General features: G+C 40.3%; 1 protein-coding gene and 1 pseudogene across 1 annotated transcript; one reads left to right on the plus strand and one right to left on the minus strand.

Annotated features, from left to right (window-relative positions):
- Positions 1 to 40,060: 40,060 nt before the first annotated feature.
- Positions 40,061 to 40,994, minus strand: LOC119519957 (annotated as a pseudogene).
- A 5,752-nt stretch (positions 40,995 to 46,746) lies between these two features.
- On the plus strand, positions 46,747 to 50,249 carry LOC119520005 (ras-related GTP-binding protein D-like). The gene has a single exon (XM_037817741.1). It carries the CDS (start codon positions 46,883 to 46,885, stop codon positions 48,071 to 48,073), a length of 1,191 nt encoding a protein of 396 aa, XP_037673669.1. The 5' UTR covers positions 46,747 to 46,882; the 3' UTR covers positions 48,074 to 50,249.
- Positions 50,250 to 72,089: the final 21,840 nt, after the last annotated feature.

Raw genomic sequence — 72,089 nt, forward strand, 5'->3', positions numbered from 1 at the left:
ATGTAAAGATAAGAAAGAAAAATGCACTTTCAAGATGAGAAGTAACCCAAAAAGGCACACTACTAAAAAACAAATGTTCTTGAAGGAATTGCCTGTAATTGCAAATTAAAACAAAGAGGAACAGCAATAAATAAAAGTTATATAAAAAATTCTGTATATTTATTTGGTGAGACTAGTTGGGATTCACTAATTTCAGGTATTGACATCTGCCTATTCTACAATATAGAAAGAAAAGCATCGTTATAATGATTCAGTAATGAAAATTATTTGTTTACACTTAACTTTTTCTTTTCCACTTGGAGCTGTTGAAAGAAATCAAACAAAGCATGAAATAGGGCTGTACTTTATTTTAAACATTCAAAAAATATTTAGGAAAAATGACCAGGTATAATTTTATAGAGAAAATCTTAACATAAATTTCAACAGAAAGACAAATTATATAATCTTACTGCTTGAAGACAAATAATATCTCTAATTGCAACTACAAAAGTTTAAATAAGCAAAAAATAAAATCCTTCACAAATGAAAAAGAACTTTTTAAAATAACCTTTGAATAGCAGACAAATAAAATTGCATTTTAAAATGAAACTTTAGCAGTCTACCTTTCTAAAATTTAGGAGATGCCAGAAAATATTGATATTGATTGAAAGTGGTAGGTTCTCTGCCTGATGTGCACAAATTATGGATTCCTGAGAAACCAGGGTTTCCAAGAGAGAATGAGTTTATTGCTAAGTGCAAAGCAGGAGTTCAGATGGCCTATAGACCTGAAAGTCTATCTGCCAGAACTGCAGTAACTCTGATAGCTTTATAGTATCAAAAGATGAGCAGGTTTTAGGAAAATGAGCACAAAGCCTATAAAAGTAATTAGAGGTGATCTAATCACAGAGGAGGAGAAGACTGCATGCTTGGTGAGATAGTTTAGGAATTAGGATGGTTCTGTTCTGAGTCGACTCAAGTTCTTTCATTAATAAATTTGAGGGGCTGTCTTCTGGGATCATAAGATTCTAAATTTGAAAAAGGATTAGGGGCTACAAATGAGGGCCAGTGACAGGTTTTACAATCACAAGATAAAGGCTACATAGTTATACAACCATTATCACAGATCAAAGCAGCTAGGATACAGTTCAGTAATTTCAGGTTTTCCTCTCTGGCTATTCTGATATACTAGAAAGTAAAAAGAAAAAAAAGGAAATATTTGATGATTTAGTAATCATAATCATAATTTGTTAAATCCTAACTTATTAGTGGCAATATTAATTGCCTGAAAATTCATTTCTCAACTTTATCTATTAAAAATTTTAAAACAAATCATGTCAACCAAAAAATAATAAGCCAACCTGAAAGCAATAAAGGCATTCATTCTGGGTCTTAGAATTGCAATTCTGGGGACACAGACACAGGGAGCAACCCAAATCACGTCATACCTTCGTATTTCCAGGCAAGGGTTTTAAAGGAAAAGATTACACAAGTTGTTTCTAGCTGGTGGATATTTGCCAGACTCCAACTATCAGGCTAGATCGTTAACTGGAAGTATTTATCTTGTGCTTTGTTTGTTGGTGTCCAGATGTCCTAATGTCTTTTAGGAACATTGTTGCTTGAGGGTTTGCATACTGTGGCAATTTGTGATATTTGCATAAGATTAACCTCCAAAATGGCCTCCTGACTCCACTTGAAAACTCTTAGCCATAGGAACTCTGTTTTGTTTGATTAATTTAACAGCTCCAAGGGGAAAACAAAAAATTAAGAATAAACAAATGATTATGACTACTGAATCATTATACTGATGTTTTTCTTTCTATATTGTAGAACAAGCAGAAGTTAATATCTGAAATTACTGAATCTCAACTAATCTCACCATTCTTTATGCTTACTATTGTAATGGTCATTCTAACCAGTCTCAGCCCTGTGTATACTTACTATTATAATGGTAGCAAATCCGTTCTACCCTTGTTTGAATCCACAAAAACCCTGAACTCCTTAGACTCAGGGAGATTTGGGGGCCAAAATGACATCTGCTCTCCTACTTTGTGCATAGTATTGAAGAGATTCTGCCTCTGAAACCCTGGTGTCATGTATTGGCTTTTAGGCACATTGGGCTGAGAAGGCACTTCTTTGGTATCAGTTTGTGACTCAAGAAGGGACAGATTCTTAAGAAGTCTGACTTTCCACAGTTCTGGAGACCAGGTCAGACAGGTAAACATAGTAATCAACCCTTTTGTGACTTCTGGACCATTTTTAGTCTAGAGGATCAGCAACTGGGTTTTTGTTTGCTCTGCTGGTTCTCCAGACCCTTAACACCTTAAAAAATCTTCAAAGAAATGGTTTCCCCTTCTAAGTCCAGACATCTGACTGGGTGAGTGTATCATTAAGGTAAAAGTGGATCAGGAAGTTAGTATGGCAGTTTGAGTCCCCTGGTCATGGGTTTGAGGTCCCAGGTTCTGCTTCCAGAACGATCCCCCTTACTCTGGCCTCTAAACTTTTCTGTTTTCAGGGTACAATTCTGTATGGGGTTTGAGGCCCTGACCTGTGTTTGTCTGTAATGGTCTCAAGATTTGAATTGTCTGTTGAGTATAGTCCTGGAAAATAAGTTATCCAATAAGTAATTGGTGTTCACTGACTTAGTGAGTGGTCACAAAGTTAAAAGTGGATTGGGAAGTTAGGATAGAGGTTTAAGTCTCCTGGACCTTGTTTTTAAGACCCTGGGTCCCTCTTCCAGTATGATTGCCCTTTTCTCTGATCTCTACAACTTTCTATTTACTGAGTATAATTCTGTATGAAGTTCAAGGTCCTAACCTGAGTTTGTATGTATAGTATACTCTTGAGAAAAAAAGTAATCTAATCATTAATTCATTTTGAATGTAATTAACTGCTTGATGCCTCTTTAAGTGTTAATTGGTGTATTACTTAGATGTAGTGTTTAAGACCTGTTTAATTGTCAATTGGTGTGTTAGTTATTAATTGATGTTACTTAAATACATAAATAAGTGTTATGACTTATTCAGGAAAGATGGTTATTACTGGGGGCTAAAGGCAAAGTGTAAAGGATGGTGCTAGAATAGGGAATGGGAGGTATATCAGAGACAAGGAGAATACTGAGAGACATAAATATGGACATGTTAGTAATTTAGACAAATAAAATATATTACTACATCTTATCATGGGCAAATAAAGTATGGCATGCTGTTTCTCCTTGAATCAGAATAGCAAGAAAACATTAATAATTTTAAAAGAACAACTAAACACATGATTTTATCACTATTAGATATAGACATGTGCAAGCTACTTGAAATTTTCCATAGAAGAATACATTTTCTATGCAACTGCAGAAAAACAAAACACATAAAAATTAAAACCAGGAAAAATATAAATAAGCTGTGGAAACATGATGTTTTATACAATTATTTTTAAATGAATGCTATATTTAGAAGGAATAAATGAAAATCCCTGGTAGAAAAAAGAAATTCAGAAAATATAATTGTTTTAATAATTCTCAATAATGATCTTGAAAAATTTTCACAGTAGCAATTTTAATCAGACACTATTATTGGAAAGGAAAAATATATACTCTTAATAAAAAGTAGTGAGTGAATAAACAGACAGTAGTCTCAATATATCCCTACAATAATGCCATAGCATTTCATAAGATGTACACTATATTACAATAGTTTATAATATAAAATATTAAATTGTAAATTGCTGTAAGTTAGACCACTGTACTATAAGTAAGAGAACATTCATACACATATATACAGACATATACATGCACACATGCATGGAGATTTCATCCGTAAGCCACCTGTGTTCCCTCTCAAGACTCTTATAAAGGAGTTTCTTTTTTGATATATGAGATACAAGAACTTCCTACCCAATTTACTCCAAATACATAGTCATATATACAAAGTATAATACTGTTAACTCTTATTTTCCTATCTGAATCCTTTAGAAAAGACATCATTTGAGGAGGAATATATCTGTAAATCACTATGCCATATTTAATATAAACATAAGAAATATTTGGAAAAGAATTACAGAAATAAAATTTTCATCTAAACCAGTATTTTCTGAATCTCAATATGTGCATGGTTTTCCAAATACCAGTGAAAAATAAAAAGTGAATACAATAGAGTCCTTGGTCTTAGTGAATTATCAGTGTGCTTCCACAAGTAGGAAAGTAACAAAGACAATTATCATTAATTATCGTGTGGGTATGAATTAATGCATCCACAAATACATCCTCATACATATCAAAATGCAATAAATATTTGCTTCCATATTTTTATATATGATACCTTACTAAATGCTGTGTAGAACAAATAAGAATAAGCAAACCTTTCTGTCAAGCAGTTTATCATCTTAGTCTTATTGGAGAAAGAGAAATATTATACACACACACATTTTATTTTAAAAGAACCTCATCAAATTAATCTTTGATTCTTTTCAACACAGATCTTAAATATGATGTCCAGACTCATTCCTTTGACTGCTATACATGATTCAAGCACAGTAAAGTTAGTGCTGAAGGATTTTGTAACAATGTCTGGAGAGTTCACTCATCTGGGTTTACATCAGAGAATAATTATTTGGCCTTGTAATTCCCTCTTCAAGGAACAAAAAAACATTTTTTTCCCTTTTTAACACTGTTGTTTCATTATTACTGGGAGCTTTCTGCCAGATTTGAAAAACAAATAACTCTCCCTATATTCCTACATTACCAGTGGAAAATTGCTGCAGTTAATTATGCTGCTCTTGTTTCTTAGCTATTTTACTTCATAAAGGACCCATATAAATATTAGGATGTTGTTGAAGAAAATATCAGTTTTTTGGGTAATAGTACTGGGTATAGTGTATATCCCTATCCATTGATAGGATAGGAAAAAAACAAATTCACTTTGATAATTATCTTAATGTGTCTTCTTGACAATCAAAGGCCTATTTTTTTAGCCTTTTAATTTTTAGCTCCAACCTAGATTTGGATTCAGGATTAATTCTATTCTTAGTGCACTTCTAAAGTAGTCTAACAAAAAGAATTGTCTTTTGAAGTTTAGTTTGTTAAACAATCTTATACTAGTGTACCATCCTCAAACCCCCAAACTCTTCTCATTAAGGAATTGGTGAATTAGTATCTTTCATCTCTTGATACTTGTACTTCTATTGTGCCCCAAGGTATTTTCTTAATTTGCCTGGGATACACCTCCAATGAAAATGCTCGGATATGCATAATCCTCACTTTTGTGTAAATGCCGGCACACAATTGAAAAAAAAAAAAATGCACTATAGCTGAAAAACCATGTGTATATCAAAATAGAATGAACAAATACTAGTAAAGAAGAATATATTAAAATAATATGCTAGAAAATTTGGTTCATAAATAAAGTGCATATTTAGCATTGGGTGACACTGGAAAAGAATGTTGGGAGAAATCCATTCTTTTGTGGTCAGACACTAAGGAAGAAAATTTCTTATTTTCAGTTAATATTGCTCATGTATCTTAAGGTATTTCCAAAGAAATCATTAAATAGCCCTCCAATGCAGCATTTTATAAAGGTAGGTAAATTGTGTCAGCTACATGCCTATGACTATGTTTAAAATGATCTATATTAAATATTCATTTATAAACTTATATTGATTATATTAGTCTTTGTGTAACTTGATTTACATTAGCAATAGTGAGAGTTTTTGTCAACAGAATTCAATGACTTGATACAACCTCACATTATTTATAGTAAGTGCTTAGCTATCATTTTGAAGTGAATTGTTCTTCCTGGATACTGTGGAGTACCACCCAAATGTTATTCTTTTTACCCCATATGCACATACACTCTCAGATCCATCCTCTGGAGATGTCTTTTGCAATGATTAATCAACACCATATAGTTTTATTACATTTCCTTCCCAGTGTCCAGTCACAGAAACTGATTAGATTCACTCTTAATTGCCCCAAACTATATTGTGGTGACATGATAATATTTATTGAATGTGTAAATAAGGTTCTGGAGAGAGCAAATAAAAGTACATTTATTTTGGTATTATTTATCCTGCTTTGTTTATGTTGGTTCTAAGATTTGTTTACTTGACATATTGAGTAGAAACTTAGTTTCTTTTGAATGAAATTCATATTTTTAACAGCAGGGATGCTTGCCCTATGTCTCCACCAAATTAATCACATGAGAACAAATTAATAAAAGAATTAATTCTGAAGTGTGAAGTTGAGATAGAATTCAAAAATTATCAGGACCTCAATCTCTAATCAATTATATGAAGAGAATGCATACACCACTCTTGGAATAATCATATCTTTAACAGCAGAGTGTGTTTTAAACATATACTCAAAATTTCTCTAAGCACAAGAACAACAAACAAATTTTCAGTCATGCCTACTAACTCTAATGCAGATAACATTTTGTCTTATGAAGAAATTAAGCTTCATGAAGCTACAGGATTTTAAAATTACTTCCATGATTATGATCTCTTGAGATAATTTTTCTGGGGTAAAGGACAAAACTTTCAAAAGTGTTTCTAAATATCCATCCCTTACAATAACTGAAATATTTGCAGCATTCCAGGGTCAATTTTAAGGCCTCTGCCATTCTAATAAGTGTTTCAAATTGTTAGGATACCATTGCAATCAAGTTGGTCCCTGGATTTATCAGTTTCTCTCAAATTATCAAAAAACAAACAAACAAACAAAAAAACAATGGGAAGAAATAGGTGAGCACTGGCAAAGAAGCACTCCCTTATGCCTAAAAATATCTGGTCAATAACTCATTCAACAAATATGGAAAAAATGGACATCATGTTAACATGTTTAAAATTCTACTATCCCTTCTACTTTTTCATGAAGGAGAATCCAATTGGTGAGAATTAGCAGTCTCCAATTATTTTTTCAAAGACCAATATGGATAAAGGTATATTTAACTCTCAAGTCAATAACTTTTCCCTGTTCATATATTATCTCAATTATGTTTCAGTCAAGTATGAATTTATTGATTTCCCTGTCCTCATGGAATCTTTGTATCACAAAACACTGTCATCATTTAATACTTGTTGTTATGGACGTTTTATTATTATCAAGTTCTACCACTTCATTTGCCCTGCAATTTACATAAAGAATTGGATCTGTTTATCCACACAATTACATCCTCAGGGCATAATATACTAACTGGAACATACAGTTTACTCAAAAAAAATTTTAATGAATTGTGAGTCAAGGAATAGGTAATAGTAGCAATTGTTAGCACTTATATGCAGTTTTGTATTTGCTGTATATTATATAAGTGAATTACATATACTGAGTCATTTATCTTCATGACAATTCTAATAGGAGGTTCTATAATCATAGTAGAAGAAGCAGAGGAACATGAACTCTATAGAATGCATTTGCGTCCACAAACTCTTAAATGTGATCCTAGGATTCACACCTAAATATTCTAGCTACAGATTCCTTGTTTTTAAGAACTTTAGTCCATAGAATGATAGAATGGACTGTTCTTTCCTCTTTGCTAATGGCATTAACAGGCCTCCATGAAACTCCATATGAAGTGGCAAAGGTCTACATATTGTCAATGGTAGAAAAAAAGTGAGAAAAAGGAATGCATGTAAATTGTTTTTCAATGGATTTAGGAAATAATTCAATTTGATAACACATGTAGAATTTGCAGTTTTTGAGCCTGATTGAACAATAAGCAGAAGACATTAAAGGAAATAGAAGAAGTAGAGTAGTAGTAATATAAGAAGAAGAAGAAAGAAGAGAAGAAGCAGAAGGAGGAGATGGAGGAGAGAGGAGAAAAAGGAGGAGAGAGAGGATTGGGAGGTGCTGTGGAGGATGAGCATGTGGAGGTGGTGTAAGGGGAGGAGAAAATATTAAAAGTAAATTAATGAAATCAGTTGCAACTACAGTGATTCTAAGTTCTATTACATTTTCAAAGTGTGGAACTAGGTAAAAATCATACTGGTAAGTGTGAGATGATCCAGAAAGGAATTATTTGAAGCCATGACAGAGAATAAGATTTAAAAGGAAATATGGAACTTCTGATTCTAATTAAGATGTAGAAATCTGAAGGAATATTTCCTTAACCCTAGCAATTTTTAAAAGCCATTAAAAACATAACTTTCATGAGTTCGCCAGAAAGATAAGGTTGGAAACATCCAAGAAATCAGAATACCAAGGAGATATAATCCCCTCAAATAGGAGATATTGTTTCTCCTTTGAAAGAAGGTGGGAGAATGAAGGGGCCACTGCAAAAAGCACACAGGAAGGATACAGACAAGTTACAAAGAATTGCTAAAGTAAAGTTTGGTTTAGAATGTCAGCCCACTTTCTAGCAGAAATCCCTAGAATCAAGAGGTTTGCATTCATTCTCAATAATTCCACTTCAGATCTTTCCTTAGCGCTCATGAAAGTGACAGATGGTAGGCTATGAGTCCTTCAGACAAAGTTGCTGTGCAATGTACAAATACAAATACCCTCTTCCTCTTCTTTTACTAAATAAGAAACTGCTGTTACTTTACCAACATAAGCTTTATTTTTATTTTATTCTTCCCCAAAGACAGATATAATTTCTTGAGGTATTCATAGAATTTCTCCTGTTTTCTTACAGCTTCCAATTGAATGGTAAAATTTTGCTTCCTTATACTGCTTCCCTAGTTATCCACCCAAAGCCTAAATCCTATAATATATTCTTCCTAAAACACTCTTACTTAGAAACCACATATTTCTCCATAGCACGTGTTCTTCACAGCAATGAGAAATAAAACCAAATTTTTCAAAAACAGGTGTTGCTTGTGGTCTATAGATAAGAGTGCTGTTAATTATCAGGTTAAAAAATCTAGTGGGGAGGATAAAAACATGTATGGATACATGGAAATTTTATCATAGGGATAGAATCTATTAGGTAGTGTTGAAAGAAATCCTAGAAATAAAAATTTTAAAACACACACATGTGCATAAAATATAAGAAACAAAGAAATCCATCAAGAGGATTATCAGTAGAGTCAATACAGCTCATGAAAGAATTAGTGAACTTGAAGATAAGCCAGTAAGAAATAACCAAATAGAGAAGACACTAAAGAAAAAAAGTGCAGGAAATAACACCCAATAGCTGTGGGACAATATCAAACATTTAATATACATGTAGTTAAAGTACTACAATAAGAATATAGAGAGATTTTATCAGAAAAAAATCTTAGAGGAAACAATGGCCAAAAATGTTCTAAAAATAAGGAAATATATCAAGTCACAGGTTGACATATGTTAGAAGGCACCAGGAATGATAACTATAAATAGAAAATCAACAACAACAAAAAAACATACACAAAAACATTGGTCTCACTGCTGAAAAACAAACACAAGTAGAAGAGTATGAAAGCATTTAAGGTGAAAATACATACACATACAAAAGAAAAACCATAAGAATTATATCAGACTTCATCATCAAAAATGATACAATCTGGAAGAAAATAGAGAGATGTGTTTAAAGTATTGAAAAATAACTGTCATTGCAGAATCCAATGCCCACTGACATATCTCTCAAACATAAAAACAAATAAAGAGAGGGGTGGGGCAAGATGGCAGAGTGGTGAGGTGTGGGTTTTAGTTACTCTTCTGGGGCAGTTGGTAGATTGACAAGAACTGTGTGGACCAGACATCTTAGGGGAAACTGAGTTTGGACATACACCATACAACAGTCTCCAGAATGTGGAACAGCTGAGATCAACAAAATCTGTAAGTTCTCATGGCCAGGGGCCCACACCTCTCCCTGCCAGGGACCACAGATTGTTTTGCAGCTGGTTTATTGAGGAAGGAGTTTTCATTGATGCTAGGAACTAGGAGAGAGAACTGCAATTGCAGAACTGATTAACAAATTCAGACTACTGAATAAAAAACTCCAACCAGAGATAAACTGAGACCAGACACTGGAGAATGTGGGAAGAGTCAAGTCCCACAGAGAGGAGATAGGGCTGGCAAAAACAGCAGTAACAAAAACAAAAACAAAAACAAACAAGAAGACAGAGACTTTTGGAGTTGGGGGTGAACATAATATGGAGAAGGGCTGGGCTCAAATAGAATCAGTCACATATGCAAACCCAGGGGGCCAGGGCCCTTCTCAGGAAAGCCATTTTTTTCTGGTTTCTTGTTTGCTCCTCAAATACTCTCCAACTCCTTTCTTTTTGCATTTCAATAGCCCATCAGAACTACAAGGACTGAATTAAAGGACTTTTCTTTAAATAGTATATACTGGGCCTTCTATTTTCCTTTTTTATTTTTCTATTTTACTCTCTTTTTTATTAAAATAACTATTCTAAGTAGCCCATTACAGAAAGCCTCAAAGACTTGCAATTTGGACCCAGGCAAGAACAGAACTAAGATGACTCTGAGAGACAAAGCAATAAGTCTAGTGGGGGAGATAATTCATTGAAGGCCATAACTTACACATGAAAAGGGTGGTGTGGTCCAGCTAAAGTGGCAGACCTCCTTCTGGGAACTTAGACTCCTGGGGCTGGAATTCAGAAACCAACTTCAGTCAGCCATTCCTCAAACAGGGTCTGGGTCACCAGAAGAACTAAAGGCTCCATGTGTCCTTACACTGGTGAAGGAGCTGTGGGTTGGCAAGTGCCATATGTTGGACAGGATAGGAAAAGCACAGAATCTAAAAGCCTCACAGGAGGATCTCATTCTCAAGGCAACTCCATACCCTCCTCATGAGATGTGGGCCTCCCTGGACAGGGAAAACATGACTGGGGATTACCGTATCTGAGACCCTCACACAAAAAGTCTACACATAGGCAGGGCAAGAACCAGGAAAACAAGTGGTGAAAAACTCCAATCAACTAAACAGAACCTAAGTTAGAAGTCTAGCCTCAGCTGAACTGAACACCAAATGTTAGAGAACAAAAGCAACCAACAAGAAAACCCTAGATCAAAGAGTGAAAATGAGCTCCAGAATAAACTAATTAGGAAAGTCAGATGCCTAAACAACTAAAGATAATAAGCCATATAGGAAACACAAAAATAAGGACCAGCCAAAATAACAAACTCATAGATCAAACCAATATATGTAATTTGAGGCAACTAATGCTAAATAAATTCAATGAACTGAAGGAAGAACTAATGAAAGATGTTCAAAAATATCTCCTAAATCAATTCAAAAATCAAGTCAATGAACTGAGGGAAGATATACTAAAAGAGATGAAGGATATAAGGAAGACACTGGATGAACATAAAGAATTCATAAACTTGAAAAAACAAATGGCAGAATTTATGAGAATGGAGGGCATATTGGAGGAGATAAAAAAGACAATGGAGGAATACAACACTACAGTTGAACAGGCAGAAGAAAGGATCAGTGAATTGGAAAACAAGACATTTGACTTCATACACAGAAAAGAATAGATGGTGAAAAGAATGGAAAAATATAAGCAGGGTCTTAGGGAGCTGAGTGACAACATGAAGAACATGAATATACATGTTATGGGTATCCCAGGAGGAGAAGAGAAGGGAAAATGAGCTGAAAGAATAATAGAGAAAATATTCAGTGAAAATTTACCAACTCTTATGAAAGACAGAAAATTACAGATTCAAGGAGTACAGCACACCCCAAAGAGAATAGATCCCAATAGACCTACTCCAAGATACTTACTGATCAGATTGTCCAATGTCAAAGACAAAGTGAGAATTTGGAAAGCAACAAGAGAAAATTAATCCATCACATACAAGGGAAGCTTGGTAAAACTATATACAGATTTTTCTGCAGAAAACCTGGAGGAGAGGAAACTGCCAACCAAGAATTCTACATCTGGAAAAACTGTCCTTCAAAAATGAGGGAGAGATTAAAATATTTTCAGATAAACCGACAATGAGAGAGTTTTGAATAAGAGACCAGCACTACAAGAAATACTAAAGGGAATACTACAGGCTGATAAGAAAAGACAGGAGAGAGAGGTTTGGAGAAGAATGTAGAAATGAAGATTATCAGGAAGGGTAAAAGAAGAGAGAGAGAAAAAAATAAAAGATGATGTATAAAATCCAGAAGGCAAAATGATAGAATAAAGTACTGCACTTATAGTAATAACACAAAATGTTAATGGATTAAACTCCCCAATAAAAACACACAGACTGGCAGAAAGGATTAAAAAACAGGACCCATATATATGCTGTCTACAAGAAACTCACTTTAGACACAAGGACAAAAATAGGCTGAAAGTGAAAGTTTGGAATAAGATATTTCATTCAAACAGCAACCAGAAAAAGTGGGATTAGCTATATTAATATCAGACAAATTAGACTTCAAAATCAAACAATTAAAAGAGACAAAGAAGGACACTATATATTAATAAAAAGATCAATTCATCAAGAAAACATAGTAACCTTAAATATTCATGCCCCAAGCCAAGTGCCCCAAAATTCATGAGGCAAATCCTGAGAACACTGAAACAAGAAGTAGATACCTCTACAATAATAGTTGGAGACTTCAATACACTGCTCTCATCAATGGACAGAACATATAGACAGAGGATCAAGAAGGAAATGGAGATGTTGAATTGTATGTTAAATGAACTAGACTTGACAGACTTTTATAGAACACTACACCCCACAACAGCAGGATGCACATTTTTTCCAAGTGCTCATGGAACATTCTCTAGGATAGACCACATGTTGAGTCGCAAAGCAAGTCTCAAACAAATTTAAAAAATATTGATATCATAAAAAACAATTTCTCAGATCATAATGGGATTAAGTTTGAAATAAATAACAGGCAGAAGATTATAAAATTCACCAATATAAGGAGGCTAAACAACACACTCATAGAAAACCAGTGGGTAAAGGAAGAACTTACAAAAGAATTTAGTAAATACCTCAAGGCAGATGAAAATGAATACACTATGTATCAAAACTTATAGGATGAAGGAAATGCTGTGCTGAGTAGGAAATTTATTGCTCCAATCACCTATATTAAAAGAGAAGGGAGAGCAAAAATTGAGGAATTAAGTGTTCACTTGAGGGAACTAGAGAGTGAACAGCAAACCAACACCAAAGCAAACACAAATAAAGAAATAACAAAGATTAGAGCTGAAAAAAATGAAATTGAAACAGGAAAACAATAGACAGGATCAACAAAACCAAAGGTTGGTTCTTTGGGAAAATCAAAAAAAATTGATGGACCCCTAGCTAGGCTAACAAAAACAAAACAAAACAACAACAACAAAAAAAAAAGGTATTTGATGCAAATAAATGCAATCATAAATGGGAAAGGAAATATAACTACTGATCCTGTAGAAATAAAGGTGATAATGTGAAGATACTATAAGCAACTGTATGCCAATAAATTAGAAAACTTTCTTGAAATGAACTGCTTCCTAGAAAAGGATAAACAACCAACATTCACTCAAGAAGAAATAGATGACATCAACAAACCAATGACAAGTAAAGAGATTGAATCAGTCATCAAAAAGCTCCCAAAAAAGAAAAGCCCAGGACCAGATGGCTTCACATGTGAATTCAACCAAGCATTCAAGAAAGAATTAGTACCTATCCTTCTCAAATTCTTCAAAAAAATTGAAGAGGAGGGAAAGCTACCCTGCTCATTCTATGAAGCCAGCATCAACCTAATACCAAAATCAAACAAGGTACAACAAAAAATAAAATTGTAGACCAATCTCTTTAATGAATATAGGTGAAAAATCCTCATCAAAATGCTTGCAAATCAAATCCAGCAGCACATTAAAAGAATTATACACCATGATGAAGTGCAGTTTATTCTAGGTATGCAAGTCTGGTTCAACACAAGAAAATCAAGTAATGAAAAACACCACATCAAAAAATCAAAGAAGAATAAACACATGCTTATCTTGATCAATGAAGAAAAGGCACTTGAAAAAATTCAACATCCTTTCCTGATGAAAACACATCAAGAAATAGAAGCAGAAGGGAATTTTCTCAATATGATAAAAGCAATATATGAAAACCCACAGGTAACATTGTACTCAATGGGGAGAGACAGAAAGCTTTTCCTCTAAGATCAGGAACAAGACAGGGATGCTCACTGTCACCATTGTTATTCCACAATGTGCTGCAAGTTCTAGCTAGAGCATTTAGGCAAGAAAAAGAAATAAAAGGCATCCAAATTGAAGTGGAAGAAGTACAACTTTCTCTCTTTGTAAATGACATAATTCTATATCTAGAAAATCCAGAAAAATCTACAGCAAAGCTATTAGAACTAATCAATGAATACGGCAAATTGACAGACCACAAGATCAACATGCAAAAATCTATAGTGTCCCTATACACAAGTAATGTATATAGCATTCCTATAAACAACTAACAAAGGAAGAAATTAAGCAATATATATATATATCATATATTTACAATAGCACCCAAAAGAATTAATTATTTAGGAATAAACTTAATGAAGGCCATAAAAGACTTATACAAAGAAAACTACAAGAAACTGCTAAAAGAAATTGAACAGGACCTAAAAAAGATGGAAGAACATCACATGTCCATGGACTGGAAGACTATATATAATTAAGATGTCAGCTCTATCTTAACTGATATATAGATTCAATGCAATACCAATTAAAATCCCAACTTACTTTTCAGAAATAGAAAAACCAATAACCAAACTTATTTGGAAGGGCAAGATACCCAAACAGCCGAAAATATCTTGAGAAAGAGGAATAAAGTGGGAGGTCTCACACTACCTGACTTTGAACATATTGCAAAGCTACAGTGCTCAAAACAGCATGGTACTGGCATAAGGACAGATATATTACCAAACGGAATCAAGTTGAGTGTTCAGAAATATATTGTCACAACTACAGTCAATTGATCTTTGATAAGGCAGTCAAAGCTGAAGCAACTGGGAGAGAACAGCCTTTTCAAAACATGGTGTTTGTAGAACTGGACATCCATTTCCAAAATAACAAAAGAGGACCCCTATCTCACACCTTATACAAAAAATTACTCAAAATTGATCAGAGACTTACACATTAGTGCTAAGACCATAATACTCTTAGAAGGAAATGTAGGGCAATTTCTCAAAGATTTTGTGATAGTGGTGGTTTCCCAGACCTTACACCCAAAGCACAAGCAACCGAAGAACAAATAGACCAATAGGATCTCCTCAAAATTAAACACTTTTGTACATCAAAGGACTTCATCAGAAAGGTAAAAAGGCAGCCTACAGAACAGGAGATGCTATTTGTAAACCACAGATTAGATAATAGTTTAATTTCCTGAATACATAAAGCAATCCTACAACTCAACAAGAGAAAGTCAACCCATTTAAAGCATGGGCAAAAGACATGGACAGACACTTTTCTGAAGAGGAAATACAAATGACTCAAAAACATATGAAACATGCTCAACTTCACTGGCTATTAGCAAAATGCAAATCAAAACCACAATGAGACATCATCTCACTCCTGCCAGAATGGCCATTATCCAAAAAACAGAAAATTACAAGTGCTGGAGAGGATGTGGAGAAAGAGGCACAGTTATTCACTGTTTTGGGGAATGTAGAATGGTGCAACCACTCTGGAAGAAAATGTGGCAGTTCCTCAGGAAGCTAAGCATAGATTTGCATACGACCCAGCTATTCCATTACTAAGTATATACTCAGAGGAAATGAAAGTTAAGACAGGAAGGCCATTTGTAAACCAATGTTTATCATGGCATTATACACAATAGCCAAGAGAGGGAAACAGCCCAAATATCCATCAATGGATGAATGGATAAACAAAGTGTGGTAAATACACACAATGGAATATTACACAGCTATAAGACAGAACAAAGACACAGAACATATAATAACGTGGATGAACCTTGAGGATATGTTGAGCAAAGTTAGCCTGAAACAAAAGGACAAATACTGTGGGGTCTCACTGACATGAACTAAGATTAATGAGCAAACTTTGAGATTTAAAAGCTGATAAGACAGGCTACCAGTGGAAAGAAAGAGGGGAGATATCAGACATGCGATGCTGATGGTCTACAGGATATTCAGCAGGATTGATTACATAGATCCAGAAATAGAGAGCATAATACTGTGTGACGGTAGTACAATAATGTAACTAAACTGAACAAAGATGTCCGTGAGTAAAGCTGAAAGAAGTGGGCTAGGGTCATGAATGACACCTGAGGTAAAGATAGACAATAAAGACTGGGACTGTTTAACTCAGCAAAAACTGGTGTGGTCAATGATTTTGACTAAATGTACAAATATAAAATTTTTCTAGCATGTGAGAGAACAAATGAATGTCAACCATGCAGAGTGTTGGAAAGGTGAGGTTTTGGGGAAAAAATATATTCAAAGCAAACTGGAGTCTACAGTTGACAGTAATTGTAATATGCTTCCATTAAATGTAACAAAGTCAATATACCAAAGCTAAATATGTTTGAGAGGGAGATATAAGGGAGGGATATGGGACTCTTGGCAGTGATGTTGTTTTCTGACCCTAATATTGTATGATATTTTATTTTTCTTTTTATTATATTTATTATTCATTAGCAAAACAACATTTTTTATAGTAATCAATATGTCCAAGTGCTGACTGTGGTGAAAAATGCACAACTGTATGATGATACTGTGAACAACAGACGGTACACTGTGGATAATTATATGGTATGTGAATATAGCCCTATAAAGTTGTATGGAGAGATATAAACAGGGATAAAAGTACTGGAGAAAACATGGAGAGAGGGATGTATGTATTTACTGTTGTTTAGGAGGCAGAATAGTGTAGCCTTTCTGGAGGACAGAGGGTGGTTCCACACAAAGCTAGGTATGTGGGTGACATAAGTCCTGCAACCTCATTAGGGGGCCTTCACTTGGAGGATCTGAGAGCAGGGACATGAATGAACGTTTGCTCACTGTTGTTTAGAAAATATGCATGATTTGCAGTGGGTGGAGGTGGCCGAAGGATACACTGACTGAGAAACAGAATGGTGAACCATTGTGTGTGCATACAATGGAATATTGAGTAACTGTGAGGAGTGAAGCTGTGAGACATGAAATGAGGTGAATGGACCCTGTAGACAGCATGTTGAATGAACTATGCCAGAAACAAAGGCAAACACTATAAAGCCTCACAAATATGGACTAACTGCAATATGTAAACTCAGAATTTTATCTTAGAGCACAGCTTATCAGGGGAACACTTACTGTAATGGTCCCTAGATAGTAAACTCTTACAGTAGTCGCATCTACTCCTGAATTGTAATGGCTATCTCCAGATTCCAAGATGCTGACCCGTTTGTGTATAACCTGATTGAAGCCCAGAAATTTAGGTATCTGTGTAACACCTGAAATTCAGAGCTAGAACTTGGCATATATGAATTTCAGTATTAGCACATATAGCAACTGGTAGAAATGCTGAAAGACTCCAGACTTCAATGAGATATATGAATAAAACAGATATGGTTAAGACTAGGGCAAATGGGGTACAAGGGTAAAGAACAATACTGACTGCATGCTAAAACTTCAAATTCCATGTGAGACCATGGGAAGAGATGCTTAGTTGGTGCAAGATCTATATTTCCTAAACAATTTAATTCATACAGTTTGTTCAAATACCATAATTACATGGAAATATTAATAGGAGGTGAGACCTGGTAAGTTTTCATAGTTTAGTGTGAAATAGAGACACATCTCAAAGTAATTTGGACAGAGAATAAAAATATATATGCAGGGCTCCCCTGAGTAGCTGGGGGAAAATGCAGAGGTGTTGGGCTTCCTCACCAGGGTTGTTGCTGATGTTCTGACAAGCATTGAGGACTGACACTTCGATATGCTGAGCCCTCTACCAAGGAACTTGCCTTTATGAAGCTTTTTATTGTAAAAGAGAGGCTAAACCTGCTTATAAATTTGCCTAAGAGAACTTGCCCTAAGCACCTCTTTGTTGCTTAGATGTGGCCCTCTCTCTAGCTAAGTCAATTTGGTAGGTGAGCTCACTTACAGAGGTGTAAATCTTCTATATGGGATCTGACTCCTAGGTGTGTAAATCTCCCTGGCAACAAGGGATATGACTCCCAGGGATGAATCTGGACCCAACATCGTGGGATTGAGAACATCTTCCTGACCAAAAGGGTGATGCAAAATGGAACAAAATAAAGTTTTAGTGGCTGAGAGGTTACAAATGGAGTCAAGAGGTCACTCTTGTGAGCATTTTTATGCACCATATAGAAAACCCATTTTAGATTTCAGTGCATTGAAATAGCTAGAAGTAAATACCTGAAACTGTCAAACTGCAACCCAGATGCCTTGACTCTTGAAGATGATTTTATAGCAATACAGCTTCAAGAGGTGACAGTGTGATTGTGAAAGCCTTGTGCATCATACTCCCTTTATCCAGCCTATGGATTGATGAGTAGAAAAATGGGAACAAAAAACTAAATGAAAAATAGGGTGGGGGACTATTTGGGTGTTCTTTTTTATTTTTATTTTTTATTCTTATTTTCACTTTTTCTAGTACAAGGAAAATGTTCAAAAAAATAGGTTGGGGTGTTGAATGTCCAACTATATGATGGTACTGTGAACAATTGATTGCACACTTTGGATGACTGTATGGTATGTGAATATATCTCAATAAAATTGAATTTAAAAAAAAAACAAAACATTAAAGACAAGTTCAGGAAAATTTACACACCCACAAACCAACAGAGAGAAATAATTTATAGCCCACAGACTTCTCCTTCAAAAATTTTCCAGGCAGGATTAAGACATCAGATGGAACCTTGTGTTGCCTCAAAAGATATAACACTAAAAATGTAGAATCGAAAGAAAATATGTCAGGAATTGGAATATAAAAAAATTAGTTTCTCTAAAACTATTGGACTGATGGGATTCCAGGTTGAGGCATTGTGGGGCTTAAGCCATTATAAAAGTAAAGATTAGGACAAAAATAGCACAAAGAAAGCATAGTTAATAAAAGAAAGATCAGAAAGATGGAAAGACCCTGTAAAAATAAGAAAGATAAATGCACTTACAAGATGAGAAATAACTGAAAAAGGCATATAGTAAAAAAATAAATACTTATGAAGGACTTACTTCTAATGGTAAATTAAAGCAAAGAGGAATAGAAAAAAATATTATATATATACCTTTGCAAAGCAAATAAAATTCTTACTAAAGTAATTTTATTTGGTATTGATATAATGCACAATTTAAAAAAATAAATTTAGAAAGAATAAATATAATGCATATTTAAAATATTTTAGTTAAGTAGTATTTAATTAGCAGAATATCATTAAACATTTTACTCCTGAAACATAGATTGAACTTTCATTTAAACATTTAAAAAACATTTAGGAAAATAAGCAGATTTAATTTTACAAAGAAAATATTAACATAAATGTAAAAGAGAGCCAAATGTTATAATACTGTTGATTGAAGGGAAATTATATATCTAATTGCAATAATAAAAGTTTAAATAAACAAAAAATTGAACACTTGGGAAATGAAAATGTACTTCCTTAAATAAACTTCAAATAGCAGAGACCAATATAATTGGATTTTCGGGTAATGTAAAGGATATTTTCTATAAAAATGAAACTAACACACTTCCTTACTAAATTTTGAGAGGCCAGAAAACAATCCTTCCCTGAAAATTCTTAGCTATACACCATTTCTCTATCAAAGATTTCAAAATAAATGAACAAAACATTAACTCAAGAATTTATTTATTTTTAAGGAACTTTATAAAATAATTTGAAATCAGGATAAAAGGAATTATTTTATGAAATACACAGAGTTTCAGCCAAGTACTTTATAGACACATCACAGAAAGGTAGGTTTTTCAAATATTTAGCATTCAATACCAAACAGATATTGTGGCCTGCAGAAATTTAAACTGGGAAATTTACAGAATTTCAGATCCTAAAGCTTTGCAAGACTTTATTTTGCCAATTTACCAAGAACACAGTCATCTCACAGGTTTAAATGACAAAGCAATTACCAAAAGTCGTACTGATAAGTAGAAACAGAAAATTACAAAGGATTATGTAACAAATAAGCATAATTTGATTGCATGAGTAATAAATACATACATATATAATGGTTAATTTAGAAGAACAAAACTAATCTTTTCTCATTAGTCAGTGATCTTTACGGCATTTCCGTTTTATTTACTATTGTTCAGTATTTCCAAGTTTGCTTCATTGTTAATATATAACATGTTCTATACCTTATCTCCCAACATTTTACTTAGCTCTAGGTCCAAATGATTGAAACACTCAGTTTTTAACTTTTAACAACTTTTGATCTTATTAAGTCAACCAAAAGTAATTTATAAAACACCAGTGACTATTCCTCATAAGAAAAGCCATTATGTATTCAACATATTGCAAAATGTAATTTTCTAATAATAATGGCCACCGTTTTTTTGTACTCTTCAAGTGCTTTACATTCTTTATATGATTAAATTTTTATGGTAACTCTACAGACCTGGAAATTTTATTTATCTTATATACTGAGGCTTAAATTTTCAGTGACTTATTGTTATATATCAAAATAGGTTGCAGATCTAGAATCTAAACCTTGGAATGTCTGATTCCAAAGTAAACACCCTCAACCACTATGTTCCTTCTCTATATATTAAGTGGATTGGGTTTGGGAGCTATCATTGTGTCCAAAAATAGCTGTTATCCATCACAAATGTATCTGAAATTGGAACATGCATGTGGCAGTCCCTGGCCTGAGCAAAACAGGCCTGCAGATCTTCATGCACAGCAGACTGCATGACCTAGGCAGCTAATGTTTAACCTATTGTCTTTGTCAGCCAGTAAAGAGTAAAAAGGTAAATTGACCCTAAAATGTAACTTTAAAATGTGAATTCAGAAGCAGACAGGAGGTGAGAGTCTCCTGGTCTCACAAAAGGGCAACAATGTTAATCTAGTCTGCTGCTTCCTGACACCTAAGTGTTAACACTAATGTGGTTATTTACAAAGCCCCATCCTATAATTCTTTCCTTCCTGCACCACCACCTAGGTCACAGTGACCTGTTCCTGCATCTGTGTTCCCCTATCCTTAGGAATGCCTTTGTCTTAAACCCCTGTAAATGTCTTGCTCTCCTCTTTGCATTGAGTGGTTGACTTCCCTGTGATGTGATGCCTGCTCAGCCTGAGAGACCTCTCCATGACTTCTCACCCTGTAAGTAAACCCTGAATAAAAGTTCATGTAAAAGAAAATGCTCATTGTCTTTTTTGGCCTCTGGGTTGGCATGGCCCTCATGGGCAGCAACAATGCATGGGGATTTATGTAATATAATTTAAAAGATAATGACATTTTCTTATTTTGCATATTAGTTGCTCTTATAAAACACAGATATTTAAACATCAGGTTTAACACATACATCATGATTTCTAATTTCAAATGGATTTTTAAAAGTATTTTCCTGAAAATATTGAATATCATGTTTGGCTAAGTAAAAGATAGCTCAACAGAAATACAAACAAAGAGGTTCATTTATTTGAGAAAGAATCCAAGTAAATACTCAAATATGACAGAAAGAAAAGATGAGGTTAAATGAACAGCATCATGCTATTTTTTTAATCGTATTTTTATTGTGGAATACATCACTTTCCAAGTGCAATTCAACAAGTAGAGAGAGCAAATTTCAAAGACTATTATGAGTTACAATTTCACAGTTTCAGTTATTTCCTTATTATGAAATATAAAATATACTCAAAAAGGTAATAACTTTCAAAGTATTATTTAACAAGTAGTTATATAGGAAATTCCAAAGATTGTTATGGGTTACAGTGCCATAGTTTCAGTTATGTCCTTATTGAGTATCACTGTCATTTGAATTGCCTGGAGCCCTCTCTCTTCTGCATAACTCTAATGGGAGCATTTTTCACTTCTCTGTTCCTAAGATTATAAATGAGTGGATTCAGCATGGGGACCACCATAGTATAAAATGCAGAGACCACTTTATCTTTCCCCAAGGAGTAGGATTTCTTTGGTTTAAATAAGTAAAAATTGTAGCGCCATAAAAAATGGAGACTCCCAGGATGTGGAAGGCACAAGTAGAAAAGGCTTTGCACTTTCCTGAAGTGGAATTAATTTTCAGGATATTAGACAGAATGGACCCGTAGGACACAGAAATTATGATAAGAGACACCATTACATTGAAACTACTGATAATGAGTATCATGATTTCAGTGTCATGAGTGTCAGTGCTGGACAGGGCTAAAACTGGGATTGTGTCACAGAAAAAGTAATAGATTACACTGGATTTGCAGAGATGCAAACTGTTCACACAAACAATATTGATGAAGTATTCAGTAAAACCAATCACATAGGACCTAGTGATGAGGGTGCAGCAGAGTCTCATGGACATAACAACCTGATAGTTCAGAGGATTTCAGATAGCTACATAGCAGTCATAGGCCATTGAAGAGAGAAGGAAAAATTCAGTGGCAGCCAAAAAGATAAAGAAAAACAACTGGGTAAAGCAGCCTATGAATGAAATGTACATGTTGGAAGTAAATAAGTTCTGTAAGGTTTTAGGTATGATGACCATTGCATAACTGAAATCAAGGAATGAAAGGTGGCTGAGGAAAAAGTATATGGGTGTGTGAAGCTGGAGATACAGGCAAATTATCAGTATCATCCCTGCATTCCCCACCATGGTAATCATGTATATCAGTAGAAACAGCATAAAGAGGACCCGCTGGATCTCATCAGAGTCTGCCAATCCTATAAGGATGAAATCAGGCACATTTGTGTAATCCCTACTTCCCATAGCATTCAACCTTTATAAACTGTTGGGAAATCAAAAGAGATAGCATGAATGCCTTGAAAAAGTTTTTTGTTTACACGAATGATTTCTCATTTAAAAAGATTTTGCATATTAGTTGCTCTTATAAAACACAGATATTTAAACATCAGGTTTAACACATACATCATGATTTCTAATTTCAAATGGATTTTTAAAAGTATTTTCCTGAAAATATTGAATATCATGTTTGGCTTAGTGCTTCTAGAAATTGTTAACAGAGTAATTTTCAAAATATGACTGAAAAAATCTTACTGTTACTACCAAATTTAAATAGCTATAAATCATCATTTGAAAATTATGCAATAGAATTTCACATATATTGCATAATTGGAATGAATTGACAGGGTTATAAGTGCTTGCCTTCATTAACATATTTAATCCACCTGAAAATATTATACCATAGGTATTACTATTCTTCACATGTTTAAAAGAGAAAAAAGGTAGAAAATGTTTAAGTAACTTATCCAGAGTCAGAGCTATTAAATGTTGATCTGTCATTCTACAAAAACAGGTAGAGTCCACTGAGCATGCTCATAACACAATATAACTGTTTATAGTTAATTTCAGCCAAACTGAGAAAATATAAGTTATATAATAACCAATGAGAGAAAAAACAGTTTTAATGAGTCATTTACTTTTATTTTGTATCCAATATTATTTAACACAAATTACTAATTGTAAATAACAGGCTTAGAGGACTTTACTTGATAGCGTTAAAATTAAGATCACACATAATTTTAATTTCTCAAAGATAAATTCTTTTCCAAAACTGACCATACAAAATGAAAATTCTTCCAAAATTATACTTCTTAATTTATGTACATTGGATGTAGACTCAAATTCCATCAATTCTATATTTTTATTTCCACAAGTCCTGGCATTACCTAAGTAAGGCCTGCATTATATATGCATCATTTGATTTGATTTGAATTGAAACCCCTTACTTTTGAGACTAATGCTTCCCATGAGCAAAAGATGGTGAAAAATCTCTTCCAACATCATCTGTCTAGAAATTTGTCAAATTCAAAATTTCACACAAATAAAAAAGGTAAATTATGTAAGGAGTCCCTAGTCCCTAAGACAAAATATTTACACCCTTTAAAACAAATGAATTTTAATATCTCATGCATGAATTTTTGTTTTAACCTGAGGTAAAATAAATCAACCTAGAAATTTTGTTCAGGTTCTGGTCAAATGGAAAGTTCACCTGAAAATCATGTCTCACAAGTATATCAGGGATCCACTGTGAACAAAGCAGAGCCATGTATCCCTTGCATTTCACCCTGACACTGCCATGGCAAATTTTATATTGACCACTACTGATGCAACATTTGGTCATTCTTGGTGCCCAATTTCCAAGGATTACTGCTTGGCATGTTTCCAGGAGTAAAAGTTCAAGGATTGATGCATCCAGATTAGATTTGTACCAGAGTTCCTTATCCCTTAATCACCTCATAATTTTGAGCATGATTGTTTGGTATTCCTTTGTGATGCTCTAATTTGTTGTCTGGGTGACAAAGAAGGTATTTCTAGAGAAATACTTAATTACCCTGTGACCAAAGTCCAGATCATTAACTACAGGGATGGACTAGCACATTTTTCATAATGAAACATTTTTTATTTAAAGGTGTAGAATTATTATAGGAGTAAGAGAAGTCTGTTACACAAAAATTTGAGTACAACAAAATTCAAAGAAGAAATTGAAAATAATTTATAATTGTTAATCTTTACATGTATTTTCTTCCAACTATTTTACTTTATGTATATTATACTTATTTATATGTCTACATACATGTTTGCATAATTTTATCATACAGTATTTTCAGTAACTTATCCTAATTTTCTCACTAAATAATTATAATACTTCTTGACCTAAGTGATATTAGCCTTTTGTAAAACCCACAATTTCATTTATTTTGCATTGGCTGGTGCCTCATCACTAACTTTCCTCTTGGAAGGAATGGAGGTTTAGTTCTTCCAGATAAATTTTAATTTCAGATATTTTACCTTTCCCTTCTTGATCACCTTGATGTGTTAATAATAACTCATTTATTTATTCAAATGGGTCTCATTTTTTTTTGCTTTGTCTTATGTTTAGTTATTTTTTATTATATACTGCATTTTGTGAGTGATATATTGTAGACTGTTTTGATTATGTTGTTTTCCTTTAAGGGTTCTTCAGTTTTGTTCAGGGAGGCAATAAATTACTGAGAGTGCCTGTTAAACCTATCAGATTTATTTATTTATATACTTATTTATTTATTTATTTATTTATTTATTTGATAAGGATGGGCTATTTGATTTTCTCCTTGTACTTAGAGTATGGCTCTCCCTTCAGGACATGCTCCTTCTAATTCATGGCTTTTTTTTTTTCTCAATTTCATGCTTGAGCCAATCATAGCTAGTCTTCATAATGGCTGGACCATAGCTTCAACTTCTCCAAGCCCTTCATGAACTCTGTAGTTATATTCTGCTCTTAGCCCATTAGCAGCTCTTGGCTAGGCCTGTTTAGTTCTTCTTGCATCTTTGCAGCCCAGTCTTAAGCCTAGGACTTACAGGAATCCCCAAACAGACATTGGGGCACCTTCTTTTGGTTCTCTTTCTTGAACACTTCATTTTTTAAACTGCTGGAAGTTCTATTTTACGTCTGTTCACTTGCACAAGATTAGATCTTTATATTCTGCTTGCCCTCTACTTTCTTGCTCAACTGTCTAGAAAGACAAGGTAAACATCTCATATAATTCCAGAATCTCATGAATAACTGATCTTTGCTGCCTGTTGTCCAATGCCTGAAAGCAACTGTCATATGCATTTTGTCTTGTGCCACTTATCCTGTCATGGGAGAAGCCAAGGTCTGACCAGAAGTTTACAATCTCTTCTGATTTAAATGATGATGTAGTTTCATACCCTGGCTCACTATACATCTTTTTCTGAAGTTTTTAATCTCTTTCTGTTTCTCACTCCTCTTATAGATTATTCTTCCTGTTTTTTTTGGGGGGCGGGTGTACAATTAAAGAATGGTTCCATGGTTCTATTTCTTTCTTTTTTGATAAATGTAATCAATTTTTGGCTTTCTAATTCATTAATGTTATTTTAGTTTCATCATTTTTAATTCCTCTACTTTTTTAGATTTAACTCATTTTTCTTTCTCTAGCACTATCATATAATTAACTATATTATTTATTTTTGTTTCCTGCTTAAGAATCCAGGAATTTTATGTTTCTATTATTCATCTGATCACCAATTCATTTTTATCTTATATTCAGTATTCATTACCTATATTGTTATCCATTATATAAATAATCTAGAATCAAATTTTAATTTCCCATTTGATCAGATAACTTGTATTTAGCTTTATCTATTTTTAATTTTGAAGTTCAACAGACTTTCAGTATTTAAAGTTTGAATGTTAATTTAAAATTAAATTGCATACACCACAGTCCCTTCCATTCATCAGTTGATATACTCTTAGACCATATCCTGTTGTAAAATGAAAATTGAAGCTGTAACATAGATAACAGAAATATGCACACATATGTACACACATATACACAGACATACACATACATAGATCTCATCATATAAGGTACTGAAAACTGATTTTTCTTTATAGTTTTGTTTTTGTATCAGATATGAAAACTTCCTACCCAGTTAACTCTGATTAAGTAAAGTCATACGTACAAAGTATAAATCTGTTTAGTCTTATTTCCCTATCTGAATCATTTAGAAAATGCATATTTGAGAGGCAATATATTTGTAAATAATTATGCCATGTTTAATATATACATAGCAAATGTTTGGAAAATAATTGCAGAAATAAAATTTTTGTCTAAACTAGTATTTTCTGAATTCCAATATGTATATAGCTGTCCAAATACCAATGAAAATTTAAATATGAATACAATAGAGTCCTTGGCCTTAATGAATTATGACTGTGCTTCCAGAAGATAGGAAAAACAAACAAACAAAAAACAAAGAAAACTATCATTAGTTAGCATGTGGGTATAAATTAATGCATGTATAAATACTGCTTCACAATGCCAAAATGCAAAAATATTTACTTGCATATTATAAATGCAATACTTTGCTAGATGCTCTGAAGAAAATAAGAATAAACAAACCACTCCCTTAAGAAGTTTACAGTCTTATTCTTATTGGAGAGAGAGAAACATTTTACATACACACTTCTGATTTAAAAAGAGCGACATCAAATTAATCTTTAATTCTTTTCAATGTACATCTTAAATATGATGCCCCAGCTCATTTTTTTGATTGCTACAAATGAGTCATGAATAGCAAAGGCAGTACTGAATGATTTTGTAACAATATCCAGAAGAGTTCATTTTAAATAATAAAAATATTTTTAAGCCATGCAATTCTCTTATTTTTGTCCTTTTTATACTGTAGATTCATTATTGCCAGAAGCCTTCTGCTGGATTTGTAAAACAAGTATCTATGTATTTCTAAACCACTGAAGGAAATATGCTAAAACTAGTGTTTCATTTATCTACACACCCCCACATACACACATACACATTTGTTTATTAAATCTTTTTTTGACTTTTTTTTATTTTGAAATAAATTCAAAGTTATATGAAGAGTTGCAAAAACAATACTAGCCCCATACACAGAATTCCATCATACCCTGACCCCCCTCCCCCGATAGCTCAATCCGCCAACTTTAACATGCTGTCACATTGCTATTTCTTTCCCTCCCTCCCTATCATCCATCATCTATTGCTCTGTCTTCTGAACATATAAGAGCTAGCTGCACACATCCTTGAGCATACACTATAATTCACGTATACACTTCCCATGAACAAGAACATTCTTTCACGCAATCCCATTAAGCGCAGCTAAGAAGTACAATAGATTCAACAATGATAAAAAGCTTACATTCTATATTTCCTTTTCCTTATGTCTCAACTGTGTCCCTTTGAGCCACCTGTCCTCTATCCTCCTGTCCCATCCAAGTTCATCCTTAGCATTCAATTGTCCTCTAGTTAGACTGTCCTGTTTTTTTTTTTCAGTTGTGGAAACATATAAATCTTCCCATTCCACTCCCTCCCCAGCCTTTCATTAGTGGGATTAATCACATTTAGAATGTTGTAACGCTCTTTCCCACCATCCATTACTAGAAATTTCCCTTCACCTCAAACAGCAACCCTACACTCATTTCTTAATTCCCCATTGCCCCTTCCCCCATTTCTCTTAACCCAAACCCTACTTTTCATCTCTATGGTTATATTCTCTGGTAATTTCTTTGTGTTTACTGTGGGGCTTAAAATTAACCTCTTAAATCCATATCAATCTTGTTTTTCTTTGATAACAATTTCACTTCAATAGGACACATAAACTATGTTCCTATACTCCTCCATTCCCCCACCTTCATAAACTTGTCTAAAATTACATATTTTACATTGAGTTCAAAACCACTGATTTGTCCTTAGAGTTTGTGTATTTTATATCATGTAGGAAGTAACTAGTGTAATTACAGTTCAAAAATTATTGACTTCTATTTGTATTCCATTGTGGTTGGAGAATGTGCTTTGTGTATATTCAATTTTTTTTTTTTTTAATTTCTTAAGGCTTGTTTTATGTCCCAGCTTATGGTCCCTTCTTGAGAAAGATCTGTGATCAGTAGAGGAAAGTGAGTGTCCTGGTGATTTGGGATGTAAGTTACTATATATGTCTGTTAAAATTCTCTATATCTCTTTCTCCTTTCCCTATCTCTCCACCAGCAGGGCTCTCCTTAGAAACTGAAGTAGGGCAGGTCTTTCATTGGCAAAGTCTCTCAGCGTTTGTTTGTCTGTGAAAAATTTAAGCTGTCCCTCAAATTTGAAGAAGAGTTTTGCTGGATAAAGTATTCTTGGTTGGAAAGTTTTCTCTCTCAGAATTTTAAATATGTCATGCCAGTGCCTTCTCGCCTCCATGGTTGCTGCTGAGTAGTCACTACTTAATCTTATGTTGTTTCCTTTGTATGTGGTGAATTGCTTTTCTCTTCCTGCTTTCAGAACTTGCTCCTTTTCTTCAGTATTTGACAGTCTGATCAAAATATGTCTTGGGGTGGGTTTATTTGGATTTATTCTATTTGGAGTTCACTGGGCATTTATGTTTTGTGTATTTATATTGTGTATAAGGTTGGGGAAGTTTTCGCCAACAATTTCTTTGAATACTCTTTCTTGACCTTCACCCTTCTCTTCCCCTTCTGGGACACCAATGAGTCTTAAGTTTGGACATTTTATCTATCATATCCTGAGATCCATTTCAATTTTTTTGATTTTTTTCTCCATTCTTTCTCTTGTTCTTTCATTTTCTGTTCTGTTGGCTTCTAGGACACTGAGATGTTGTTCAGCTTCCTCTACTCTTGTATTGTGAATATCCAGAGTCTTTTTAATTTGGCCAACAGTTTCTTTTATTTCCATAAGATCTTCTATTTTTGTATTTACTCTTGCAATGTCTTCTTTATGTTCTTTGAGGGTCTTCTTTATGTCACTTATATCCTGGGCTATGGTCTTCTTGATGTCCTTTAAATCCTTTGCCATGTTTTCATTCCTCGATTGTAGTTCTTTGATTAATTTTGTAAGGTATACTGTATCTTCTGATATTTTGGTTTGTGTGTTTGGAGTTGGATTCTCCATATCTTCTGGTTTTATCATATGCATTAAGATTTTCTGTTGTTTTTGACCTCTTGGCATTTGTTTTGCTTGATAGGGCTCTTTCAAGTTGTAAACAAAAAGGGATTTCAATCTAATTTTTCAGTAACACAGTTTGGTGATGTACACTGTCTCTAACTAACCAGCAGATGGCGTCTGTGAGTCACCTATATCCCTCAAGTCAGTTCTCAACCTTTTTTCCACTTTGTGTGGGGAAATGATTCTTGCGGGTTCAGTTAGAGAACTCAGTTTGGGTGTGTTGCTGGAGCTGTCCACCCTAAATGTGGGGCCTGTGTACAGGTGGCCAGGGAGGAAGGGAAGTTCTAATGTTCAAATCCCCCAGGTTCCCAGAGATTCAAGGCCACCACATGAGTCAGCCTTCATTTCAGTTCAGCCCTAGACCCTCTCTCTCGCTGATCCATAAACCACGGACTTGGAGTAGCATCCCTGGGTTCTCCGAGTGGATCCCCCCTCCCAGCCGTGCTCCTCCAGGAGCTCAGAGGGAATTCTGTGCTATGTCACCAGTGCGCGTCATCCCACAAGGGAAGCCCCGGGCCGCTGGGCCCTGCAGCAGCGCACTCCCAGCCTGAAGCAAAAATGGCCGAGCAGAGCATCTCAGCCCCCTCCTCCTCACACAGTTCCTCCTTCCCAGCTCTGGGACAACTGGCGGGGCTTTGGGCTGTGGGCACAGCCCTAGGCAGGAGTTTATCCAGCCCTCCGGGGGGCCAGCTGCAAGCCGAGGGGTTTCTTTCTGCTTCCGGTTCTCCTTTCCATTCCCCTGAACTCAAGGGTATCTGCTGCGGGCTGTCTTCCCAGCCAGACAGCAAGAGGCTGGCCCAGCCCCCTCTTGCTGTGCTTTACTGCGTGGTTCCCACAATTGCTTCTGGAGCCACTCTTTTTTTTTTTTTTTTTTTTTTTTTTTAAATAGCCAGCTGGTCTCCATGCACTGAACCCTGGCTTCCCTAGCCCACCACATGGCTGCGTGTCATCCAGCCAGCTTACTCACTCGTTTCAGAATGCCAACTCCCGGTTTCACCAAGTGTATGGCCCCTCTGGAGCTAGGAGCCCTCATCCAGCTGGCGCATTGCTGTAACCGGTATTCTAGGTCACTTTCTGTTTTTTAGCTAGTGTTTTTCACTGCCTTGTCTCAGCTAGCCGCCATCTTAGTTTCTCTCTTGTTTATTAAATCTTTGAAGCTAGAGAGGCACTGTATAGTACTTGGAAATTAAACTCTGCTTTTTTTTTTAATTAAATTCAGTTTTATTGAAATATATTCCCATACCATACAATCATCTATGGTGTATGATCAACTACTCAGAGTACCATCATATAGTTATGCATTCATCACCACAATCAATTTCTAAACTTTTTCCTTACATCAGAAAGAATCAGAATAAAAATAAAAGTAAAAAAGAACACCCAAATCATTCCCCCATCACACTCTATTTTTCATTTAGTTTTTGTCCCCATTTTTCTACTCATCCATCCATACACTAGATAAATGGAGTGTGATCCACAAGGTTTTCACAATCACACTGTCACCCTTTGTAATCTACATTGTTATACAATTGTCTTCAGGAGTCCAGAAGACACATAGCTGTAACCGGTATTCTAGGTCACTTCTGGTTTTTAGCTAGTGGGTTGGAGTTTGACAGTTTCAGGTATTTACTTCTAGCTCTTCTAATACATTAAAACCTAAGAGGTATTATTTATACAGTGCATAAGAATGTCCACCAGAGTGACCTCTTGATTCCATTTGAAATCTCTCAGCCACTGAAACTATTTCATCTCATTTTGCATCCCCCTTTTGGTCAAGAAGATATTCTCAATCCCACGATGCTGGGTCCAGATTCATCCCCGAGAGTCATATTCTGTGTTGCCAGGGAGATTGATGTCCCTGGGAGACGGGTCCCACATGGGGGGAGGGCAGTGAGTACACCTGCCATGGTGGCTCAGTTAGAGAGAGGGCCACATCTGAGCAACAAAGAGGTACTCAAGGGGAAACTCTTAGCACTAAGCTCTGCTGTTTCTAATGGAGAACATACACTACCTCTTAGACTGCTTTTCTATGTAACCAAAAATCAAAATCAGAGGTGGGGCAAGAAGATGGCATAGAGAGGTGTGGAATTTACTTAATCTTCTAGAGCACCTAGTAAATAGCCAGGAACAACCAATATATAGTCTGGAACATCTGTTGAGGGATAGCTGTGACTGAATACACATTGTACAACAGGGTGGAATGGGTGGAAAGGCTGAGATCACAGAATAAACTGTAAGTAAAACTCCCCAAACTCTGGAGCTGGTGCACCTCTCCCATTGGCATGGTACAGCAGGCTGAGCTGAAATACTTCCCTCGGGAAAATAGAAGCTGGTTATCTGGAGTAAGGGAAAGTTGTCCAATGCCCTGGCATTGTGGGATTGAGAAACCTTCTTGGACCAAAAGGGGGAAGAGAAAGGAAACAAAATAAAGTTTCAGTGGTGGAGAGCTCACAAATAGAATTGAGAGGTCATTCTGGAGGTTAGTCTTGTGCATTACATAGATATCCCTTTTTAGTTTTTAGTGTATTGGAATAGCTAGAAGGAAATACCTGAAACTGTGGAACTGCAGCCCGGTAGCCTTTATTCTTGAAGATGTTTATATAACTATATAACTTACACTGTGTGACCATGTGATCATGAAAACTTGCAGCTCCCACTCTTTTTATCCAGTGTATGGACAGATGAGTAGAAAACTAAGGACACAAAATAAATCAATAATAGGGAGAGACAGGGTTATGGGATGTTTTAGGTGTTCTTTTTTACTTTAATTTTTATTCTTATTCTTTTTTATGTGTGGTAATGAAAATGTTCAAAAATTGTGGTAATGAATGCACAACTATATAATGGTAGTGAGAACAATTGATTGTACTCTTTGGATGATTGTATGGTATGTGAATATATCTCAACAAAATTGAATTAAAAAATCAAAATCATTTGATAAATGATTAAACTTTAATTGTCTTTGTAAAATGTTCTCACATTTTAAAGAGATGTCTCTATATTACTCTATATTACTAGATGGCTTGCCCCTCACTGAAGTGATCCAATCATTCACTGAGACTTATATTTACTTTTATTAGCTCTGTACTCTTTCCTGCTTTGCTCTCAGGCTATCAGCTGCCATTTCTTGTGTTAGCAAAATTTAGCAGTCCTCATGTCTTAATATCTTAATGTTCTAGTCTCAATTTGCTAACAGCCAAGGAAACAAAATATCTAGCTATATTAAACAACAGTTTAATATTTTTCACAGGTTACAGTGTTGCAGGTGCTCACATATCAGTGGTAAGACATAAATTTCAGGTACTGTACAGATGACCTTTTACTTATATCCATATGTCCATTCTCTGAATAATTGATTTGTCTAATTGACCTCCTGTTATACTGATTCTGTGTTCAATACAAAAACAATTATATACCAAATTTTAAGGATCTAAGTCATCATTTAGTTTATTTTTCCATATGGTGTTACTGTAATATTTCCCCAATTTTTGGAATAATTTAAGGCACAGAGCCATTCAGATTTGTTTTAATTGTAAGATGCATAGATTGGTTATGGGAATAGTTTTCTAGGTATGACTTCTCAGGAGAACATTTCTCATGCCTTTGTTCCTCAAGTATAGATCAGTGGATTCAGCATAGGAATGACAATGGCAGCATACACAGGCACCACCTGTTCCTGGGTCTGGGACTCATTTTTATGAGTTATAAGAAAAACAAAATTTTCAAGTTATTCCACATGTGAAATACTTCAGTGCAGTCCACTGATCAAAAATAATTTTAGCATTAAGAAAAGCCTTTCTTGGGGCTCCACACTTACCACAATAGAATTCAATTGAGTTGCTCTATTTTGTTAGATAGTTTGATAGACATGAAATAGATTCAGTGACATGCTTTATGGTCACATGGAAATTGACACCTGTTCCCTGATAAACCTAGTAAGCTCTGTCCAAACAGTGCTACATCTCTTGTGATATTATATAATATAAACTTTGATTTAGTTCATTCTAATGACAAAATAAAATTTACCCAGGTGAGGTTCTCTGCAATCCCATTGTTGGAGAGTGTGAGATTCTATATTTCAGTATATACCTGGATTCACACATACGTGCAATGAAAATTGAATGAAGAATGGCTGGACTAGAATTTATGTAACTTGGAATTGTTTTCCATATCTTGGACTAAATTTAAGGAAATGGGAGCAAAGAGTGGTCCTGGGTTAGGTTTTCTCTTCTACTTAATCAAAAATATGTAAATTATTTGCCTATCCCTGAGGTAAAAAAAAGGAATATTAACTTGGAAACTATTCTCCCAAATTTTCTTGGCCAATAGTAGGAAACTGGGTTTTGGTAAATGCAATAGAAAGCTGAAAAGAATATATTTCAAGCAGAGATAGTTCACATGTCCATAATTCCCCATGACTAGCTCATGGACACATTAATTGCATCTTCAGAATTAAGATGACATTTAGGGTTCATTTCCATGGTCATTTTTACTATATTCTGTGAAGGAAGCTGATGTGAAAGAAGGAAGAAAGAGGCAAAAAGAGAGAATGAATAAGGAAAAGATACACCTTTTCTTTTTTGTATGTATTATTTCCCACACTAATAGATGTTATCCAGTATTTGGTGTTCAGATGATATTGTCCCAATTTCCCATCAATTATCTCTTAATGCCAAAATAAGTATTTCATGCCATAAGCACACCAGAATATGGGCTCTGTGAAAAGTTCTCCAATTAGAAGAGCTGAATTAGGTGTAATTTTAGAAAAATGTTTGCTCAGAAAATATATTCATTTCCGTTTTCAAATAACGTGCATCTAGTTTTAGCTAACAAACCTGATGGACAGACATTTCCTCCCTGGTCCTAACTATTCAGGATTGTACATAATAGAGTTAAGACTTTAAACCATAATTAAGCTCCTGGGAACTGGGTACCTTAAATTCCCAAAATAATAATTGTTCCCTATGGAATAAAAAAAGAAAAAAAAAGCATAAATAAAACTAACTCTATGGAGTGTACAATATGCAAACAATTAAAATCACTGGCATATCATCAGGAAATTATTTTCTTAATCCTAACATGGGAAACAATTATTAGAAACCACCAGTGCTCCTAAGAAATTTCTTGGGGCATTATGGAATTCTACTTTCCAAAATTATGTATGTGAGCCACAGTCATGTACATTTCTTATGAACTTTCCCTTTCTTATAGTATGGCAAAATATTCTATCTACCTGAAAACTATGGGGTCTAAAGCCACACAAGAATTCCTACAAATACCAGAAATTCAATGAGCCTCCTCAGAAAATTATGTTAATAGCTTATACAACTGAGCATGGATGTGTTAGAAGCTGTGCTAAATATTATACAAGTATCCGCACATTTACTCTTCTTACAAGCCCACCCAAAGATCTTAAATGTTATACAAATTTAAGTAGTTTAATTATCATAATATCTGAAGAAGACATCAGTTCTTTGTTTCCCAACCTATCAGAGATGACTGAGGCACAGAGAGGGAGGTATCAATTGGCCAAAGTCAAAGTCTAATCAACATACTGCTTTCAATTTTCCCAATCATATGGCTTGGAGCCAGTATTGGGGCTGCATTTTCCTTAATGAATCCTCAATGCTAGAAGCCATTAAATGAGACCATCTCAGTAATCCATCTTAGGTGTGCTCTTATTTATCATGTAAATCTAGTCCACAGTGTTTCAACTTACATCTGTGTATCCCTGAGTGTACTTAAAGTCTTTTCAATGTATACATGAAAAAAAGGATTTTCAACTAAAGCAATTTTCATATTCTCAACTATCATATAATGCATTCCTAAAATTAATCTACAAAAAGAATGCATCCAAGGTTGGGGAAATATTCTGGTTCTCCTTCCCACCTTCTCTTTCAAAATTTCCAAAAAAAAGGAAAGTTATAACCAATCTGTATATGATTATACCTTCCATGAGTAAAAACCTGTGGACCAAAACAAAGGGATAACTTGGATATAATGTTGTTCAGGAGGGCTTCTTTAATTTTTAAGTCTTCAATCAAGGCACCTTAAATCATGGTTAGGCTTTTTGCCCTTCTTTGGCCTCATTTTTATTACTTTTAGGTCAAAGTCTGTTAGTAAACTTTTAGATTTTGTCCCAAGATACTCCTGTTTGATCCACAACATCTAATCTATTCTAAACTTTAGGTCTTCAGTTTACACTTGAACCAAAGAGAGGACATCTCTCCAGATTCTTCTCCCTCTCCTAGAAGTTGATGCTTTTACTGGTAATTCAATGTTTGTGTTATTCAGTTGCCCAGTGTCCTCAGCTATCTGATGGGTCCCAGCAAATCTGTGATTTTACAGAGTATCTAGTTTTATGTGCTATAAGATTGGGAGCAAATTCCTTTCTAGATTTCTGCCTACTAAATTAATGGCAGAATTTTGAGTTTATTTTTTAAAGAAGATTCAAGTAAGTGAAATTTTAGCAAGCTTTTTAAAATTGTTATTTAATAAATCTCATTAATGCCTCCCCCTCCCTTCAAGAAACCAAAATAGTAAATGCCTGTAAATGACCACAGAAAAATCTATTTGAAGATAAGGAGTTGGCCAGATTTGCCTTCAACAAAAAAGGATAAAGAGCATAATCATCTTTACTTAATTATCAAAATATTCACTGTTAGTGAATGAGTATGAAAATTTTGACATATTATGGGGACTATGTTAAAAAATCGAGTGACACTACTATTTTAAAAAGCTGAGATAATTCTATTCTCATCTCTGTTTCAATAAAATCAAATTTAATGTTGCTGAAATCTGTATTATTCTAGCAATAAGAAATTTGTCCATGAGTAAGTTGACTAGTTAAAGTAAAGAAAAAATAAATCAGGGCCATCAATATCATTGAGATGCATTTCCAATGATGTTTTGTAAATTTCTCTGAAAATTTCACCAAAATTTTTAATATATTTAAGTTTTTGTTTAGTATTACTGATGGTTGAAAAAAATATTTCAGTGTAGACAATAATCACATACAGATTTATTGCCTCAGGAAACAAAAAGTTCAATTTTCATGTTTGTTTTTTTTTTGTTATTATTGCAAAGGAATGCACTACTGTGGTTAATAAAGGACATACATCTGAATAAGAAGTGGAATTTAAATATGAGTTCAGGGACAAAAATAATTGAGATAAAATATGATGATCCATGCATTTCAAATGAACCATGATGGATATCAGATAGCTAGGATATGTACTGGAGGCAGTTAAAGGTTTTACTTTCTCAATTTAAACTTGCAATAAAAACTAGTGATATAAATCATGCTCTACATAGCAGCTATAAGAGCTACCACAGATAATTTGGAAAACAGGGATGGAGAAAGGAATAATATTGAATAAGTGTTTTTTCCTATGTGGTTAAAGCCCCAAATTATTGTTTTTTATTATATATCCATTAATTTTAAAACACTGGTGAGGGCATTTAAACAGTAGGGATCTCCATTTGCTCAGCATACTATTTTAAGAGGATTTTGTCTCCTTTCACTAAAGTGTAATCATCCTTTGCCAAGTTAAGGGAGAATATAAGTAATTACTAGTTCAAAATGGATTATTCATTATTGATTCTAATCAATAATATATTCCAAACCAGTAGAAAAGAAAATGATTCTTTTTACATAGGTTTATGAAAATTACTAGACAATCTGAGAAGAGGATTTAGCCAATTACTTCATTAAAAATCATTCATTCAGCAAATATATACAAAATCATATAAAGTCCAATAAATTTAAGACATTGTTTCAATTTTTTTAAAAAAGTATACAAATTCAAGACAAAGTGTGGAGTATAGTACAATTTATTTACACTGCTTTTATTCTTCAAATTGCAAAAAAATATAAATATTTACAAATAAATTGCACAAGAAGTATGCCTAATACATAACATTAAATGACAAATACTAAATTGTTATACTTTTTCACATATATTCCTTAGGAGGCAGTGTTCTTAACATGTAAAACATCTTGCAACTCATTATGAAAACATTATTACCTAGTGAAAATATCTCAAAGTGCTTGAGCAGAAATCTCATAGAAAATAATTTAAAATATCACTGAAAATTTAATGCTTCCATTTGTAAAGTTTCTCCCCTTTAATTTTCCGGTTGACACATAAGTGATCTATTCTCTTGTTAAAAATCAGCATTGAATATTTTCTGAAGCCCTATTTTATCCCAGATATATTGTTATAGTGAATACATATCTTTATATACTTTTTTAGTAAGTCATGCACTTGGAATATATTACTTTATTTAACTGCAGACATGGAATGAGAAAGTAAAAAGTTAAAAGTGACAGCTACATCCCTATGGCTCAGTCATGTATATCTTTCCCTCACCCCTACCTAATGCTGAATCATCCCTTCAATTTTATCATGTCACTGAGGTCACAAACTGGTAAGGGAACATTCCATTAATGAGTAAAATTTCCTTTGAAACAAGCTTCTTAACAGTTTCATATTAATGACTATGAATATAAACAACAAAGGAAACATACTTAACTGCTTATTTTATAGAAATTGTAGGGAAAATATTAAATTTACTGTTTGAAATGGAACCATGGAACTCCACTTACCGAGGTGTTAAAGCGTGGCCATCAACAACACTATCACCCTCCCAGTCACATTTGGTTTACAAATGTTACAAAGTATCAATTACATCTAGAGAAATTTATTAACTCTAAAGGGAGAAGAGAAGAGGTAACAAGAATCTGATTCTTGCATTGTAGATTTCAGCCCCTCAGAAGTTCTTATTTGTTGCCTCTTGTCTCATCTTCATGTCTTCCTTTCTGTTCTTTGTGTTGTGATGTGGTTTCAGTGATCTACATAATGCATTCCCTTACATTTTGTGATTTGTCTTCCTGTTATTTCTGCTAAGTGGAGGGGAAAGGAAAAAGAAAAGGTGGATTGGAAAGATGTGGAGAGAAGAGAAGGGAATTCCTTCATCTTTTCCCAGTTACTGTTTATGTGAATCCAGCAGAAATAGACACTTGGCTCTGGCTAACAGCTTCTCACCATTTCACCACTCTCTTCAGAGACTGGAGCAGCAGTCTCTGGTGTTTATATTTCCTGTTGGAAATTCCACTAGAGGTCTGAACACTGCTGAGGCCTAAGCCATCCTCAGAGGCTAAGACACCCTGGGAGCCATGCCCCTTCCTCAAGGACTTACCAGCTAAGTGGAGTGCTCTGAGATTCTGATAGCAATACTTCTTCCTTTTGTCTCTCAATATCAAGTGTAATAGCTGTCCCACCAGTTAATAATCCTTAAATTAATACATGGCATCCCCTTAGTGTGTTTCAGCCTTTCAACACCTAAAATTTTATGTATTAAATCCCTCTAGGAATCTGTTTCAATGAATGGAACTAAATGATATAATATTCATGACAATGTGGAACAATTTTAAGTCAATTCTCTATGCTTGAAAGACAATATAGTGCTCTAAGTTCATATATTGACTGATATGTATACCATTCATTCACCAGTATTTATTAATTCATCATTTAGTAAATTAAAAATGAGAAAAAACCATAATATGCTAATAGTAGTGAAAGAGAAAAAGAAAAAGAACTCCAGGCCACAAAGATTTCATTTAAACAGACATTAAGTATGTCCTCTGGCCCAGTGAGCTGTCATATGTCAAACATGTTGTCAAAATTTAATCTCAGTGTAATGCTATGATGTTGGCTATATTATACAATATTTAAATTCAAGAAATTGAGGATTAGAGAGCTTAAATTATTTAACAAATAACAAAAAAAAAAAATGATCAAAACACCAACCTATGACATCATTTACTCAAACTCATTGCATTTCACACATCATTATTAGGAGAGATGTTCTTTTTTAAAAGTAAATGTGATGTGGAAACTGACATGAAACAAACAAATACAATTAAAATGTTGATTGGTGTATATTAAATGGAACTATGTGGAGAAGTGTGGTGTAGACATGTTGAGAAAGGGGGAAGAAAGTGGCAGTTCAGCAAGAGATGACACTTGCAAAGAACATGAGCAGAGGTTAGGAAGTTCACTTATGAGCTACAGGAAGAATTTGATCCAATATGGTTAGATCATAGATTAACTATGAAGACCAGAAGCAAAAGATAAAATGACAAGATAGTAAGAAATGCTGTGACTGATAATAATGGTTATATGAATGAATACAAATATATAATTTATGAAAAGCAGGAATGCAGTTTTGAAAAGAATCATAGTTTTCATGATGGACACAGAAACAAAGTAAAATTCTCATGGGTTATTCATCAGATTTATTAAGGTTTTTCAGCAAACTAAATGCCTGTGTGTTAGCAGTGCCATTTCTCATATTCAGTTAAAACAAATCAGGTTGAAGAAAAGCAAAATAAGACATGAACATTTTGAAATATGCTCAATCCTACTCTTGGAAATTGAAAAGGCATAAAAATATGTGAATTAAAATGACTCATTCAGACCTATCTAGCAACTTACTGTTCTCTCTAATCTAGGACTGTAACCCACATACTCAACCGCCTATCACTCTCCACTTGGAAACCTGGGTCTTGTTTAAAAAAAAATTCTCTAAAAAAATATATCAGAGCCCACCATTTTCCTGAGAGCTGCTTTGACATACTTGTTCCTCAGGCTATAGATCAGGGGGTTCAGCATGGGAATCACTATAGTATAGAACACTGTGGCCACTTTATTAGTTTCCAGACTGTAGTGAGAACTGGGTCTACAATAAATGAAAAGGATTGTTCCATGGAAGACAATGATGGCTGTGAGGTGGGAGGCACAGGTGGAAAAGGCTTTGCACCTTCCTTCTTCAGAGTGTATCCTCAGGATGGTGATGAGAATGAACAAATAGGAGGTGAAGACAATCACGATGGTAATGATCTCATTGAAAGTGGCCACAATATACAATATCAGTTCATTCAGACACATCTGAGCAAGCAAGAGTTAAGAGAGGGGGTAAATCACAGAAAAAGTGGTTAACCACATTTGATCTATAGGATGGGATCTCAAGAATGAAACATATGTGAATCAGAGAATTCACTGTTCCACAGAGATAGCAAACAGAAACCAGTCCCAAACAAAGCTTCCGGGACATGATAACCATGTACAGCAGTGGGTGACAGATGGCCACAAAGTGGTCATAGGCCATCACAGCCAGCAGGATGACTGCAGTGATCACACATGTGCTAAACAAGTATAATTGCACAGTGCATCCCAGGAAGGAAATGGCTTTTTCCTCATCTAAAATATTGGCCAGCATCTTAGGCACAATGATGGTGGAGTAGCAGAAATCCACAAAGGACAGGTGGCTAAGGAAAAAGTACATGGGGGTGTGAAGCTGAGAGCTGACCTGGATCACTGTGATCACGCCCAGGTTGCCCGTCACTGTGACTCCACAGATGAGAAGGGACACCAGGGAGAGGAAGACGCTCAGCTCAGGGAGGTCTGATAATCCCAGGAGGATGAACTCCGACACAGTGCTGCAGTTTCCCTTCTCCATGTCCCCACTTTATTTGGGCTTGGGAAAAAGAAAGGGAAATTAAAAATTATTCTTCATTATAGGATCCAAAATTCAGTTTCTGTTTTCACCTAAAAACAGGCATAAGAATAATTAGGAGAGCTACTTTTGGCAACAAAGAAATAGGACATCAATTTTCTGAAGTTTAGGAGGAGTTCAGAAATAGAAGAATACAGATGAACGAAGCTCACAGCTTAGATCAGAGATTACACAAAATTATTAAAAGCATTAACAGCTACAGAAGCATCCAAGGTTCTTTAAACTCAGCTTCCACAGTAGAGGGATGGACATCAAATTATGAGAAAGAAGGTAAAGTATTATTTAATTTGCTTTATTGCTCCATGGTTTCAAATCCATTTTCCCCCAAAAGTCCTTCAGTCAGTTATCCAAACCTGGAATCCTAGAAAGTAATGTTAAAATACATAATATCCTTATTATATTACCTATAATACAGAATAATGGAGTTTTCAATTGAAGTGATGGTATAAATACTTATTTAAGACTGCTAAACCACAAGTTTTCATTTTATCTAGGTATCCATAGATATAGAAAATAGCATTTATATACTATACTAGTGTTTTTTCTAAAATATTAGCATAGTGATTTTGTTAATTATTCTCTTCAGTTTAGACAATTGGATTCTCAAATATCTTCAGGGTTTAGAGAATTATATACTCTAAAATACTCTAACTATGCACCTTCTCATAACTATGACCCTGAAGCCTTAAAAAGACATTTTTGACAAATAAATTTCATTGCTTTCAAACTATTTCAAGAACTGATTAAAGCTATAAATATGAAATGATTAACAAAAATGCTCACTGATGCATCATTACTTATGATATTAAAATTATGAAGTAACATGTCAAATAAGAGGGAAATGGTCAAAACCATGGCACATATATATGATGGAAAACTATACAGCTATTAAGATAATAATTTTGAAGAATTTGTAATGACCTGAAAAATGACTGTGGTAATATTGCAAATAAGATAGTAGGCCAGGTTACACATAGAGAATATTATGCATGTATTTGTAAGTTTCATTGTATGTTTAATCGTTACAGCATCTTTGAACTGTAAACATTTGATCTCCATTTTTAAAAAGAGCAGTATATAAACTTGCCTGAATTCTCAGAACACATGAGTATTCATGGATGGAATGGGAAGGAGAGTAACCTTTTTTTTTTTAAATCAGAGGCAGATTTCTTCTAGTCCTAGAATACAGAAATGCAAATAGAGAGTAAGGGTCCTCTCTCCCTTCCTGACTATTGGTTAATATATACATGACTGTAGAGACAGCAGTTGGATTATTACAGGGGAAAGAGAATCTGGACTAGAAACCAACACAACCATTTCCCCAATTTCAGCTGATTTAGAAGAGGTCAAGGATACAAGCTTAGAGAAATCCCTTCTTGGAAACAAAGTATGCTTTTGATGATAGGGTTTTCTCTATTTCCTGACCAGGAAATTTGAGTTATTTAACTATCCTTGAGTTCAAAGTAGTACATAATACTGAAATATTTTTCCTGTTTTCAAGACTAAAAGTTGAAATGAGGTTGTTGCATATCCATGAAGCAGTGGTTCTCACTGAGGAGTGATTTTACTCTTGAAAGGTCACTGGCAAATTCTGGAGACATTTTTGATTATGTCAATTGGGTGAACTGCAGTTGGCATCAAGTAGATAGAAGCCATGGATGCTGCTAAACACCCTTCGGTATATGTGTAAGACAGCCCCCCACAACAAAAAATTATCTGGCCCAAATGTCAATGTAGTACTCTGATGGTTAGTTTCATGTGTCAATTTGGCCAGGTAATGGTGCCTAGCTTTCTGGTCAACCATGCACTGACTTAACCATCACTGCAGGGACATTTTGTGGCTGGTAAATAAACCAAAAGGCTAGTTTATTAAATTATCAATTGATTGCATCTGTGACTGATGACATCTGTGATAAAGTAAGGGACTGTCTTCCTCAATGAGAGAATGCAATCAGCTGCATTTAATCCAATCAATTGAAGACTTCTGAGGGATAAGGGGGAACTTTTAACTCTTTTTCAGCTAGCCAGCCTCTCCTAGGGAGTTCATCAAAGACCTTCATTGGAATTGCCAGCTTGTTGATTGCCCTACAAACTTATGCATCCTGCCCTATGGAATTTGGACTTGTGCATCTCCACAGTTGTGTGAGACACTTTTATGTCTCATATTTACATATATCTCTTGTTGGTTCTGTTTCCCTAGAGAACCATAACAAATACAAGTACTAAGTGTGAGAAGCCCTGTCATCAGAAAGCATTTCACAGTGTGTTACACAAGGTCAAAATCATTCCTCTCCTTTCTACTTCAGAGGTTGTTCACATGTCTGGGTCTCTCCATGAACAGTCCTGAGGGTCTCTTACTGCCATATTAGCATCAAGGTGACTGTTAGAAGAAATTCTATGCTTTCTCCTCCAGGTGCCATGAGCAGAGTTAGTGTAAGAGACCAAAGGGAAAAAATTAAAAATGCATGTTTTCCATTTTTTATCCTGTTTTTCTTCTCATACTAATAGCTATTACAGAATATTTGGTTCTACAAACTAAACTGTTTCCATTTCCCATCTAAGAGTATTTCATGATACTCAAAGAGAAAATTGTTTCCATGAAAATGTGCTCAAAAACATGTTTTTCTTAAAACATTCTTTAATTAAAAGACAGCCAGAATAGACATTTGTTAGAAAAATCTCTAAGTAAACTCTTTCTCTACATTCTCTTCTCTCATTTTTGACTATATTTCATAACCCCAATGAAGAAAAATATGAAAACAACCATCAAGCTCCCCACAAACATCATTCATATCCATTCTCAAATAACCAGTTTAGTCTAATTGACCTACCTGTGGGACAGACATTGCTTCCCTGTATCTGAAGATGCTATGGTGTAAAATGTTACAGAGTTTATGTATTTTTGTGTGTCCCTGGGGTCCATATTACCTAAGCTTTTTGAAACAATCATTTGTCTCTGAGGGATAAGAACAAAATATCAAGAAAACTATGCTATCTTGGGCCAGAAGCAATTATTGATGTCTATGTAATATAAACAGGGGGATGAAAATCTATGTGATATAGTGTTGTAGTATACAATACAATTCCTCGATGAATTGCACAGCATCTGAACATTGCCTCTGTGAGCCAGTGTTTACATTGTCATTATGAAACAAACATGTCATACAAATATTGCCTGTCTCATATTCAAAAGCTCCTAATTTCCTGTAAGACAGTGTCTGAACTCACACTAAAGTTACCCCAAATCTAGAAAGGTGTGGGAGTAATAACCTTCCTTCTCTTGGAAAAATAATAATAATAATAACAATAACAATAGCAGTAATTGCTCTCATTACTGACCATGTCCTATGCACTAAGTTCTTTTTTAAATACAAAGATTAACTCACTTTTTCTTTATAAGAGTAATTGAAATAGGTAACCCTTACATGTCCCCTTTATTAATGAGATGGCTCAGGCACAGGCAGATGTGATTTGCCCAGATTCATGCAAGAAGTCACTGTAGGAAGAGGGCAAACACGCTGCTTTCTGGTATGCACCATCCATATGGCTGCATGAAGAGCAGAGGGACAGAAGGGTTCCAGAATGACATATTTCCTAGTGGGAATTTTCAATACCAGAAGCCATTAAATAGGAATGCTTCAAAGATCTCTCCCATGTCTAGTGCTTTGCTTACTGTAGACTGTCTACCTAAACCAATAGTGTTCACACCAGATTCTGTGTGCCCTGGTTATATCATACATTTCAAGAATTTCATGGATATAATTAGGTATTCATGATTCTATGTACAAATTCTAAATTTGGACAATAATATATGTATTTTCCTAAAATTATTCATAGAATTTCTTTAGCTTGGGGAGTGTTTTTGCTTTTCCTTTTCTAACTAGCACCTTTTACAATTCCTCTTCTCTCACTTTACAAAATAAAGATATTTTTCTTATCCATTCATATAGTACCATGATGAAATGCCTTATGAGAGAACATAGAAAAACAAAAATAAAATTCTGAAAGTCAAAACAGAAAGATGACTTGAAATGTTTTCATCTTGAAGTCTTTTTTTATTTTTTTAAATTAAACCTCCTCACTTCATGATATGACTACTTGTTCCTTCCAGGCTTGGTCATACTCTTTCTATTGGGAATTGAATCATGTCTGCCCAAAAGAGTTATGTTCAGTTCCCAAAATGTGGTCCTATGGTGTGAACCCATTTCTAAACAGAAACTATGAAGATGTTATTAGTTATGGTATGGCCCAACTGAATGAGTGTCGGCCTTATCCAGTATGGTTGAACTCCTTATAAGCAAAGGAAATTGGACACAGAAAAGAAAGCCAGCAGAAAAGCCAAGGACTAAGGATTGTTGGCAGCCAGCCCCAGCATGCCAAAGTTTTCAGGAAGAGGTTGCTGCCTTATTGAAGTCTTGATTTTGGACTTTGCTTATCCTCAAGGCTATGTAAACAACCATTGGGTACGTATTTGTTTTAGCAGCCAGGAAACTAAGACACTTTGCATGACATTAGATGTATATTTTAGCATACATGGTGAAGTTTAAAAATCATAAATATAATATGATAATTATATTTGTTTAACACACTTTGATAATGTTTAGCACACTTTTTTTTCTTAATGTACTCCAAACTGTTGCCACAGGATGCATCTCTCCTGAAGAAGAGACCCATGAAATCATTGTTTGCATTGATGGCTTACATAATCTAGGCAACAAATTCACATCAAAGCTGCCTTACTTATCTATTCATTTTAGATTTAAGGAGCTTTGAAGTGATTTCAAATGTTGATTCAATTAAAAAGAAATTTGAGTGGAATTGATTTCTTGCTCACCATACTTAAATTGAATAATCTGAATGTGAAATGCTATGCTTTTCTTGAAAATGCACTTAAAGCACATAAGAATACAATTTTAAAATTATATGCACTTAAAGCACATAAGTATACAATTTTAAAATTTTAAATATAATATTTAAAATTATATTTGCAAGGTACAATGAAATCTATAATGTTTTGATATTTCCAAATTTTCTTCTTGAATTGTTGAAACAAATAGCCTCTATGTGGAAAAATTACAGATGTCATTAATTGTTATATGATAAATCTTGGAAGAGTCTTTTTGGAAACTTTTCCAAAACTTTAGAAAGTGAGTGACTCCAATGAATGCATAGCAAGCCACTTGAAAACATATTAGCTGGCCCCTGGGGGCCCCTGGCGCGCAGCCGCGGTGGGAGACTGCGCCGCGTCCTGGGGGCCCCGTGTTCGGGGCGTGTGTCTGGGCGGGTGAGTGGCACTGCACGTCGCTCTCCTCGTGAGTGAGTGTGTGTGGCCTCCGCTGAGCGCCCCGCCAAGTGGTGCTTGCGCCGAGGCGAGAGCGTGCGCACCCGTGCGGGGGTGGTGTGTGTGTGTGTGTGTGTGTGTGTGTGTGTGTGTGTCAGGTGACTCGGGTCACGCGGTGTGTGTGTGTGTGTGTGTGTGTGTGTGTCAGGTGACTCGGGTCACGCGGTGTGTGTGTGTGTGTGTGTGTGTGTGTGTGTGTGTGTGTGTGTGTGTGTCAGGTGACTCGGGTCACGCGGTCTCTCTCCCCCTCCTCGGGGAGGAACTGCCGCGCTCCTATTGACTCCTCACCCGGCAGGCGGGGCGGAGGAGGGGCTCCCGGCGTGCTGGGAACCGCGGGACACAGACCTGGCGCGCGGCCCCCGCCTTAGCTGTCTCCCGCTAAACTCCAGACAAAACGCAAATTCAGAAATAGGTTGCGGGCGGAAGGCGCGGAGGATTGGCCCCCACCAGGGACCCCCGCCGCCCCGGGGACGGCCGGCCCGCGGGCACTATGAGCCAGGTGCTGGGGAAGCCGCAGCTGGAGGACGACGAGGAGGAGGAGGAGGATGAACCGGTGGGGCTAGCAGACTACGGGGACGGACCCGACTCCTCCGACGCGGACCCGGACAGCGGGGCTGAGGAGGGAGTTCTGGACTTCAGCGATCCCTTCAGCACTGAGGTGAAGCCAAGAATCTTGCTCATGGGCCTGAGGAGAAGTGGCAAGTCATCTATTCAGAAAGTTGTCTTTCACAAAATGTCTCCCAACGAAACCCTGTTTCTGGAGAGCACTAACAAGATATGCCGGGAAGATGTTTCCAACAGCTCCTTTGTTAATTTTCAGATTTGGGACTTCCCAGGGCAGATTGACTTTTTTGACCCAACATTTGACTATGAGATGATCTTCAGGGGAACAGGAGCACTGGTATTTGTCATTGACTCCCAGGACGATTACATGGAAGCCCTGGCCAGGCTCCACCTCACGGTGACCCGAGCCTACAAAGTCAACACTGACATCAACTTTGAGGTATTTATTCATAAAGTGGACGGCCTCTCAGATGACCACAAAATTGAAACCCAAAGAGATATTCACCAGAGGGCAAATGATGACCTTGCAGATACTGGACTAGAAAAAATTCACCTCAGCTTTTATCTGACAAGCATATATGATCATTCAATATTTGAAGCTTTTAGCAAAGTGGTTCAGAAACTGATTCCACAACTCCCAACCCTGGAGAATTTGCTGAATATCTTTATCTCAAATTCTGGAATTGAAAAGGCATTTCTCTCTGACGTTGTCAGCAAAATTTATATTGCAACTGATAGTACCCCAGTGGACATGCAAACATATGAACTCTGCTGTGATATGATAGATGTGGTTATCGACATCTCTTGTATTTATGGTCTCAAAGAAGATGGAGCAGGAACCCCCTATGACAAGGAATCAACAGTGATTATAAAGCTAAATAATACAACAGTTCTTTATTTAAAAGAGGTGAGAAAGTTCCTGGCTCTTGTTTGCTTTGTCCGAGAGGAAAGCTTTGAAAGAAAAGGGCTTATTGACTATAATTTTCACTGCTTCCGGAAAGCCATCCATGAAGTATTTGAGGTGAGAATGAAAGTGGTGAAATCACAAAAGGTTCAGAATCAGCTGCAGAAGAAAAAAGGAGTCACCCCTAATGGGACCCCTAGAGTGCTGCTGTAGGTGACGTTGCAGCAACATCTTTTGAAATGAGATCTTTATGATGAGGCTGCTGCACTGTGTTGCACTGCAGGAAGAGGAAGGAGTTGACATGACATGGATCTGTTAAAAATATTCCTGCAACCCACTCAATCTTCTCTTTTTTAAATAAAGTAAGCACTTTGAAGCAAAAACTTGTATATTAATGAAGTGAAATCCACTGTAATTTCATTATACAAATGTAAACTTTTTGGTCTGTATTAAGAAAAATCACATATAAGAACTGCCAGGAACTGTACATATTTTGCACTTTTTCATGTTTTTTTCTCACTGAACTGAACTTTGATAAAACTACTTTTCTAAGCTTTTTTCTGTACTTTGTGTCAAGGACATGCATATTGTAGTCTGTATACATAAGGCAATCAGAAGTTAAAAAAATGATACATTGGCAGTGACTTTTTATAAACATGGGAATATTTGCTACCAATTATTTAAAAGAAAACATTTTTCAGTGGAGCTGGAACAGACTGGGGCAACAAGCTCCAGTAGCAATAAGAACTGTCCTGTTTATAATGGTGTAAACAGGAGTTTTGTAGAATAATAATAGCACCGAACTTATCTAAAAATTTCTAGCCATGGCAGTGCTTCCCTAATCAACAATTTTTATGAAGCTCTTTACCTCAGCACATATCTCTACAATCACTTTATACAGAGAGGTTGTTTCTTTTTGCTGCATTACTGTTTTTTAGAACCTTTGGTACCAGATTTCTAAAATACTGCTGACCATTGTAGAGAAATGAATATTGCTGAAAAGCAGGGTTTCTGGAGGGTTTTCTGTACATGTACCAGGAGCAAAAGTAATGTCAGAGGTCAAAAAGTTTCCCAAATGTAGGTGATTGGCAACTGCAGACTAAAAAATACAATATGCAATTCTGTATTTTTGGCCCCTGTGAAATGGGCTTATTGTTGTGCTACATTTAATATGTTCATTCAGGGCTATTTTCTTATTGCTACTTGACACAGTGAATGGAGCAAGTCTTGGATCTCCACCACAGAGCTTAATCCTATCGGGCACATTGTCACTTCTTAGTTTCCTTTTCATCTGCAGTAGTGTGCCTCATGTGCTCCATCCCCCCCACACACACATTATGATTGAACTCATGAAGCTCAGCTTGCCACCAGCACACTCTTTAAGGCTGAATTGCTGTCCCAGAAAACCCCTAATTGTCAGTTGGAAAAGGGACATCCATGGGAGGCATTACAATTAGCTGGGCATTTGTTTCTGAAATTCTTTCACTTATGTTTACTTTAGACTAACAGGGAAATTAAAAGACTCCTAAATCTGTCCCCACTCCAGTTCATTCCAAGTAGATTATTCTTTGGCCATCTCAAAGTTCAGTGCCCTAAGGCATGCATGTGGGGCATTAGAAAATAATTTTGTTCTGTTCCGTTTTAGCAGCGCCTCCTAGGGACATTAAAGCTGGTCCAAGCAAAATGTATGATGTCCCTAAAGTAACTTGTCCTTGAAATTCTCTCACTTCTATCTGTGACTCCTTTCCATCTTCTCTCTTCCCTTTCCCCAAGTCTTATTCCTTCAAAGCTGGTAACTGAAATTGAAGGCGGTAACTGATTGGAACTTAAGGTTTGAGCCCTCCCAAGGGTCTATGCGTTTTGGAAGGAGATTTCTAAAAATCAGTAAGATGCCCTAACGCCCTTCCACATGATTCCTACTCAGGAACCTGGGTGGGTAGGAACCCAGGGTTCCAGGGAAGGCTTTTTCCTCATTTCCAGAGCTATACCCTGATGGATCTTTGCCAACAAGCCTAACACACATAAGTTATTCTTGTAATGTAATTCTCTAATACTTTTTTACAGAATGTTTTCTTTTGAATAATCAAATAAAGAATTAGTTTTCTAATGTGAATTTATCCTCAAGATAGAGACACTTGCCTATCTGGTAAATTACACAATCCTTAGGTATATTTATTATTGTAACCAGGTGGAGCTTCCATTTTTCAAGCTGGGTATATGATGGATTTTTGTTAAAATGTGCCTTAAAAGCCTATTACTTCAAGAATAAATGATCCTTTGGGGGAAAGGCAAAAATAATCCTATAGCATAGGACCCAAGTTCATGGTAGTGAGTGTGCTCTTTAATTAATCACACACTAATAAAATACAGATTACTGCCTCAAACCTGTAAGTGTCACGATGACCTTGTACTGAAAGGGAAATGTAGGAGTTATGTCTAAGTGTTCAGTTTTTCAGGTCTGTGCTGTTGGATTACACAATCTCTGATCCTTTTGCATTTTATTTTGATACGGGAGTTAGCTTACTACAGTATGTATGACCGCCTTTAGGTCTCAGATCTAATGTCCTAAATACAAAGCCCAAATCATGGCTTCAATGACTGCACTAGAGCATATTTGCTTGTTTTCAAAGGTTGAGAACTTGACCTGCCTATTTCTATATCAGGGCGGCTCTTTGCCTTTGGAGTGAGTTAGAAAATTGGTGTAGATGTGAGGGTATGTTTGTGAATTATAATCTCTGGTTATTTTCAGTGATATAATTAATGTATATGATCAGGGTGGAATGTTTTTGAAGAAATATAAATAAACAAGATGATATTCACAAAAAATATATATATATATTAGCTAAAAACAACCTTCACTTACTATCTATCATGCTTGCAGGAGTCAGGTGGGTAGTCGTGTTAATTTAGGCCATACTTGGCATATCTTGGCTTGGCTTGCTCATACATATGAGAAGAGCCGGCAATTTAGAGAGCCTTTCTCAGATGTCTGGTAGTTGGCCAGTTGCCAGCTGGTATAATGTGGGGAAAGGATGACTTGTCTATGGGTATTTCATTTTCTATCAGTTTATTCCACATTTGCACACATGGAGCATTTACAGGACTACAGGAGAGTGTGAAAAGTCACAAGGCCTCTCAAATGTTTGTAATTGGCACAATGTCACCTTCTCTTAGCCAAGGTAAATTGGAGCCTGTTCAAGGTTTGGAGAAATACAATCCACTACTTCATGTGAATAACAAGGTCACATCGGCATAGATCAGGGAGACAGAGAGGAGTAGAGAATCTGGGTCATGTTTGCACCACAAAAACAAATCTTTATGAAGAACAAGTTCTTTCCAAATGTTGGGCATTTAGCAAAATTGCAAGACTGAGCTTAATGCACTATTTAAAAAAATGGTGAAAAATAAATGGGAGAAATTGGCATTTCATTTGGATGGAGTTGAAAGACTTGAGTGACATTCCTATGACAAATCAATATTCAGTAGAGTTTCTATTCCCAGTTTGAATTGTTTTACATTATTTTATTTTTCAATTTTTTTTTTTGCAATTTTATTGAGATATTGTCACATAGCATACAATCACTCAAAGTGTACAATAAATTGTTCACAGTATTGTCATAGCTGTGCATTCATCACAATTCTTTAAAATTTCCCTTACTTCAAAAAAATAAGAAAAATTTAAAAAAGAAGAAAAGTAACAGTAAAAAAGACACCCAAAATAACCCATCTCTCCCACCCACCACCATTATTCATTTACTTTTTTCGTCCCTATTTTTCTACTCATCTTTCCATACAATGGGTAAATGAAGTGAAAGCCACAAGGTTTCCTACAATCACAAGGTCACACCATATAAGCTATATGCTTATACACTTGTCTCCAAGAAACAAAACTATGGGGTTGCAGTACAACAGTTTCAGGTATTTACTTTTAGCCATTCTAATACATGAACAATTAAAAAGAGTTATCTATATAATGCATAAGAATAACCTCTAGAATGACCTCTTGACTCCATTTGAAAACTGGCCCCTGAAACATTACTTTGTTTCATTTTGTTTCATTGCTCTTTCCCCTTTTGGTCAAGAAGCCTTTCTCAATCCCACAATGCTGGATCCAGACTCATCCCAGGAGTCATATTCAACATTGCCAGGAAGATTTACACCCCTGGAATTCATGTCCTGTGTAGGGGGGAGGCTGTGAGTCTACCTGCCAAGTTGGCTTAGAGAGAGAGGCCACATCTAACTGGGCATGACTCTTAGGCACAATTATAAGTAGGTTTAACCTCTCCTTTGTAGTACCAGGCTTCATAAGGGCAAGACCCAAGATTGAGGAGCCAGCCTACTAAATTGGTAGTCCCCAATGTTTGTGAGACTATAAGACATTCCCCACATGGGTAAATTTAATATTTCCACATTTTCCCACAGTCCCTTAAGTGGGCTTTTCAAAACTTCTTTATCCTTTGCCAAAACATGCTGGGATGTACTGAGGCATCACACTAACCTGTACAAACCAACCGGATCTCACTCGTTATTCAAGGTTCCCTGTAACTATGGTGTTTGAATAAACTGATCATACAAGTCAAATTATACAGTGTGCTACAGAAAATATTTTCCACCAAATAAACATCTCTATCTTTGGTCTTACACAGAAGTTGAAGTTTTAAAATACAGTCAATATCATCCTCTACCCTTTAGTCTGATTTACCTTAGTCCTAACCAAGACCATTTCACTCATATCTCTACTTGAAGTCTGATCCCTTTTTTCAGCTTCTTTAACAGTTGCTGTATGGGGTAATTTTGACATTCATATCTACTAAACTCTAGCTCTGAGTCTCAGGTGTCACCCAGATGCCCCCAACCTCTGCGGTTCTCAACCCCCCCAGGGAGTGCAGGCCCAGGAGGCGGCTCGGGCTGTGCTCATCTGTCTCCCCGTGTAGCACTGACCGAAGGGTTCACAGATGGGCTCAAAATCCAGAGGCAGCCCCTGCTTCTTCTCTCTGTCGGCGGAGGACCATGGACAAGTTGTTTCACTAACTCTTTTTGGTGTTGACCGTCAGCGGCATCTTTGCCTCGTTAAGACAAGCAGAGGCACACAGGGGACAGAAGCACCGGAGCTCGGGGCCAGGCAGACCGGGTTCGGGCCCCTGTGCTGGCTCTGCTGAGTTATGCATCTCGAGGCCCACCATTTCACCGATCTGGACGTCTGTCTCTTAATTTGCAAAACTGTGCTACTAACACCTATTTTCAGGCAGTTGCGAAGACTAAGATGAGGCATACCAGGTGTCTAGCACGGAGCAGGTAGGTGTGGAATAAATGGCAGCTATTATTATTTCATGATCTGTATCACCAGATCACATTTGATGCCTGCAACCCAATTTTACGGTTTAAGAAACACGCTTTGTGCAAAGGGAAAAGCAACTTGGATTGATTCAGTGAATCTTTTCTGGAGCTGTCATTCAGAACATATCCATTAAAAAAAGGAAATGTAAAACAAATAATGTACTTTCAGGAAAAAAAAACAGCTGAGCTCTTTGGTTGAATGAAAGATTTTAATGTAAACATGAATAAGAAATACAGGAGAAATGTTTGCAAAGATGGCTTACTATGTGTGTGTGTGTGTGTGTGTGTGTGTGTGTGTGTGTGTGTGTGTATTTTTTTTTTTTTAAGAAGAAGGGAAAGAGGACCTCACTGTGGTCAGGGGTTGGAGAAGAGGCAGGCATGGATGACGTGTCCTTGGGGTCTAGCTGGGAGGAGCCAGCTGCGAGAGGGCAGCAGGGGGAGCCTGGCTGGACCCTCGGGGTTGGGTTTCTGCTCAAAGGGATGGGATGTCCCGACTGCAGCCCTGCAACCCCCAGGAAGGGAGAGAACAGCCCCAGCCTCTGACCTGGAGTTTGGAGACTGGCGTTTGTGTGTAGAGGGAGGGCGTGGGAGAAAAGATTACCTAAGGAGACAGGGTTATGGAAAGAAGATGAGAACTTAAGCCATACAGACCTGGGCTGACATCCATGTTTTATCACCTCCAAGGAGCATCCCTCAGCCTGTTGCTCTTGCACCGTAGATGACCTTACCGAATCAAGGGTTGACCACAGTCCTGGGAGGTGGCATCTGCCCGTGCGTTGATTGAGAAGAAGAATGATGAGCAGTCTAGCCACTTCTCCTTACCTCTTCTGCTTCCACCCTGGCTCTTGCCACCGCCACTGGCTTATTGTAATAGCCTCCTTACTGGTCACCCTGCCTCTGCCTGCCCTTTCCCTTACCAGTGATTCTCCGCCCAGCAGCTGCTCCACGGGATACCTTTCAATGGTCCCCCATTGTGTCCCATACAAACCCAAGTCCTTGCAGTGCCTGGAACTACACGATGCAGCCTTTGGCCTTGGGTGCTACCACGTTTCCCCTTGCTCACTCTGCTCCAGCTGCACGGGCTTCCAGACTGTTCCTTGAAGATCCAGGCACACTCCTGTCTCAGAGCCTCTACCTTCACTCTTCCTGCGCCTAGAATAGTTTGCATGGCCTTTAGGACTTCTTCAAAATTTACTTCAGTGTGTGCTTCTCTAACTTCCCGCTTTCCAATGGGACCCCTAGCCCTGGCAGCCTCTACCTTCTCCACTTTATTGTTCTCCATAGCATTTTCCACGAAGTGACATTCTGAATTATGCTGCTTATTATTATTTTTGTCTATTGTCCCTCAGTTCCACGAGGGCAAGGAGTTTGATCTGGCTTGTTTGCTCTCGTATGCCAAGCTCCTAGAACAGTGCCCGGCACATTAAAATAGAGCTTCCTAAACATTGCCTGAATGAATGAAAGATTATTATAAACAGGACACTGGACTCAGGCCCCAGGGGAGCTGGCACTCTAGCCTGGTGACCAAGGCAGGAGCTGGGGACCCAGGAAGCACACCAGGGACTCAGCTTCCAAAACCAGAGCACAAGGCCAGAGTAGGCTCTGGACACCAGAGGGATGCCCTGACTTGGAAGTGGGGCATGAGGTCAGAGCTTGGCCTGGAGCCAAGCTGACCAAGAGGCAGGCTGGGAGGCAGCTCCTCGGCTCAGGGCCGGGCGCACACCACGGGGCTCCAGGCCGGGGCACCCCATAAGCAGGGTCAGAGGGACCGAAGGGCAGGTTGCCAGGCAGGATCCTCAACCACTTAGTATATGTCGGGCCAAGTTATCCAGCTTTCAACTTATTCCCAGATGTAGGTGTTGGCGGATATTCCATATTGGCACAGCTTATAAGGAAAACATAAATGACTCAGGGAAAAAGAGAAAAAAAAGTGAAAAGGCTCATTCATAAACCTGAGCTGAGGAGTTAAGGAGAGGCAAGGGTCAGGAGCCTCTGGTTAGAGGTTACTGTGATGCCACTGAGATGCCAGCTGAGCGTCCGGGGACTCCACTGCCCTTTTGACAGGGCTTATTGATGGGATGGAAGCAGAGATGCTTAGGGGAGCTCTGTTCACCCAAACCCTCCAGCTTGAGGGTGAGGGCACACTAAGTCCCCGAGAAGCCTAGAAAGAGGAGTCCGGGCAGGGAGAATTTGGCCTGGGTTCCCTGGTGCTGTCCGAGGTACTTCCCGGGAGTCAAGCTCAGCCTCTGATCTCCACCTTCATGCTCTACGGTAACCCAGTGTCTGATTCAGGGCTGCCCCTGCCCCACCCCAGGCCGGGCTGGATTCCCCTAGGGGCGAGCCACATGTCAGCAGACATCTCTGCGTTGGTTCACAAAGAGGGACATTGAAATCAAGCCTGGGGTGGGAGCCAGGCTCCCCCACTTAACCTAAGTGGCCTTGAGCAATCTCGCAGTCTCTCTGAGGCTCAGTGTTCTCATCTGTGAAATGGGGATGCTATTACCTCCTGCATAGGAATGACACCATGATTAAATTAAACCAGGTGAATAAATGTGTATAAAGCCCCTAGCTCATTGTCTGCCTCTCAAGGGACCCTCAAAAAATAAGAGTAGCTGTTGTTATTGTTATTTTTTGTCGATAATCATCACTGAACATTTCACGGTAACAACACCATAGAAAGAGCTCAAAATAGGCTTACAGAGAAAAAACACTAATTCTCCATCCCCTTATCTCCGAGTAATAATCATGTATAATTACAAAAAATACATGTTCTATAACAATAATAATAATAATAATTTATGAGTACTTCCTACTTCCCTAAGTCGGGGTGCTGAAACAGATACTTGCTCAAAATCCCACTGCAAGTTGACAATGGAACGAGGGGGAGATGGGGCAGCTCTTGTACTTTTCCTGATACTTTCCCTGAAGCCCCGTATCAGGAACGAGGAAAATGTGCTCACTCACACTTACATAAAGAACATAAAACACATTATTTGGAAATGCTTGCCATGTCCCAGTAGGACCTGTCTCCTCCTCCTTAGACTACATTAGGGATGTGTTTGGAGGAACTTGTGTCCTTGGCTTGAGGACCCTGCTCTGGAATGAGAGTCAGGGCAGCAGCTGCTCCCATTTTATGGATGAAAAAGCTGAGGCCCAAAGACAGGCGAAGTGTCTGGCCCAAGCAGCTGAATTTGGACTCGAGCTTGGCTCTTCCGCCTCTACACAGGCTGCCTTTTGTCGACAAATGGCCAAACGCAACTGTGGACACCTACACATAAAAGATCTCCATCAGAAGGCACAGCCTGGTGCTGAAGTGTGATCCTTGTCGCCATGGGGACCTGCCTCCTCTCTTCAAAGGAGGCTTTGCCAGATCCGCGGAGGAGCCGAGGTGAGCCGTCCAGGAACGTCATCCCTCCCGCCACGCACTGGAGGGGACTGAGGCCCAGGGGCGCAGCTGTCCCCCACTCCAGCTCCCACTGCATGGAGCACTGCAGCCATTTAGGGCACCTCTTGCAGCTCTGGTTTATTCACCTGCAAAAGGAGGGTGAAAAAATGCAGTGCCTCCTTCAGAGGTCGTGAGGGTTACCCTAGAAGGCGCCTTGAGTTCTGACCCTGGCGCTGGCAGTAGTGGGCGCTCAGCGAAGGTTAAACTGCCACACTGTAACAAGGTCGTCTATGTCATCCTCAATGCTTTGACCAGGCACGCGGATGTTTGCTGATTTGATGTCCTAGGGTGTCCCTCCTCATTACTCACCCCTAGGATTTTATCTTTTGATGACCACGATTCCCATTTTTCAAGTGTGGGGAGGCGCACGGAACCCAAGGCCCCAGGCCGGCTCACACGGGAGCATCTGGGGCTCTCTGGCCTGAGGACAGAGCTCCGACCCCGGGGAGAAGTCCTGGATGGGGTCCTTCAGGAGCGGGTACACGGGGAGGTTATTTGCCTGGAGGGGGCGGTAGCGCACGCAGCTGAGGACCCCGGTCTCGCCCAGGGTGGCAAAGGGCGGCTGCTCCATCCGGTGGGGGTCCCAGCCAGGCACCAAGGGCCCGCCAGCCTAGCACCGAGGGGCATGCGAACGTTCAGGGCCGTCTTCGGGCGCCCCTCGGTGCCCAGCCAGGGCCCCCGGACAACGGCGCGGAGGAGAGCGTAGGCTGCAGGTGCCGCTAGGACGCCTCCGTGGCGCGGTCGCTAGCCAGACCTCGGAGAAGCGGCCCCAAACCGCCGTGCAGGTGCCACAGAAAGCGTGCCAGGGCGGTCAGCGGGCCAGGGGCGCGTGTGTGCGTGTGAGGGAAGGCGGCCCTCCCCGCAGTCGCCGCAGCGCCAGCGCCGGCGCCTCCTCCTCCCCCGGCGCGCACGGCCCGTCCCCGTCCCCGGAGGCGGCCCGAGCCGCGGCGGAGCAGCTTCGCCTTCGCCTCCCGCGTTTCCTGCCGCCCTCCCACCCTCCCCCGACCGGGCTCCAGGGGCAGCTGCCGTGCAGCTCCCGGCGGGAGAGCGGCGCCGAGCGCGCACGGGGGTGGGAGGAGGTGGCATGGTGCGGGGCGGCCGCGCCGCGGAAAGGCGCGCGCGGAGACGCCGGCCCCCCTCTCCGCGCTCGCTCGCTCGCTCGCTCCCCTCCTCCCGCACTCCGCTCGCTCCCACCCCTTTCCCGGCGTGATTGATCCGTCACGGGCGCCGCCGCCGCGTTCGTTCCGAGCCGAGCCGGAGCCCGAGCGGGAGCCCGAGCCGGAGCCGGGACCCGGGCCGGGGCTGGCGCCATTGCGCGGGCGCGGCGGGGAGAGCTGGGCGCGGGGCGGCGGGCCGGGCCAGGCCATGCGGGCCGAGTGAGCCGGCGCCCGCAGCCCGCGGCGCGGCATGGCTGCCTCGCCGAGCTCCGGGCAGCCCGGGCCACCGCCGCCGCCGCCGCCGCCGCCCGCGCGCCTGCTGCTGCTCCTGCTGCTGCCGCTGCTGCTGCCGCTGGCGCCCGGGGCCTGGGGCTGGGCGCGGGGCGCCCCCCGGCCGCCGCCCAGCAGCCCGCCGCTCTCCATCATGGGCCTGATGCCGCTCACCAAGGAGGTGGCCAAGGGCAGCATCGGGCGCGGCGTGCTCCCCGCCGTGGAACTGGCCATCGAGCAGATCCGCAACGAGTCGCTCCTGCGCCCCTACTTCCTCGACCTGCGGCTCTACGACACCGAGGTGTGCGTCCGGCCGCGCGCGCCGTCGGGGCTCCGGGAGGCGGTCGGGAGTAGGGTTGGACAGAGGCAGGCCCCCAGCTGAGGCCGGAGTCCCGGTTGACCCACCCGCGCCTGTCGGGAGAACCTCAGGCTGCTGCTCAGTCCTAACCCTGCCGGGGTCCCCGGACACTTGGCTGGCACAGCTGGTACCAAGCTTGGCCGAGCATCCCCCTCCTCTGGGATTGTGTAGGTGCGGGGGGTGTTGAATAGAAGAACGGAGAAGGAGGAGTGGAGAAGGTGGGGGCTGGACCCCCAAAAGCCTGCAGTGGCTGTCCCTGCCCAGGACCCGCTCGTGGGGGTTTGGGGGTGGCGACTGGGAGGAACAGGGCGCCTTGGCCGCGGACTGGGCCACTCGGGGCTGGAGGGGCCGCGGGCCTGTCCCAGAAAAGCCGAGCTGCGTTCTGAGGTCCGGAGGTCTCGGGGACCCGAGCGCGCAGCGGGGCTAGACCTTGGTGCGCGCCGGCAGCTGGGAGCCCGCACGGCGGTGCGGGCAGGTGTGGGGCCGGCCGCTCTGCAGAGCTGCAGCCTGGTTGTGCCCGGGGCTGCCTGTAAGCCCGAGCGGTTTTACCGGGAGACCCTCCTCGGGTTAGTTGCTAAGAGAGTGCCCTGAGCAGATCTCGCCCTGGCCCCGCGGGGTGTCCGTCCGCGCTACTGCTCGTCGGGCGGCTGCCGGAGCAGTTTCTCCGGGCGCAGACTTGCAGCGTCCTAAGAACCGGGGCACGGATTTGGAGCGCAGCAGCGGGCTCCCCGCTCCCGGCCTCCTTATCCAAGCGGAGCGGGGAGCCGAGCGCTCCCATCCCAGGGCTTGTGTCTCGGCTGAAGCCCCGCGCGGACTTTCGCTGCCCTCCTGAAAGTGGGGGGCTGGGAGCCCGGAGTGGGCTTGGCGGAGCCATCGCCTGCCGCGCGAGGTCAGGTTTGCGAGTTTTCCGGGACGGAGGGAGCCATACGCCGGCCACAGCGACTGAGACGCGGCCTGAAGGGGGCAGTGGTTTCCCGTGCAGTGTGCTCGGTTGGCGCCTCTCCCACCTTGCCAAGCCGGGCAGAGGCGCTGGGCTCGACCCGGGCGCCCTGGGCGCTTCTGCTGGAACCCAAGTGCAGACCCCTTTGGGGAGGAGGGTCGCGCTGCCTCCCTGATCGTGCAGCCTGGACTCGCTTCCTCCGCTGTCTGACCCTTTTTATGTCCCCGGAGAAAGCAGAAATCTGGATTGCATCTTCTTCCCCGCCCCCCTTCCCCCTTCACCGATGAACCAGCCTGCTCTGTGCTGTAAATAAAAGGTGAAGGAGCGGGTGGCAGTTGGTGGCGGTGCGCACCGGCTGTTGCCGGAGGAGAAGCATCCTCTGCCCTGGGCGGATGCGAGCCAGGTAGCCGTGCAGAGCTAACCCCCGCGTGTAATCATTTCTGAATGACATTCCTATAACCCTCATCTTTGTTGGAACATTTCAAGTTCTCTGGGGTTCTTGTCCTGCGCACGTAAATGGAGAGAGCAGTGCAAAGACACGGAAGTGTGTGTTCTTGACACTGCTTCTCTGTTGCTTGCATATGTATTCTCCTGGAAGGGACCCAGGAGAGCTGGTTCTCTGGAGACGAAAACATTTGTAGGCAGGGCTGCTCTGCTTGCATCATCACCAGATATTGTCCGCTGCATAATGTTTTCATCGTCAGTTTGTTCCCTTTAGAAAGCTTCCCTGAAAGAGATTTCGTATTATCCTGTTTGTGGCAGCAGGGAGATGGATGCCTGGTTTCTGAGTGTCGAAGCTTTTATGTTTTATTTTTCAAGGGTGCCTTGATGACTTTCTGAGTGAGAGGACCCAAAGTCAAGAGGATGAGCCAGTCAGAAGGCTCTTCAGCCTGTCGGAATATTTAGGAAACAGTGGGAAGGAGGACAGCAGAGGCTGATCTCAGCCTCTTGCAAACAGGAAGCATCTCTAGCCTTTTGAGGGCCAGCAAGGGACACGGAGGGGGTGCTGTGGGGTGGGTTGGATCTGGGTTCTAGTAGAAACTGGTTCCCTTCCCCCCAGGCGACCTTGGGTAAGGCGTTTAATCTCCCTTAGCCTAGATTTCTACATCTGAAAAAAAAAAAAATGAGAATGTTATATGTGCTCTGCAGAGTAGCAAGGCGAGACCTCAGGAAGATGAGGGCAGAGCCCTTGTGCTCTCTGGCATGCAGTAAGCACTAAGTAAATGTTCCCCGCTGTCCTTCCTTGAATTTCTCCTGATGTGAATTCCCAAGTAAGATGTTGTGGTTTTAGATGTGATAAAATGGTCATTGCTAAAATATTACAGCTGCTTATTTGTTTTCCCTGCTTTTGAGACCTGGGAAAGAGTCAGCCGAAGTTATCAGCAGAAAACAAAGAATTCTGGCTCACAGTCAACTATCACCTGGCAGGAAGCGTTACATTTGGGAGAACACCCAGGTGATATAATTATTTAATTTTTTCAAATGGTCTCATCTTAAAGTGAAGCCTGAATAAAGGAAAAGTGAGTCTGGGTCATTGGCAGCAGAATCCACAGCGCCCTGAGGAGTGTTTGGAGCCTGTTTTAAAGCGATTGACACCTCCTTTCTTCAGATCAGCTGTCTGGGTGGTTACTGCCTACTGCCTAATGACTTGCAGGCCGTGTCACTTGTCTGTAGACTCTAACACAGGATGGATGTGGTTAGCAGGATTTGGCTGGCTTTACTGACAATTGCTGTCAGTCACCAGCCCATGACCTGAGCAGCCAGGTGTACCTGTGTCCACACACAGCTTTGCAAGGAGCTGGACATTTAGCCAGGAACGAATTGGTCTGGGTCATTGGGGACAGCCTGTAAAAGCTCCTGCATGCTTTTATCCAGGCCCGTCCCTCTCCTATAATTAGAATAGCTCTAGAACTTTCAAAACTCCCTTCAGTGCCATGTGTTTGTAAAAATGAAATATCCCAACAGATCACTTGCCAGGCAGAACTTCTGCTTCTCTGGCATACCCTAAAATCACTTCAGCAAATGCTTGTGTATGTATTCAAGCACCATGTGAGTGTATAAAACAAGCAAGATACCTGGAAATATAGGTAAACAGAAGCATCAGAAACCATATAAGAAGAGCATGGACATTATGGTATGAGAGCCGCAGCTAACATGGTTATTGAATTTTGAGCATTGAATTGACTGAGCTTCCTGGCAGTCAAGGTAAAAAGGTACACATGGCTGGTGGATGATATTACGTTCATTTTTGATTAAAAGAATTTGAGTGGCAAATAGCTTTGCAGTAGATGCAGAAATCCTCTTTACCCGATCCTCACCCCTGTGTAGCTGTCCTCTGGGGCAAAGGGCACAATTGTTCTTCACGCGGTTGCTTTTTATTCTTTGGTAGCCAAATTCATAACATTAAAGAATAACCAAGAAAATAGTTTAAGCAATAATGTTGGCTTTTCTGATTTGACCAAAGTAATATTCATTGCAGAAGAACCTAAAATTACAGGGAAGCATGAAGAAAAATAATTGCCCACTGTCGACTTACATAGTGATAATTACTATTAATAATAGTACTGTTCTCTTCCAGTTGCCAGTGTCTACTATTTTATATACTTACTGTATGCATGTTTTTTTTCCTCTGGTTAATATTTTATCACGACTATTTCACCATGCCCTCAAATTCTATGGAAAGAATTTTAGTGGCTGTATACTATTCCATCCTGTGGATGCACCAGAAGTATCTGATTGTCCTCCTCTTGTTGGACTTAAATCATTTCCTACTTGTTGCTATTATAAATCATTCTGTAGTAAACCTGGAGAAAGTTCAGGGAGCCAGAGGCACACCTTAAACATGCACAGCTCTCAGGATGTCCACCTGGCTACAGGGACCCAGTGTAGAAAATCCAGAGGAATGATTAGCAAGTAATTTTGCTTGGGTAACTTTGCCAAATATCTGTCATTTCATTCATTATGCTTTAGAAAGGACCCAAGGACTTTTGGACGGAGGCTGACCTTTCCCGGGAGATCTGTGGGGCTCCACAGGGGTTTATCAAACACCTGCTGGAGCTGCTGGTGCCAGGAAGGAGTAGAACTCTCTTGAGGCCTGAGCTTGAGGGGCAAATGGAGAATGGGGGAGAACAGGGTAAGGACAGCTGTTATTTTCAGTGCAAGATAGAAAATTGTAGAGTGGAGATGGCAGCATGGTTCTATGACTATACTAAAAAGCACAGAATTATCCATTTAAATGGGTGAATGTTATGGTATATGAATTCTGGCTCAATAAAGCTTTTTTTTTTTTTTTTTTTAAGGCAAAAAATTGAGCTCTTTTAGGATCAGGCCCACATCTTCTTTGTGGTTATAGCCCCATGCCCAGCAGGGTGCCCGACTCTTGGTCTGTATATTGCTTAGGACTGTGTTGCAAGTAACAGAAACCCAGCTTCAACTGGTCTCAACAAAAGAGGGAATTGATTGGTTCATGGAACTGATAAAACCTGGGGTAAGCTCCATTCAGGCATGGCTGGATCCAGGGGCTCAAATGGTTTCTTTAACAATATTTCCTTCTCTAACTCTGGGCTCTGACTTCCTGTGCTGGCTTCATACTGGGCAGGCTCATCCGCCCCCCCTCCCACCCCAGGGGCTGGCCCAGATGACCCCTAGCTGCAGGCTCACACACTCTCAGGGACATCTCTTTCCCACCTGTTTCAGCAGAAGCCCCGAGCTCAGCTCTCATTGGCTTTAATTGGGTCACGTGTCCAGCCCTGAACCAATCATGTGACTGTGATGCACCAGACCTGGGTATCTGCCCGTCTTTTTTGGCGGGAGGGAGGGGGGTGAGGCGGTGGTTGAGGTCGGCTCCACCCAGCCGCGATGGACAAAGAGTGGAGGAGAGGTGATTTCATGGAAGGAAATCCAGGGGCTGTTGAAGGGATGTGGACTCCAGGTGGGTCCCTGTCACAGTTGGGGAAATGCTGAATGAAATCAGAAGGAAAAAGAGATGCTGGGGCATTTGGAGAGAGGGAAGATTGTATCTAGGTTGGCAGAGGCTTCCTGGAGGAGGCAAAGTCAAGATGGGCCTCGAAGGGAGAATATGATGGTGGCGCAGAGAGGCGGGAGCTCCGGGAGTAGGGGGTTGGATCCCAAAAAGTATCCCCGAGATCCAAGGAGGGAGTCAACCAGGTGTGAGAGCTATTTGGGGAGCAGTGACTTGTCAGGCTTTACCTGTGCACAGGGTTTGTGCAAGGAGAGGTGGCTGGCCCCGAGGGTGGAAGGCCTTGAGTGCCGCATCAAGAAGCTCAGTCCTGGAGCCATGGGAAGTTTTTGAGTATGGGTTGTCGTGATCAGGGCCAGTAGGAATTTTGAGCCTGGATTGTAGACAGAAGGAACCTGGAGACAGAGAAGCGGCTGCAGCAGTTTAAGGGAGAGACAGTGGGGCCGGAAGGGAGATGGAGAGAAAAGGATGTGATACGGAGGAGGGGGACAGCTCTGGGGCTGACAGGAGGGGTAACGGAGAGGGAACCCTGGAGATGGAGGGGTACTTGGCAGGCAGGACAGGGGATGGGGTGGGCACAGGCTTGGCGGATCCCTCTCTAGAGCCTTCCGCTCCTTTAGCACTAAGCCCTGCTCAGATGGCACCTGCTGAATGGGCCCTGCTCTCAGGGTCGGGTTCGTAGGCCCCTTTGGCATCTTGCCTCAGTTTCCTCGTCCATGACACAAAGTGGACATAGTCACTGCCTCGTAGCGCATGTGAGGAACGAATGAGCGATCCAAGTAAACAGCCCTTGGGTCCCCTCTAGGGGACTCCTCTCCATTCTGCGTTCGGGGCAGGGCTCTCCTCACGGCCCCCTCCCACCACGAGAGGCCGACAGGTGCCCCCAGCTTGGCCTGTCAGTCACATGGTTGGTTCAGGGTTGGGGACACATGGCCCAGTGCCAGCCCCTGAGAGCTGAGCTTGGGACTTGCTTTAAAATAAATAGTCACCGTTGTTATCCTATTTATGATGGGGGACTAACGGTGCTGACCCCATGGGATTGCTTTAAGGAATGAGCAGTGGATGCTAGCAGTGTCACAGGCCATCTTGTTTTCCCGAGGTTGCATGGCTGAGAAAGGGTGTTGGAGAAGGTGCTCGCCAACCCTGAGGTCTTCATCCGAGTGTGTCTCCGGCACATCTGATAGCAGTCAGAGCTGTGTCAGTATCTTTCTTTCCCACCGGATGGGGCTTCAGGAAGGCAAAGTCAGGTCTCCCGTCCTGCGGGGCCCGGCATGCACTGGGCACCTGTAAATGTTTGTCAAACTGAATTATAAGTGAATAAAGTAGAGCCTGCCTTCTTCATTGGCATTCTGTAGGGTGGTTTTCCTGGTTCACTTCTCCGGGGTCTTTGTCCCCCTCGCTATGGGATGTGAGGAACCCCACATGTCCAGATTTAGTCGGCTGCTGTCACCCAGCCAGCACCAGCCCCTGAGATTCCCCAGTGGGAGGGCAGTGCCCTTGGGCATGCCAGAACCACACTGACTCCTTGGTCCTGGCCAGCACCCAGAGTCCTTTAACAAGGTGGGGGGGACCAGGGGGAGGTGGCAGCAGACTCAGAGTTTTGGCCTGCTAACTTACCTTGAAGGGGGCTGGGTGTGTTCACCTCCCCTCCTTGTGGGCACAGAGTAACACCAACTTCTTCACACAGAGTTAAAAGGTCTCGGGAGGGAAATTAGCAACCTGGAAGTCTAAGTTAATAGTGCAAGTAGAGGTGCTAAGCAAATGTATAGATACAGGTATGGCTTTTATTAGTCAGGATGGGCTAGTCTGTGCTGCAGTAACAAGCAGATCCTAAAGTCTCCATTTCTCACCGTAGTAAAATTTAGACCTTGTCATGCAAAGCCCAGTGTGTGTCAGAGATTATCCTGGGTGGCTGTCCTCCAGACAGTAACACAGGGTCGCTGGCTGCTGGCGTCTCATAACTCTCCCACTGGGGACTCAGGAAGATGGAACTGGAGAGGAATCCATTGGGAGGGTACACAGGATTCTTAACTAAGTCGACTTTGGAGGTGATATCTTTTATTTCTACTCACATTCTATTGGTCAGAAATAGTCACCCTAGCATCAAAGGACATTTGTCTTGTCAGGTCCTTCAGGAAGTCGATGGTGTCTCGGTTTGCTAGGGCTGTTAAGTCACAAACTGGGTGACTTCAGACAACAGAGTGCATGGTCCCACCGCTCCGGAGGATAGAACCACATCAAGGTGCAGGCAGGGCCACGCTTTCTCGGAAGGCTCCTTCTGGTGGTGGCTTGCTGGCAATCCGGGGCATCTTTGGCTTCTGGCGAAATGCAGTCTAAGACACATGCCACTTTCTCTGTGCCCACATTTCCTCTCCTTATACGGACACCAGTTGTACTGGGTCAGGATCCACCGTAATCCAATTTGTCCTCCTCTTAACTAATCACATTTTCAAAGACCTTATTTCCAAATAAAGTCACATTCACTGGACCAGGGGTTAGGATTTGAACATGTCTGTTGGGGGACACTATTCAATCCATAGCTGAAGTCAAGATGAAGTTAGAAGTACCCAGAGATTTATTGGTAACAGTTGGGAAACGCTTAAACCCCAGTGCTGATGTGATGGCTGTGAAAGGAGAGGGGAGCAGAAGTGTCTTGGACTGGTCCGGGCCCGTGGAGAGCCCCAGAGCAGATTGCCCATTGCGGGGGGGGGGTCCCACGTTGGACCAAACTGGCTGCATTCTCCAAGCCAGTCCCTGGCGAGGGCTGCCCCGGGGAGACTGACCTCAGCTTGAATCCTGAAGACTCGCCAGCTGTGAGCTGTCAGTGGACTGCCTTCCTCCTGGCGAGTGTCTCTTAAAAGGAGGTGAGTGGTCTGCTTGGTGGTGGCCTGGTGCCCTCGTACAAAAAGCACCGGCTGGGCACGCTTTTGCTGGGCCCTGTCCTAGGTAATGGGAAGCAGAGATGGACGAGCCACACACCTTGCCCTTGGGGAGCTCCCGTGTCTGACAGGTGGCCAGGACAGACAGACACAATTACACACAAGGTGATCCAGCCATGCTGGGGGTCAGCAGAGGCTGTGGGGGGAGACGCTCCCCCTTCTGGAGTCACTGCTTTGCCATCCCCCAGGTTGTTTGGGAATGAAAAGTAAATGACCTCTGATCTCTTACTTTTTTGGTTATTCATTTTATTTCTCAGAAGGTGAGAAAATTAATTGGCATGATTTGCCGAGCGGGTACCCGCATGCTTCTGCCCTGGTGTTATGTAACCTCACGGAGAGGGGGCTGGTGAATTGTGAGGATGGGCAGGTGTGCCAGGCAGACACCGAGGGAGTGGGAGCCCCAGAGGGGGTCGGCGGGCTGGGTTCTGGTGTCGGTTTAGTTGCTGAGGCCATGGGCAAATCTTGGCCCCTTTCTGTAAGTTACGGCACAGATAGAGGATCTCTGCTGGTCGTAGGACATGCAGGCAGACACTGGTGTGTCTGGCCCGTTTGCAGTCCCCAAGTACCAGCCCTGGGCCAGGCAGGGAGCTGGAGCCCGGGAACTATTTACTGCCCAAACAAATGGCTCCGAAAGCCTGGATTCCAGCTCTCCAGGCCTGAGACGATTAAGGAGTGTGGTTTCAACCAAAGGAAGAATTGCTGTGTGTGCTGTGTGTGTGGGTGAGCTTCCTGCTCGCTCTTTATTCGTTCTTTGGGACTCTTGTCGGGGGGTGCTTTCTGGTTCCCTGTGTTGTGGACTGTGGTGGGGAAAGAGTGTATGTTGGGCTCTCCGACAGATCATCATGTGCAAATCTGCCGACAGACACCCACGGCATGCTCCAAACTACATCGAAATCTGGGAAAGACACATTTTCCAGGGTCTGAGAAGTGTCATGGTTTTAGAAGGTCAGTTTATTGGAGCAGTTGGAGGGCGTAGGAGCCGGGTTCTGACCCCCTACTCCTGCCCAGGGAGTGTGAGAGCTGTCAGAGCCAGTCCAGGCTCCGATCCTAGTAGAAATGGCCAGAATGAAGGCAGATCATCTGCCTTTGTGATCCCGGGTGTCTGGTGGCAGGTCTGGGCCTAGGAGATAAGGAGATGCCAGGGAGTGCTCTGAAGTTGTGGTACAGCCATCCTGACCCTAGGCTGGGAGCCTTTGCCCTTTATCCTTCTCCCACCAGGAATGCTCAGGAACTGGGCAATTCAAGCCCGAAGGTGACCATCTCCCTGATGGTTACAGAATAAGTCTGGACCCCAAACCAAGATGACCAAGTTTGTGAGGATCACGTGCAAAGTAAGAGGAAGTTGGTCATGAGCTGGAGCTCAAGGGTCTGAGACTCCTCGGAATGACAGGTGGGAATGTTGTCCCACTTCTTGGGGCAGCTTGGGGCATTCTTTTGCCAGTTTTCTACTCTCCCAGCCTTTTTTGAACAGCCTACTTTGCTGGAAGGATGAGGTGCCGTTGTCATCTAGAAAATTAGTGGTAGAGCCAAAGTATTGAGTAAATGGCTCATCCGTCTTCATCAGTGCCCACTTCCCGCAGCTGCTGGTGGCAGCAGACCTCCTCCTCCTGCCATTTGGCAAGGACGCCATCAGTCACTGCTCAGATAGAATCGAGCCAAAGAAGGATGCAAGGATGCATCTTGCTGCTCTCACGTGGCAGGGTCCTGAGGTGGCAGAGAGAAAATGACATTTTCACACTCGGCTCATCATCCACTTGACCTGGTTCAGCGGGAACCGATTTCGAAAGCAACGATCGTCCTTCTAATATTCATCATTACGGCTTCCAAATTGCTTTCTTCCCACGAATTCCCCACTCACCAACACTTTCCTGAAAATGCCCTGAATTGTCTCGGGGGTTTCACTGGTGGATGGGGACCCCAGAACTCACTCTGGGGTGTCTGATGAGAGCCCCCCTGGTGCCCCCCACCCAGCCTGGCTCACGAAGGGGCTCAGCCGGCCATCCCTCACCCCTCCAGCCACCTTGCTGGACACTGGGGGTTCTAGAAGCTCTGGGGAAGCCCTCGGAGAGCATCTTGTCTCCATCAACAAAGGAAAAGGGATGGAAAGTTCGTTGCAGGTGTGTCGATGAAAGCCAAGAGAATATACTAATAGTGTGGGTAACACGAGCAGAACGGCAGGTCTCCTTGATCCGGGACTGACCCTGGTCAGTGCCTCTGCCCAGCACTTCACAGCACCCACTCGTTGGGTCCACACATGATCTGATGAGGCAGGTGCTGCTGTCTTCGGCTTCCTACAGATGGGGCTTGGAGGGGTTCAGTGATTTGTTTCACATCTAACCGAGCAAGCGCTGGAGCTGGGCTTGAACCGAATGCTCTGACTTTGACCCCTGCGGTTGAAGCCCCAAGTGAAATGGCCCCTGCATAGGACTGTTCTGCCACCCTTCTCCCATTATGGCACATGGCAGGTGGGTCAGGAGCTGATGCTTTATGATGTGTATATTTATGATGTGTATATATATGATGTGTATATTAAGTTTCCCCACCTGCCTTTCTCTCCTGCTGAGCCCCACCCTCTCCTGCTCCCCTGCAGCCCCCCAAGCTGTGCACAGCAGCTCTGTGCACTGACTCACCCGGAGTGTGTCTGTCTGCACACCTGGCCTGCACAGGCCCCTCGGCTCCCCTGGCACCTGGCGGCCCCGTCTCCTGCAGAGCGTGTCGGCTACGGCTGTGCTTACTCGGGGCGTCGCTCTCTGGGTCTGGGTGTCTCTCCTGGTAGAACTGGGTCATCTCGAGGGCGGCACTGGGGTTTCCTTTACACACAGAGCTGGGCATGCTGACACCTCCTTGGGGCCAGGTGCTGAGCTGGTTATGGGGCTTTGTGGGCTGAACTGTGTCCCCTAAAAGGGTATTTTAGGCCCTAAGCCCCGACCCTGTGGGTGCGACCTCTGGAAGTAGGGTCTTTGAAAATGCGTTTGTTTCCTGCACTGGAGTGGGGTGGGCCCACATCCCCTATGCCTGGGGTCCTCAATAAGCAGACGGACACTTGGACACAGACCCCAATGCACAGGAGAGAAGGCCACATGAAGCCGGAGGTGGAGATGCACCATGCAGCCACGGGCCGAGCAGTGCCGGGGTTCCTGGCCACCCCAGGCACCCAGAAGAGGCGAGAAGGAGCCTCCTCTAAGGTTTCACAGGGAGCCCGGGCCTCCCACGCCTGGATTCTGGCCCCCAGAACTGGGAGACAGTGCGTTGCTGTTATTTTCGGCCACCAACTTGTGGCCTTTTGCTACAGTAGCCGTCGGAGGCTGAGACGGGCACAGGGGGTGAGCCTGCCACGGGGGAGCCCTCGGAGGCTCGTCCACCTGGTTACTGAGCAGCACAAGAGCCTGATGCTGCGGTGGGCCTGGGCCGGGCACGGGGCTGCCCCATCCGTCCCCTGTGCACCCCTGGACCCCTGCCCTCTGGCCAGCACTCCCCCTTCCTAACCCCCTGCAGGGGCTTAGTGGCTCTGGGGATGGACAGAACTCCCCCCCTGCCGTCTGATCTCTGAGGCCCTCTGGGGTCTGCCGGGCCTGCTCCCCAGTGAGCCCAGGGCCTTTGCACAAGCTGATCCTGCTGCCTGGAACCTTCTATCACTGCTCTTCATCCTTGAGGTACCAGCACAAGTGTGCTTTTTCTGCCCTCCTGGTTGGGAAAAATCACCCTGTCACTTTTGACCTAAGAACCAAGACCCTCTTCTTCACAGCACTTATCACAGTGGCTGTGATTATTCGATCACCACTGGCCTCCTGCAGTTCTCCCAGGAGACTGTGAGCCCACTGGCAGCAAGAACCAGATGGGGGTGGTGTGGGGGGTGGGGGGTGGGGTGTGCTACTGGTGTTTATGTCAGCAGTGGATGGAGGTGGTCAAGGGTCCCTCATGGGTGAATGGAAGGGTGAACTGTGGAGGATGCAAATAATAGAATACTGAGCAGCTGCAGGAAGGAATGAAGTTGTGAGGCATGCAACTAGGGGAGTGGTTCTTCAGGACAGCATTTTGAGTGAAATAAGCCAGAAACAAAAAGACAAACATTATAATGCCTCACTAATATGGACTTACCTTAATGTGCAAACTCTGAGAATTGAATCTTAGAGCACAGGTTATTAGGGTTAGGCTAACCGTAAAGGTCCCTAGACTGTAACCTCATACAGCAACCACATCTATTCCTGAGTTGTAACAGTTGTCTCTAAATTCTGAGATGCTGAGCTCTTTGTGTATAACCTGGTCGGTCCCTGGAACTTCATGTATCTGTGTGACACCTGAGACTCAGAGCTAGAGCTCAGCAGATATGAATGTCAGTATTACCTCATACAGCAACTGTTTAAAAAAGATGAAAAAGAGATCAGAGCCCAATCAGAGATATGAATGAAGCGGATCTGCTTAGGACTAAGGCAAATCAGACTAAAGGGTAAAGGACGATATTGACTGTATTTTAAAACTTCAATTTCTGTGTGAGATCAAAGGAAGAGATGATTATTTGTGCAAAACCTGTTTTTTCTGTAGCACACTAAATAATTTAACTTGTATGGTCAGTTTATTAATACACCATAAGTATATGGATTTTTGAGTAGGGAGTGAGATCTGGTTGGTTTGTACAAGTTAGCGTGAAACTCCAATACATCCCAAAGTAATTTGGGCAGAGAATAAAAATGTATTTGCAAAGCCCCCCTGAGGGACTGGGGAAAAATGTGGAAATATTTAACTTCCCCACCCGGGGAATTACTGATATTCTCGCAAGCATTGGGGACTACCAATTTAGAAGGCTGAGCCCTTGATCTTGGATTTGCCCTTATGAAGCTTGTTACTGTGGAGGAGAGGCTAAGCCTACTTGTAATTGTGCCTAAGAGTCTCCCCCAGAGTACCTCTTTTATTGCTCAGATGTGGCCTCTCTCTGTAAGCCAACTCTGCATGTGGACTTGCTGCCCTCCTCCCTATGTGGGACATGACTCCCAGGGGTGTAAATCTCCCTGGCAATGTGGAACATGACTCCTGGGGGTGAGCCTGGCATCATGGGATTGAGAAAGCCTTCTTGACCAAAAGGGGGAAGAGAAATGAAATAAAGTTTCAGTGGCTGAGAGATTTCAAGTGGAGTCGAGAGGTCATTCTGGAGGTTATTCTTATGTGTTACACATCTATCCTTTTTAGTTTTTAGTGTATTGGAATAGCTAGAAGGAAATACATGAAACTGTTGAACTGCAACCCAGTAGCCTTGATTCTTGAAGACAATTGCATAACTATGTAGCTCACACGGTGTGACTGTGATTGTGAAACTCTTATGGCTCATATTCCCTTTATCCAGTTATGGACAGATGAGTAGAAAAGTGAGAGCAAAAATTAAATGAATAAATAAGGGGGATGAGGGGGATGGGATGTTTTGGGTGTGCTGCTTTTCTTGTATTTTTATTTTTAGTTTATTTGGAGTAATGAAAATGTTCAAAAATTGACTATGGTGATGAATGCACAACTATATGATGGTATGGTGAACAGTTGATTGTGCGCTGTGGGTGATTGTAGGGTGTGTGAAGATATCTCAATAAAACTGAATTGGAAAATAAAATGAGCAGGGGGGGTGCTGTTGTGACTCAGGTCCCTGCACATAGTAGGTGCTCAGTAAACACGTGCTGCCTGAATGGGTGAATGCTGAATGACTCGGGCGGCAGATCGGGGTGTTTGTAGTGGCTTTGCGAGTACATGTCCTGTGCCTGTGGTGAGGAGGGGGGACAGCTGGGCCCGGTGGAACGACCACCACACTTGGCGTCAGCCCA

The sequence above is a fragment of the Choloepus didactylus genome, chromosome 24, assembly GCF_015220235.1.
Source record: "Choloepus didactylus isolate mChoDid1 chromosome 24, mChoDid1.pri, whole genome shotgun sequence".
Taxonomy (NCBI): domain Eukaryota; kingdom Metazoa; phylum Chordata; class Mammalia; order Pilosa; family Megalonychidae; genus Choloepus; species Choloepus didactylus.

Bases quoted from the DNA above. Each gene is read 5' to 3' on its own strand.
- LOC119520005 (XM_037817741.1), top strand. From the start codon at position 46,883: ATGAGCCAGGTGCTGGGGAAGCCGCAGCTGGAGGACGACGAGGAGGAG.